This window comes from Coloeus monedula (genome assembly GCF_965178545.1).
Source record: "Coloeus monedula genome assembly, chromosome: 1".
Lineage (NCBI taxonomy): Eukaryota > Metazoa > Chordata > Aves > Passeriformes > Corvidae > Coloeus > Coloeus monedula.
The window spans coordinates 31,521,601-31,593,689 of NC_138781.1; the positions used below are offsets into that span (position 1 = coordinate 31,521,601).

General features: G+C 39.5%; 1 protein-coding gene across 1 annotated transcript; it reads left to right on the forward strand.

Moving 5' to 3' along the window:
- Window positions 1-13,451: 13,451 nt before the first annotated feature.
- ABCB5 (ATP binding cassette subfamily B member 5) lies at window positions 13,452-46,588 on the forward strand (the record flags this gene model as incomplete). Its single annotated transcript, XM_082289305.1, has 28 exons — window positions 13,452-13,500; window positions 14,551-14,638; window positions 14,786-14,834; window positions 15,851-15,995; window positions 16,438-16,504; window positions 16,736-16,927; window positions 18,054-18,225; window positions 19,223-19,347; window positions 21,742-21,916; window positions 22,216-22,329; window positions 23,206-23,316; window positions 25,623-25,748; window positions 26,995-27,198; window positions 28,427-28,597; window positions 31,079-31,240; window positions 31,712-31,945; window positions 33,896-34,042; window positions 34,627-34,731; window positions 35,577-35,654; window positions 36,159-36,242; window positions 38,102-38,305; window positions 39,006-39,106; window positions 40,383-40,523; window positions 40,990-41,146; window positions 43,441-43,638; window positions 44,565-44,771; window positions 45,737-45,883; window positions 46,403-46,588. The coding sequence occupies 28 exons, from the start codon at window positions 13,452-13,454 to the stop codon at window positions 46,586-46,588; spliced, it is 3,939 nt and encodes a 1,312-aa protein (XP_082145431.1).
- Window positions 46,589-72,089: the final 25,501 nt, after the last annotated feature.

The window sequence follows — 72,089 nt, forward strand, 5'->3', positions numbered from 1 at the left end:
GTTACATCATGCTTTATACTGTCCCTGTAATACCTAGAAATAAAGCAAAGAAAAGCAAGATATACCACTCTCCCTGACTCTACTCAACCAGTAACTCTTCTTTGGCAGTTACAGTGGTGATATTATGCTATACTGGTGTAGATAAATTTCATTATTTGATTTCTTATGTTAAATCTACCTTAATGGGTAGGATAAGTCTTGACTGTAATACTGCAGTCTTTCTTTTTAATGAGGATATTTTATGGAAGACATCAGTAACAGCCAATTTTATCCAAAACAGTAACATTTCTGGATTTTTATAAAAGAAGCCTTCAAAGCAGGAGAATTTGACATATTTTTTTTTTAAACTGTGGATTTGGCTAATCTCTTTTCATGTTTATGACCATTCTCACAACAAGCCACATTATTTTCCTGCATTTAAATACTCAAATCACTGAGTGGAAGTCCACAATATTTACTGATGTCACAAGTCTTTTTCAATGTTGTTGGTTACTTTAAACTCATATTATTTTCAAAACACCTGTTGGCACGTAAGATGAAAATCATCAGAAGGAAACATCCATAAGCACAGCTTTTCATAATGCAAAGTTTAAGCAAGTCAGATGTTCTTGTTTCTGAGTGAGCCTTATGTACTGAATCTAAGACAGCAAGAGACAGTTATCCTAAGATCAACTTCGCTTTTTGCTCTCCAAGAGAACAACAGCTAAGACTACTGTGATTCCTCCAGTGTAACACTTCAGGGGGATGGTAGAGCTGAATGGCTTATGGACTTGGTTTATTTAAACAAAAACATGCTTACTGAAAGTTTTGACCATCATGAACCGTCATCTTCCCAGGCATTCCCCTGGGGAAAATTATGTTAACATTTGCAAAAACACAGTGATGTTCACTTATATTCAGTGTGGGGACACTGTTCCCACCTTCAGAGACATCATTTCAGATGTCTTCTTGTAGAGATGTCCTACTCCCAACAATGAAGATGTAGTCCATCAAGTGAGATATCCAGAGTGCAGGGAACTGGTCAGATCACCTTAAAGTAGATGTCTGCGTTATTGACTAGACTCTGTTGACTATAATGGGAATTTGGACATACGGTTCATGGTCAGGCATAAACATGTGGTCACATAAATGTATTTGAGTCTGTCAGCTGAATTCCATTCCCAGAGTAGGGAAGAGCCAATTTTATGTAGAGGATTCTAATTGTCCCTCACTAGCAAGGAGAATTTGCCTATCACCAGGTGTCTAACCTTGCCTGTAAAACCTCTTCATGCTGTGTACATAACTGGATAACATTAACTGGACCAAAACCAGGCCTCAAAGCGCCCTACCACGTATTGGACATCCCACCAGCATGGCTGCATCTCCCCTCTCCTGCAGCAGTCGGACTTGCATCCTGGCACTGGGGCACCCTTTTCGTCTGGGAGACTCAGAACCACAGTCATGATCCACATCCAGCAGAGTAGCAATTTAAATGTTGTGCATTCCACAGAATGCTGAGCTGCTGGTGGATAAGAGCTTCTTGCCCTCATTTTTGATTGTTTTTAGCACTTCAGTAAATTTTGGCTTTGTCTTGTTCCATGGCTGAACTTTTATGTGCTTTTGGAAAGGGAGGGATTATTCCCTGTTGGATTCTGGTTAAGGCTATGATAGGTTATTCTGGGGTCTTTGGCTGGAAAAGACACAATAATAGTTTTCTTGATTAAAAAATACATAAATCTCAAAGTTCTCAGGAGAAATAGCTGGGTTTTGAGCTTATTCATTTTTATCAGGTTTATAGCTAGGGCAACACTGCTGAATGCTGTATTCCATGGCATTACAGTATAAATGCCTTGGACGTGTAAAAGTGATAAATGTTCAGATTGTGTCTTCTTATTGGTTATAGGATAGCATCCAATATAAACAGCAAAAAAAAATCCAATGTTTTTACAGTGATTCTAGCTGAAAGCTCCTCCTGATTGCTCTCTTGGACATATGGTAAGAATTTACTTGCAATTCATTAAAAGCTTTTCTGAATGACTTTATAAAGGGAAACACGCAGTGCATATGGACTTCAAGGATATTTGGTCATGGGTAGTACAGCTGGGCTCTTCTAATTATTTCCATAAGTATCAGTTCATCAGGATAGTACAGCTGGGTCATGGTGAACGACACAGATTGTTATAAGGAGGAACAGGAGGGAAAACTCTTTTTTGTTTTGTTTTGTTTACCTAAACAAATTTGTATCCCTTAATAAATCAAAGCAGTATTTGAGTAGCAACCATATTAAAATCAAATTTCTTCTTGTTCTTTGAGTTTACTTTTAGTGATACTGATCCCAAATAGTTACTTTTTAGAATACCTATTTTAGTAATATTCTGCAATGCAACTAAAGATCCCTTAAAATGAAGTATTACTTCTCTGAATGCAGTTATTTTATGAGCCAGTTAATTAAGTGATGCACTACCTGAGTTTATTCCTGTACTAAATCATTCACTAGGCAATTGTGAGACCATTCAAGATCTTCAAATAGCTTCTGGTAGTATAGCAGAGATAATCTGACAGCCTTTTGAAAAGAATAATGAGGAATTAAAAAACAGTTACCATTGTTTTTCAGTGTTCCTATCCTTTCTCTTTATCAATATATTTCAAAAACTAGTCTCTGGTAACCTAATCTTTTTTGGCATGCTGTTGTTAATTTGAAAAGGTAAACCATTTCCCAAATCTTTAAGAGCTACTCACGCATGTTCTTGTGCATACCTTGGAAGCATCAAATTCTACTTAAAAGGAAGTATCTTTCATCAGACCTTTTTGTCAGCCATGTTAATTTCGGTCCAACCAGAAGTTCTTTAGAGCTCTTGTAATCTGTTTAGAAAGTGGTACAACAGAAGGAAAGTTTGGTGAGAGCCCAGGCATGGCTGTGCAGTGATGCGTACAGAAATGTACACTTACATAACTAGTTTAATATTGCAAACACAGCTAGAGCTAGAAGTTCAGCCCTGCATGAAAACAGTACAGAGAGTCCTGATCTAGGGTTTACATCACAACAAAACCCAGGATCTGTATTTCACTAGCCTCTTTAGTTGCCTGAGGACTCCTCAGTCCATGTGAAGGGCTTCCTTCACTCTTGGGAGTGTGAATTGTTAAAGATTACACTGGACAAAACATGCTCCTAAACTCCATTCACCTGTCAGCTGAAGGACTGGGTCAGGAACTTGTGGGAAAAAGATGTAGTTTTAGATCCCAGTCTGCAGAGTATGCAGGTCAGTGAATACTGTTACTTCTCAAAGTGGAAGGGGGCAGAAGTAGGAATGGGAGATTGTAGTGATACCTGAGAGACTACCTACTCAAAACGGAAGGAAATTTAGAAGATGCCAGCATCTTCCTTTTAAGCACTGGAGTTTGACCAAGTCAGCTTTGGGATATGGAGTTTTCACTCTTCCTCTCACCACAATTCATCTACCTGTGCAAAAAATGGGTGTGACACTTTGTTCCTTCCCTCAGCCCTGTCAGTCTTGTTACCTCTGAACCAGAACTCAGTGCCATAGTAGCCAGCATCAAGACTAGCCACCAGACACTGCAGTCTGAAAGGCAGGAACCACCAGCTGGCAGAAATCCTACTGCTTTTGTCTGAAATGCCAAAATATTTTTCATCAGAAGAGAACACAGCCTAGTAAATGTGAACAGTCTGTTATGGAAAAATCCTAACTGCCCCAAGGCAAAACTATATTGTGACCACAGAACACAACTTTATGAGCAGAAGCCACAACTTCTCTAATCTGAGAGATCTAAGCTGACTCTATAACCAGGGTGATTTATTTTGGTGATCAATTGTCATTTGCATGCAAGTAGTACAAGGCAGCTGCCTTCAGAAATTTTCCCCATCTCCTCTGTTCTGAGACAATTTCTTATTAATCCTAGGATGCCTTTTCCTAGGACTCATGTCCTCAGGGACCATATACCTTGGAGGTGACTATGAGATGTGATGCTAGGGGATACCTAAGATTTTCAAAACCTAAGGCATTCCAAAAGAAATGAGAACTTTTAAACAAAGGGAAAATGTGGGTTTGAAATTAGGGAAGTGGTGATACCAGCTGCACAGGCAGGTGCTGTGTCCCTCAGAAGAGGGGACAGCCATGGTGGGGAGCTGGGTGGGGGAGCAGATAGGAAAAACTATGATTTAGGAAAAACTGTGGTCCTGAACATCAACACCAGCTCGATCCGGAGACAGCCACTCTCTCCATCATTCAGTTATAATATAATATACATTATTTAAATATGAAACCCACAGTTATATTTGTCTTAAGAGTTATTTCAGGTAGGGTTAAATGCTTTACATGTGTCTTCACTACTTTTTTCTGCCTCTACATTTTAACTTTCTTCTTCCTGTATTAGATACTATGAGTGTAATGTCACTGTCTGCACACAACTTTAAAACCTTTTAAAAAACTTAATTTTTATCATGTCCTGTCCGGACAAGGGAAAGATTCAGTGATGTATTCATGAGTCATGAAATGCATGCTCAGAGAGAAGAGATGTTTACACTGATTCCTTTAAATGAAAATTACGACATTCACTGACCCTTTGGAGCATATAAACATTTAATCAGAACATCCTCCAGTAGTAAACACATGCTACGTGTATGAACACCCATTTGATTCAGTCATGTTATTTAAATTATATATATGTACAAAATGCTATATTATTGGAGGGTCAGACAGTAAAGTGAAAGAGAGAGGTCCTTGCCCTCAAGATTTGGCATTGTGTTGAGAAATACAAATATTTAAAAGAAAATAATTGCCACTTGGTAATTCCCTTTGAGACTCTGAGACTAAAATGTGAACTGAAATTCTCTGTTCTGCTAACATCCTGTCCAGCACTATGCAGCACATTCAAAATCTTGTTCAGTTCAAAGACAGGAGCTTGGCTGGTGCTATCCTTGTAGTAAGACATCTGATATTTTCTCCACTTTTTTTATTTTGAACTGTGAATTATGAATTCACTATCACCGAACTTTTTGATATGAGATGGAATGGAGTGCTTGAATAAGACCTTTCAGAAACAGAAAGGTTTTATTTCACACAGTTTTGTTCATCCCAGGGTTTATTCATGAAACACTATGACCTTGTATCAGTGAAAAAATTGTATCAGGAGTTATGTCTACACTGCTAAAAATATATCCATTGTCTGCAGAAGAGGTCCGTGGACTTGATGGTTTTAACAGCTTTTATCCATTTTGCTCAGAAATAGCCCTTCTGCACAGCCCCATTTCCATGGAGTACTGCCTAACCTGAGTTTCCTTTGCATCCCATGGTGGCACAGCCAAAACCCTAAGACATACTGACTGTTTGCTTCCTTCAACTCTCCAGTCACGCTGAGTGAGTGCTGAGCTGTGCCACAGTGAAGTTACATGGAAAGAAAAAACACAGAGAAATATTTGTGTAAGCCAAAGTTAAGGACATGCATTGCATGCTCCCAGATATATCGTGTCAGTGCAGAAATGAAGCCACAAGGACACTGTTCCAGGACTGCAAAAGATGGAAAGAATCAAAAGTGTTCTATAGAAATAAGCTCTTGGAAGCAAACTCAGAAATAAACTATTCCCAAAACCAAACCTCACTTTCATCTGAAAGTGAAATAACTGATGCACTCCAAAAAGAATCCTGAAAATTAATAAAAATGCCATGTCAATGACCCACCCCAGGGTACAGACAAGGTTGTGAAGTCACTGCCATTTGTCCACTTTCCTGTCTTTCGCCAGCGGAAACCTTCACCAAAACTGTTGCCAGCTGTTCCACAGACTCAGTTTATTACTAAACTCATGTCTTTTATCATAATACAAGTTGTTTGTGATTAAACCACTTTCATTTTGTTTTACCCTTCATTATATTTATCAGCACAACAGAGAAAATAGAGCTGATGAAATCTCAGAAGACAATTTCATCTTTCCCCATACTTCAAGGCAAAATCATCTATACCATTTTTTTCCTTGTAGACAAAATTGCTTGACTTTAAAAGAAAAAAATACCAAAAAGAAATAAATTGAAAGTCTAGACATCAAGAGTTTCATCAGTTATCTGGCCCAGCTAAAAGCATTCTGATTTTTTTCTTTCTTATTGTAATTTAGCTCCACAGTAGATATGGAAGACACTGGATTCTACTGGTTTTGCAACAGTCTCTCAGATTTTTCTAGAATCAATTGCATATTTCCACTATATCAAACCCAATTCCATCTGTCTTTCCTCAAGGGTCGTATCTTTTATATGCCTTCAGTTTCACTTTCTTCCTTAATTCCTATCACGCACATCTCTCTTGAAACAAGCAAAATTAGACACAGCATTCCAGCTGAGGACTTGACAATGCTAGCGAGAAAACACTATTCCATATATTCCACATGTGACTCTTGTGTGCTTTTGTGAATTTTGGGTTTTTTTTATTCCAGTTTGACAGTGTTGGTTTCTGTTCAGTTTTCCTTCCAGTACATCTCCCAGATGCTATTTTGCAGAAAAGCTGCCTGTAAAGTCCTTCCCAGCTTCTACTTATTGACAGATTATTCCTCCACAAGAATCTTGTGCTTCTGCATGAACTGTTCTCTTATTTATGTTTCAAGTTCATAATAAGTTTCTATTAATTACCAACTTTTTATCCTTTTTGCCCTTAGACTGCATTTCCATGAGTAACAATAATCCTATTGAGAAAAAACAATCCTATATTCAAATTTTTCTTTATTCTGTTACCCTTCCTCTCTTTTTCTCTAAAGAATCATGAACTATAGAATATCACCATCACTTTTATGCAAATCTCCTTCCTTGATCTCATTCCATTTCTCAGGATGAAATGTTGAAAAGCTCATCTCCAGTCACTTCTTTTGACTCTTGAAAGAAGTTCCTGGCACTTTTCAAGTATTTAAGGGGCATTTTTTACCTCTCATCTCTGTTGCCCACTTAATACTCCTGAACTGATAGCTGAAAACTCTTTGTTCTGTCTTTCTCCTGATACAGAAGGTCCTAGAACTAATAACTTGCTTACATAAGGCAGTTCCTCCTCCCTTTCCCTTTCTTCCCTCCCTGTCTTTCTGAAATATGTGTATAACAACATCCAGTCCCCTGAACTATATGGATCTTTACCATCTTAAGTCACCATTTTCATTATGTACCCAATTTTCTTGTTCAAGGCATACAAAGTTTTCAGCAGAATGACTGCCTTCTTTGCTTGATATGAACTTACTACTTATCTTACTCTACAACTTAGAAGGAAAAAAGAAGAAAACATCTCTATTTTATAAAAAACAATGAACCACATTGGCTTGACATTTTTTTTCCTAAGGCAAGAAGAATTATAGTAATTCTACCAAATTCTTCACAATTATCACTTAAGTGTCTCCTAAAGCAGACCTGCAAACTTCACAGGTGAGAATGAAATGCATTGCCTTGTTTTTATTCTTAGAGAAAATGTGTACTATAGAGAATTTTTTAAAACTATTTCAGCGTTAGTGAACTCCTGCAAGTTTTTCTGTTTAAAAACTGTTGTAAATAAATAGCTATCTTTGATGTTACTGTTTAGTTAAAGGGATCAGATGTGTTCCCACTCTCTAGTTTCTGGGAAACCATAAACAATGGTTTTGTTTGGTTACAGCATTAGGACTTTCGGACAACATAGCTCAGTCTTTGTCAGAAAGTTGAAGTGGTGGGACATATTTCTTTATCTGATTTTTAATTCTTCCAGCATTCACCTCTATCCAGACCTTCTCTGTAGGAACTCATAGTGCAGAGAATATTTCTCTGCCTGTTTTGAGGGGTTCTACCCCCCTGGACAACACTGGTTTTGAACTTCATCCTTGGAGAAAATTGCCTACCCTCTGGGAAGAATTAGAATCTACAATGGTGTGAACTAGGTGATAGAATATTATGTAAGATTGTCACAGGGTGAAAAATTTAGAGGATTTGGGTTTGTTAATGTAGTGAATAGATAAAAGCACGAAACTTCAAAATGGAGGATTGTTTTTGTTCTCCAGACCTTCTTCTTCTTCTTCTACTACTCCATATCCTGCAGTAGAAGTAGTTTGGGATGATTGGCTAAAGAATTCTGCAGTTCCTGCCTATGTGACTAGATGATTTCTTATACATTGGTGGGAATGTAAAAATAATGTACGCTTTTAGTGACCATTGGTTAATTTACCTTTAAAAAGGCTATGTAATCTTGATAATTTGGCATTCTCCTGCACTCTCTGCTCTGTGCTATGTCTGGGTCACGTTAAGTGGCTCTATTTCTCTGATAAGACTTAATAAACAGCTATCTGAAAGCACAGAAGGCTGATAGTCCCGTTCGTCTCTTGGACTCCTGGCAAAGACTCTAAAATTCTCCCCTATCAGGGGAGGCATAATTAAGGCACGGTCAGTGTCACTTCTCCCTTCACTGCACCAAATCTCCAATAGCTCTGCAGCTGCCAGTGTTATAGCAGAATACCTGTAATATTGTTTCAGTTTGGAGAATTACAATTATTACAACAACTTAGTTGTCTGCTTCCTTTATTAAGCCACTCCATTTACACCCACCAAAATTCAATCTCCTAACTTCAAGTACTGTGCCATGACCACAGCTACTCCCAGTGATTATTAATAGTATTACTGTTGAGCTTCAGTACAGTACATATGTCACTGTACTGCTGTGGATATGTGGGAGTGGATTATAACTAATGGCCCCCAAACCCTACAACAGCAATTCCATTTTCAGTCTGCCAACAAATAAATGAGAAACCAGGACTTTCTTATCTTAAAGTGATTGTCAAGTCTTTTCTGGCTGAAGCTCAAGTTGCATAAGCAAAAGTGACAAAGCAACAAAAACCAAATACAGTCTTTTATACCTCCGCCCTGTGAATTACAACCCAGCGTGAGATATGAAGGTGAGCAGATGTAATTAAGGTAATGGGTCAAATACCAGCCCTGACTTCCCACAAGTGGTTTCTGAGGGCAGAGAGGTGTCTTCCTGGTGTTCTTCTGGTTTGTTGGAGAAATAAAAAAGTGGTAAGGAGCCTGTACAATACCTGTAAAATACAGTACACCTTCTTCGTATTTGACTGTCATTTTGAGGAAATGTTCCAGTAAAGCTGGGTGTCTCCTGGTTTTGCACACCATGCATTGAATTCTTTTCAGGGTTAATGGTTTTCTTGGGGAAACAAGTTCTCATTTTCAGGTTGTATTACAGGTTTTTTTGGGGAGGGTGTTTCATTTGCTTGTTTTAATAATGAGCTTATGGATAACAGTTTTTTAAAGCAGACATATTTTCTAGTCCATTATGGCTGGTGTTAATTAATGATACTTGACTTTGTTTAATGTTTCTCTTCCTGTCAGTGACAACATTTGGACGGATGAACCAAACACATGGAGGCAATGGTGTATATTGGCTGTTTGGAATAGAATAGTTTTCAGATTCATCTAGTATTTTCCAAAGATAGAAAATATTTTTGGATAAAGGAAGAAATAGTATTTCTTCTCCAAATTGCATTATGATATTTCTGTCTTAATGTGTTCACCCCAAAATTACAAAGGCATGATTGTAAACTACAATTTTTTGTGTTGCTGCTCTCCCTTCTATTAATAGGAGTCTACTCTGTTTTACACGTGTATTTTAGTCCACAATTGTTGCTTCTGCAAAAATATCAGAATATACTGATTTATTTTTTACTTAGGCACAGAGTGCTTAGCTGTAACTAGACTATAAGCCCATGTTTCTCAGTAGGTTTGATGGGGAATATTTTTCCAGGAGATCATTTCTTATTCCTTCTTTTGTACATTTTCTATTTAATCTCTTTGTTTATAGGTTGGGTGGGGTTTTTTCCCCCCTGAAGATGTTAATTATCTTATAGAGCAGAGCATCCCTTCCAAAGGAAGAACTGGGGAGAGGAGGGAGAGAGAAGGAAACAAATTCCTGCTCAGCACCCTGTGATTATTTTCTCTGCATGATTGGTTCCTTTCCCTGCTCTTCTCTCACACCCTTTTTGGGCCGACTTTTCTGGGCAGGGGAACTCTGAGGGTCTTTCTTGCCAGGCCTGTGGTGTGTAGAGCAAAGGATCTGAATTGTGATCGACACTTCATTGTTACTGTGTGTGAATAACTGAAAACAAAGCTTTGAAAAGTGAAGGTGTCTGTGTTTTGGAGGTATTAAACACTCCCTAGCTGCCAGTGATGCTGAGTATGATGTGTGAGTATTTTATAATTCTGAAATCTAGTCCTAGTAATTTTTTTGGGTTTATGCTACCTCCATTTTTGTACTTTGCTATCTATGTGCTCTCAATCCCACACCAGGAGTTTGCTTTCCGGGTGGGATGTCCCTCTGTCTAAAATTTTATATGTAAAGACAGTTTCTTCTAAAAATAGCAGTTTGTGACCAGTTTAAACAAAAAACTGAGGTGTGGTAAGGAGATGTTCTCATTCTCGTTGAGATGACTGAGAAGAAAACCTGTTAGTTTTGGTGAAGGAAATACTGCATAAAATTGTGAAGCCTGAGGCTGGAACAGTGAAGTAATTTCAGCTTGCTGTTCTGTCTCTTCCAAAATTCTGTAAATTCATATTCTTCGTGGCAGCAGAAGCCAAAGCCCTTAATTTTTTGAAACAGAGAACAGATGTGTATGTGCATAATACAGTCTTAACACTGAGCTGTAGAATCATAGAACCATTTAGATTTGAAAAGACCTCTGAGGTCATTGAGTCAGACTATTAACCCAGCACTGTCAAGTCCACCACTAAACCATGTTGCTAAGTGCCACAGATGCACACCTCTTAAATGCTTTCAGGGATGGTGACAAAACAAGTTCCTTGGGCAACCTATTCTGATGCTTGACAACACTGGTGAAGACATTTTTTCATAATATCCAAACTAAAGCTCCTCTAGCACAACTGAAGGCCACTTCCTCATCCTGTCACTTGTTATTTGGGAGAAGAGGCTGATACACACCTTGCCATAACCTCCTTTCAGGTAGTTGTAGAGAAAGAAAAGGTTTCCCTAAGCTTCCTTTTCTCCAGGCTGATATGAATTACATATATATACATACAAGTAATATAAAATATAAGTAAGTAATATAACTCCTAGGTAATGCTGATGACATAAGAAAGTACTAACAAAGTCATAGGTCTGGCATGAAGGAGTTTGACTCTACCTGAACATACAGGATTCCAGTGGGCAGGAGACAATAACACCCAATAATGTCTCTTCTGAGGTTCTTCCAGAGCATCATAACCAATGTGTGTAACATAAACATAATCTGAATACTGCGTGCAAGGCAGAACAGGGAATCTTAAATTAGGCCAAGCTTTGAACTTCCTTCTTGAGAAGAACGCCAGCTGAGTTTAAATATCTGGGACTCTTCTTTGGGATACTGGCATTTAAGTAGATGGAAAAACAACTAGAAGTTTATATATCATAAACACCAGAGGCACTGCTGAAAGCAAATTGTATAGATTATAATATGTGCCAGTGGGGGAGCTGAAGGACTCTTATTTTTAGGCTAGTGCAGAAAACCTAATTTGTTTACCTGATTTCTTCAGACAGGGGAGAAAAAAACCACATCAAGAAAACCAACCACCACCCCCTGAACTAACCCAAAACAAGAAACAGTCTTATTTCTGAAAAAAACACCAAAATGTCACACAAATTTTGGGGAATAGGTGGGAACCAAACGAACAAAACATTTTGCTTAGCTTCTCAATAAACAATTATGAATTTAGCTAGCTTCAGTTGTCATATCATTTAGAAGTGGAACACAAAAACCTTTATTTAATAACATTTCTCAGCTGAAATTCACCAGCATGTCTTTACTCTTAGTTGAAATTCTCCAAGCACAGTGATGCAACTTCCCAAATATGGCAGGACCTTCAGATAGCTTTCCCAAGCCTGAATGTTTCCCTGGACAAGCAACTCTTCAAATATCCCCTCTTCTCTGCTTAGCAGCTGTGTTTTCTAGATCTAAACTCATCTAGTTTTAGTAATGGTGAGACTCTGCGTCCAGTTCTGGGCTTCTCAGTATGAGAGACATGGAGCTTCTGGAGCAGGTCCAGCATAAGGCTATGAGGATGATGAGGGAACTGGAGCGCCTCACTTATGAGGAAAGCCTGGGGGAGGTGGTCCTGTTTAGCCTGAGAGAGACCTTACTGATGCCTGTGAGCATCTGGTGCCAAAGGGACAGAACACCTCAGTGATGCCAGGCAATAGGACAAGGGGCAACAAGAAGAAACTGGAACACAGAAAGTTCCGACTGAACATGTGGAAGAATTTCTCTGTTGTGCAGGTGACCAAGCACTCTTAACAGGTTTCCCAGAGAGGCTGTGGAGTTCTCCTTGGCTGGAAATATTCAAAATCTGTTTGTACAGATCAATCTTAAGTAATGTGCTCTAGATGCCTCAGCTGGAGCAGGGAGGTTGGGTCGGATGACATCCAGTGGTCCCCTTCTAGCATTAGTCCTTCTGTGAGACTCGGGATGGAAGCGATGCTCCGGCAAGGGGCTGATGGGCGCTCCGTGCGCGCTTTGCAGGCTCGGAGACGCTCGGGCGGCTTCCGAGGGGCCGCAGCGGGCAGCAGCCGGCCCACATCCCTCTGCAGGCCCCGTATCCTGGGCGGCTCTGCCCAGCTGCGGCGCCGACCTTCACCTGCAACCCGAGCCGAGGGCGGGCCGAGGGCGGGCGGTGCCGCCGCTATAAAGCCCAGGGCGGGGGCTGCACCCACTGTGCGGGCGGCGGCGTGGGGTGAGCCGGCAAGGTGAGCCGAAATAACGGGAGGGGAAAAGCACAGTCGGAAATCGAGCAAAGAGGGTGGTCGTTCTTTTTATTGTTCCCCCCCGCCCTTTATCTGAGGTTAAGTAGGCATTTTCTTGTCAATGTTACTCTAGGATTTGTCAGCTTCATATGTGGCTCGTTGCTTGGGATTTCGTTGTTGTTGTTTGGTTTTTTAACCAATATATTTAATAGATCAAGAAGAGAAGTCTCAGGATAGTTAGAGCATCAGTCATTTACTGCCTCTAAATGTATCCTAGTACCACGAGGCACAAGGAGTGCATGTCTTTATCATTGTACTCATGACCATGTTATGACTGCTCAATTAGTTCTAAGCAAGCATAAGGTAATGAGGGAAATCATCTATTCTGTTATAGATTGTTCACAGTAATTTTTATATGAAGGATCTCAGGATTTAGCATAAAAGACTACTAAAATAGGCTACTGATCTCAGTTCTCTTGTAATAGTGTGGACTGTTCTTAATATCTCATTAATGGTAGTTCTTTTTTTTCACACTGTTACCTATTTTTTTTTCTTTTTAGTTTTTCTATTTAAGTAGAAAGATGTTGAGACCAAAATCTAATGAGTCATAGAAAAATCCACAGATGTGAACTCTTGGTATATTTACTAAATCAAAATGTTTTGTTGCGGGGGTTATTGTAGGTTCTAATTTATGTAACTCTCTCATTAGCATACGACAAAAAAAAACAATGAAGGACAATTCGGAAAATTCCACAGAACAGGACCTCTCCAATCCTGGTAAGAAGGAATACCACATATGTGTTTGAAGACTATTTTCCACAGACTTGAATCTAAAGAACACTTTAATACTCTCCTGATTGCTGTAGTGGTTTTGTAGGAGGTAATGTGATGAGTTTCCTATGAATGAGTGAATTAAAGCCACACCTATAAAACACTTTCTGTGTGAATCATTCCATCAAGTTCAACAGAATTCTTTTACATTGGTAAAACTGTTCAGGAGGGTCCTAGCCCAGGCACGAAAATTTTGCTGAGGTAAGATGAGTAAGCTGGAAGCACATTATTGCTTTCAAATGGTTGTCTAAAACCATCGTTATAGGCTGACTAAAATTCAAGCAGTATGTAGAAAATTCTATTCATAGTGAGTCAATAGTTAAGGTAAATGTAAATTGGGAGTGGTTGGTGTGGGGGGTACCTTTTCTCCTCTTGTTTTACAGCTGGCTCCCCACTGTGGTTATTCATCAGTTTCTTTCTGTATTTATTGCATCTTATTTTATACACTTAGAACTCTAAGCTTGCTGGGTAGGATTACTCTTTCATATACCTTTCTGAAGCCCCTAGCACAAAGCAAGTGGGACTTGTAGCACCTACTACAAGATAATAATTAAGATGGTTATTAGAGGCAAGGACATGATCCTCCAGTTAATTGCCATCTATTCTATGTTATCTACAGCAGTTATAACCTTCACTATAAGCAGTTACACTCATTTCATTAGGAGTTCTCCTAATTTGCCTTCAGTTGTGCAGGTATTTGAAGGAAGAATTAACTCTTTCTTTTTCTTTTAGTCGTTGATAATCTTTCTGTATAAATACATTTTAATTATAAAAATGAAGTTGTATCTATCTCAGAAATGGACATGGAAGCTTTTTCCTGGAATAAAGAAGAACTGAAGAGAAAGAGCCTGGTGAATTTTTCTTGAAACCTCCTCCTGAGAACACAAGGAAAAATTAGTCTTTAAATGCAAAAGTATCAGCAGTTAAAGACACAAGAAAATAGTGCAGTAGATGGATTATTTTGCTAAAAAACCAAATCATCTTTTTATTTCATAGAATCTGGAAGCAAGGGGTGTGAGGATCCTTCTTTCCAGCATGAAGAACATGTAGAACAAAGTGACCAGTTAAAACCCAAGAGGAAAATGTAGGAATTTTTTTAACTTAATGTAGTGACCTGTGGTGTAACTGGGTGTATGGGGAAGTGAGAGGGGCAGGGGAAGGAGGAGAAGAGCTTAATACAGCTCTGCTAAAAAAACCCTCATCTTAATTAGTCTTTTGTATTTTACTCTAGGAAGGAAGATGAGAAGACAGAGAAACAAATGGTTGGCATTCTTGAATTGGTTAGTGTCCTGTTTGATGGTCTGCTTTATACTTTCTTTTCTTTATTTGGCATTGTGAGTTGTTTATGAATTGCAGTTAACAGGCAATCAAAAGCCTGAAAAGAAGCCTGAGACCTACTGATTCTAGACCACTTAAAGTTTTGCCCCATTATGTCACATTCCCCCCCTTGGTAGACTGTGAGTAAGGACAGCAGTTCAACCTTAGTGCTGTTGGAAGATGAGGCTGTTTTAAGACATATCTATTTCATAAACCCTTGCCTTGGGTCTGTTCATAAAGACCCAAGTCTTTGACACCTGAGGGACCTGCTCTCTGAGAACCAGTGATATGGTTTTGTGTCAGTTTTCTATAGGACAGCTATTCCCAAACCAAAATAGCTCTTACATGTGGACTTGCTTACTCTGAAACAAGAAAAGTTTAATTCTTCTCTGGTTTATTCCACATGTATTTACACTTTGAGATGGTTAGGACAGTCAAGAATAAAATGCTCTGATTTCAGATTAACCACATCCTGGCATATCTACAGCAGTTTAAATTCACATCCTCCTTTAAACCAAACAAAGCTTCAGGGGCAGACAAGTCTTAAGATACAATCTATCTCTGCTGAAAACGTTTTCTACTGGTAGGTATAAGCCAGGTGCTAGTCAATAACTCACTCTTGTTTACATTTTAGAGGCATTATCTTAGTAAATATGTAACTAAATAGAACACAAAATACAATACATTCTACAAAGGTCATAATCACTTGCAAACATGTAATTGTTTTCCAAATTGAGAATCAGTGTCCTGCCAGTATTCTCTTAGCAGCCTGACTACGGATTTAAAGATCTGTTGGACTACTACAAAATCCTTATGTACTGAGTTTACCTTCAGATGGAGTGTTGCTACTTAGAATATGTAGATGAAGCATGTTCTGCAAGTCTGCTGTACTGTAGCAATGTCGTGAACTGTCAGGTGTAATGTCACTTTTTTTCTCTTTTTTCTCTCTTTTTTTTTTTTTTTTTTAATGCTTACATAGTTTTGCTATGCTGACGGGGTGGATATCCTGTTGATGGTAGTTGGTTTGGTGGCAGCAGCTGCAAATGGAACTGGAATGCCACTTATGATCATTATCTTTGGAGAGATGACAAACAGCTTTGTGCTCAGTGGCGTGGAATCCAATGGTAAAAAGCTAAAATTAGATTTCTCTACAAATTGGCTGTGCTTTGCTACTGAGGCTGAGGTTCCTTTCCCCTGCCAACTGTGCACTGGTACATATCTAAGGGAGTATATTATGAGCAACACTCATCCTGCTAGAAATAAGCTAATCATTTCAATCAATCTTTAATGACTAGACCAGGGCAAAACCAAAGCATTGGATGTGCACTTTATGAAGGAACTTTGACTTTGTTGAGACAGTAGGGAGCATGACCAACCTCAGTTATCAGGCACTAATTCCTTAAAAATAAATGTGTTTGCCAAATCATTTTGTATTTAAGTTTATATTGCAAGACCCCACTTGCAAAATAAAAAACATTCTAAAACTGATGACCCCATATTGCCATGACTCAACTTTTTTATATAACACTTTCACATATATTCCTATTTCTTATTTCCCCTTCGCAGATACTTCAGGAAACAGTTCCAGCTGCCCATCAGATCCAGGTGTGGATATAGAAGGTGAAATGACAAAGTAAGAATCTGTAGTTATCCTGTTTAATAAAGTATTGGAGGAGTTTCTTTTACTGTGTTATCTGTTTCAGCAGAAGGCAAATGTCTGCCTTCTCAAAAAGGTTTCTCAATAATGTGTCAGTCTTCAGTGTTTACTTTGGTGTCATTAATGAAGACTAGTTGCTGCTCTGTTTGTCTAACTTCTCTCACAAGATACAGTGAGATCACATGTGCTTTTGTTCCCTTACCCCAGGTTTGCTTACTACTACGTGGGAATTGGCTTTGCTGTGTTGATCCTGAGCATCATCCAAGTGTGGACATTTTTGGTTGCTGCTACAAGACAAACAGCAAGGATCCGGCAGAAGTTCTTTTTTGCAGTGCTCCATCAGGAGATGGCTTGGTTTGATACTACCCAAATAGGAACACTGAACACCAGACTGACAGAGTGAGGGCTCTGCTCCTTTTTTACACACATACACACACCACCAAGGATGGCATTTAAAGGAAAAACTGCCATTTATTTCAGCAGAATAGCCTATGAGAGTTAAAAAACCAAAAAACAAAAAATTCCACCAAATCTAAAGTGTGACATATTACAGCTCAAAGTGAGAAATTAATTATCCTTTTCAGCTTCATTTGTGCAGTTTGTGACACGTGCATTGGAAGGGTTTTTTTTTCCATGAACTGCCTGACACTGGCTTTCTAAAGTCCATGAAGTACCTGTCAGCCAGGGTTAAACAAACAGCTCTGCTGTCTTCACCTAATTTATGAACACTGAAAGCTGACAATTAAATGGAAATGAGCTTGTACTTGCATCCAGTCCAATCTCAGGCAGTATCCTATCTAGCCAGTTAAAAGTCTTTGGAGTTTTCCCACAAACTTAAATAGATCTAGGGATGAGGACTGTAATGCCCTTGTGCTATGGGATCATATATGCGAACACTATATTCTTTTAAATATTTTTTCTGGATTTTATAGTAACTTTGGACACAGGGACACAGTTCTGTGCTGAAATGTGTACAAGAAGCTTAAATGAAACCACTATCAACTCTAATATCTGTATGTTCTGGAAAGAGAAAATAGGGAAGAAAATTTGTATGCAAAATGGAGGTTATTCCAAATAATAGAATGGTGGAATGGAGGTAGTTCTTCATCTGAGTCAGTAGCCAAAATTAAGAACATAAAATGCATCAGAGCTGAGCAGAAGAAATTATTTAGAGATAGTCATGTTGGGTGAAGAAGCTGCTTGATTGTTTACTTATATTGCTCCATTTGGATGCCAGATGAGGAAACTAGGTCATTTGTGACCTAGTGACATGGCATAAAAACAGCAGAGAATGTTGAGAATACAGAAAATGAGTCCTTAAAAATAGGAGGTTTCTGCTGTGTTTTGGCCACAGAAGAGCCTAATGGTACAGTTCAGTAGCTGTGGTTAGAAATTTCCCTGTGTCAGTTAGGAAATGGCAAAGCTTCTGACATGAGAAAACACAGCGCGAAAAGAAGGGGGAGGGACTCACAAGGAGAGGCATTTTAAGCTAACAAATCTTTTTTATTATTATTGTTATTTAAAGTGACATCAACACCATCCGTGAAGGCATTGGAGACAAGATCAGTATATTCCTGCAGTTTTTTTCCACGTTTGTGTCAGGGCTTATTATAGGATTCATCTATGGCTGGAAGCTGACACTGGTGGTTATGTCAGTCAGCCCACTTCTTGCTGCATCAACAGCAGTTTGGTCAACTGTAAGTGTGTGGGGATTCACAAACAAAGAAACCAGAAAACCCTATAACCCTTATGCACAGGATACGGGGAGAGAATGGGAGAAACCTAATGTGGTTTCTAAGTTGGGGGGTTGGCCACACACTTACTTTGATTTCTGCTCCTTCTGTAGCCTTTCTTTGGGTTCCCAAGCACACACTTTTAAGTCATGTTCCTTCTGTCTGCATATCCTGTCTTCATGCCATGTGACAGGAGGGTAACCTGCAGCAGAGCATCTTTCTGGCACAGAAATTTCCTCATGGCAAGCGCTGCGGAAGCCCTTGCTTTTCCCTCCTAGCACAAATACCTTTCAACTTCTTTCCATCTGCACATGCCTATATCTCATATCTTGCAAGTAATCTACCACGTTTCATGCTGTGTACAGAGTAGGTTTATACAGATACATACAGCTGCTGAAAACCAAAGTGATATAAATCAGTGAAATGGCTGGAGAGGTTTCCCTTTCAGATAGGAAAACTTTTTCCCCTCATTCACTGTTTAGCTGCATTAATATGGGTGGCTCATACTCCTGAGTGGCTATTTATATATGATTCTATGGGTTTTTTGCTATCTGAAGCATTACAAATAAGCTAAGAAAAATAATGTTATAGGCTGCCATGTGATTGACCTTCTTACTTCAGTATCTGCTGGTGTTCTACTGTCTGAACACCTCAGACACTCTCCAGAGCAGCTATGGCATACCTCCTTCCACTCTTCCTAGTGTAGTTTGTAGGCTGTCCTCAGCTTGGGAGGAAAGTGGATTGGTCAGGAAGTTCACCTGATATTTGTGTAGCCTTTGACTGTAATAAGGAGATGACGATAAATTGAAGTCTATTTGAGAAAAATTCAGGGTATGGGGAGGAGTTACCCCCACTTTAGTAAAGTCTGATCTTGTGCACCTTGTGTGATTGTTCTTATTCACCAAGACAGTGTGTGTATTCTTTCAGTGGCTGCAATAACAGATGTTTTCCAACTTTTCAGCTCCTGGCATCCCTCACTGCTAAAGAGCTGTCTGCTTATGCCAAAGCAGGAGCTGTGGCAGAAGAAATTTTGACAGCAATCAGGACTGTTGTGGCTTTCAACGGACAGCAAAAGGCATTAGAGAAGTAGGTTTTTCAAAAGAATAATTGTATTTAAAATATGGAAAGGCGATTTAGTTGTGGATTTGTTTTGTGAGGATATTTTTTACTTTGGAGGGGCAGACGGATGATATTCTCCTTAGTGTCATTTTGTCTTTCCCCTCAGTATCATTCTGTCTTTCTGTAAGTGGACAAATCACCTGAAAACAAAGATGTACAAATAGACCTAATCAGTAAATATAGGCTACTTTGTGTTGTCACTGCAGCATAGACAAAAATTTCTCCTTTGACTGAGATCCGGAGTTGAACTGAATGTGAAAGTGGTGGGAGGGTTATCTTCACCTATGGTCAGACGCAACAAAGCATGCAATCAGTTGCTTATCTTCTAGAGCTTTTGTGCTACTGCTCTGATCTTTGATTACTGAGCTTATTTTTAAACTGCACTGGATAGCAGCCTTGGGTAAAATCGTGCCACTGGCTTTTACAGTGATTTGCAATTTTAATGATTTGCAAATTATCGTGTAGCTGCCCAGTGTTGGCCCTAGTCACACATAAAAGGTGAAAGGATTGTGGCTGACCACAAACTTATTGATATGCATGTCAGATAACTCAACAAGCATAAACAATAACTTTTTGTATACAAATACAAGGCCTCGCTGATTCCATGCAGTTGGGAAAGGCAAACCAGATGACCTGATCCATATGCTCCATGAAACTCTATCTTTTTCAACTCATATTTGCCTTGGTCTTGTGCAAAATTTGTAAGGTGGTGTCAGCCCTATCTTAGGGTCCTACAGACTGTTCCTCCACTTACTGCCAGGGACTGAGCTCTGACTATCTTATAGCCCTGTCTTTTGCTTACTGGGGTTTGTTCTTAAGATACAACAGTATTAAGACTGCTTGCACAGTAAAGGCAAAAAAAGCCCTAAGATGATCTAGATCATTTGTTACCCCTCCTCCCTATCTTTTACAATTACCAGTGTCTGAAAATTAAATGACAGGAGCTGTTTCAAACTACTTTGTCTAAAGACAAAATAACTAAAAGCTGAGTAAGGCCTTTCCTTTTTATGATTGACCAGTCAGCCTCTTCCGCAGCTCTACCTCCATTTCATGTAAAAAAACCCAAGCAAACATAGTGGCTTTCCTAGGAACATCTTCCACTAGGGACAAACTCCTCCCAGGGAATGCATTTTTCAGACAGAGGATTGTGACTCCTACACAGCACTTGAATGCTGAAATGGGGCTAAGGAAAAGCATTCTTTCACTGCACAGTGCCTCCACTGACTGCAAAAGTTTATTCATGAAAGGGATCTTCAGTCATCTTTAGTTTCTGGCTGGGGCTTGGCTTTTCCTCTGTATTTGAGTGATCATATGTATTTATCACACTGCTTAAATCCAGTACTACCTTTTCCTGGAAGACCTATGATGCCTCTGACTCAGATATAGGGCTTGGTTTTAAGGGCACAACCAAGTCAAAATATTTCAATATTTTTGAATAACAAATACAGCACTGGTGGCATCTTAGAAATTTACATGAACAAAATTAATGCAGTTTTTTAAGGTTGTTTCCCAGCTGAATGAATTGCATGTCTTCATACAATGGGGTTGTATTTTATAGAAAATATGCTTTGGAAAAAGTGCAGGCTGCTGGCCATGTTGCTTGCAAGTAGAAAGCTACACTATTCCTAGGCTACACTTTGCATAGTAAGCTTGGGTAAATGAAAGCTATTTGCTGAAAACTATGGATGAATTAATTAATTTGAACCATCCTTAGAAGAAATAATTCTCTCACTGATCTTGTCAGTCTCTATCCTGACCTTCTGTGTCCACTAGTTTCCTGTATGTTAATCAGTAAACTGACCTATGGGAAAGATATTTGACATCCCAGAATGGACAGTAAGAGAACAATTCTGCAGTCAGAGGGAGCTCTCATTTATCTCCTTCCCTAGTGCCTGGGGTTGTTGGGGGCTTTTATTCTGATTTTGCTTTTTTTTTAAATGTGGAAGAGTAAACTTTACCTCTGGTAGACAAGGTGGCTAAAACCTTTCCAAGATTTCCTTTCAGGATTAATGGAAGCAATGGATTCAAGAGTGCTATTGTGTCTTCCATTATGATAACTAAGTCATGATGCTTAATTGTTTTCTGAATGTCTTCCATAACGGTATGCCAATATTGTCAGCATATGTCAGAGCATATTTATTCAAATTAATTACATCCCTAACAGTCCTCTGTGTAAAAAAAACAAAAAAAAACCAAACAAACAAAAAAAAACCAACAAAAAAACCCCACCAAACTGTATTCTCTTTCAGATTTTAGTTGTTTTGCTCAAACAAATCCTGTTAATTAAAAATAGGGCACTGGGAAATAACCGGAATGGCATGTGTTACTTGTCAAATTAATGCTTTCCTTACCTGCTTTCAGATATGATGCTAACTTAGAGATGGCTAAAAGTGTTGGAATGAAAAAATCCATTACCACTAACACATGTCTAGGTGTTTCACAATTTTTCATCTTTGGATCCTATGCCCTTGCATTTTGGTATGGGACCAAGCTCACTGCTGAGGATCCACATTATGACATCGGCCGTGTGTTAATTGTAAGTACAGCAATGCAGCTTTGAAAAATGTTTTGTATCTTCAGGGAAAATTATGTAAGTGGTGTCTCTGTTTTCTGCCATGTGCTTGCTAAATCAGCTGTTAGAGACTCACTTAGTATAAAACAACAGAACGGTACTCATCTTGTATAGCTTTTGATATAATAAGTTTGATTGTCTTGGACTCTATTTGTAAGGTGGGATGAATAACCTAGAGCAGGTGGTGAAATCTTTCTAGAGCACACGTGGGCACTGGTGACTCTGTAATCGTTAATTGCAATGCTGCTCTCCATCTCCCACAGGTGTTCTTCTCTGTGCTTATTGGAGCTTTCTCCCTGGGCCAGGCAGCTCCCAACCTGGAGAGTGTGGCTAATGCACGCGGGGCTGCCTATGAAGTATATAAGATTATCAATAAGGTAAACATCTAAGTACATAGAATAGAAGCCTTTCAACCAACTTAACTTCCACTCCCCCTCCTCTTTTTTTTTTTTTTTTTCCCTTGAGAAATGTAACAAAAGTGCTTTAAAGCTCCCAAATCATCAACTTCATAGATGTTTACCACAGAAACACATAATATTTTCATTCATCTAAAAAAACCCAGCCTCTTTATTTGTTACAGTGAAAGCTGGAAAACCTGATGTGTCTGACATATATCGTTGAGGTTTTTCTCTAATATTAGACTTTCAGCTCCAGTGGGAAAGTAGTATGACACTATACTAATTTTTAAAAATGCATGTATGCACAAATTCAGCTGAGATGGGGTTTATTGGGGAGGGGGAGTTGGTGAAGAGGGGATTAATATTGCTATTGAAAGTTATAATAATAATCTGTTATGCTGATGTTGCTATAAAAAAGGTTTTACTCATTATTTTCTTGGTCTTGCTGTGCTATGCAGCAACTGTATATCTGTGTGTATAAAATATTTTAAAGCAGGACTAAAAAGTTCATGGAGAAATGACTACCTCATTCTTCTCGATGTGAGTATAAAATCCTCCTATGCAGATTACTGAGGGCCACTGTTTTGGCTTCAAGAGAGTGCAGTTAAGTTCTGCAGTTACAGATTTCCTGCTATGGATTTTGTTGCATTTGAAAATGTACTGTATTTGTCAAAGTAGAATTCACAGTTTGATGTTCCCCCGTATTCACCATCCTGCAAGTAAAATGCAGCAGTTCTGCAATGATGTACTGCAGTGTAAACCAGGAGCTGAGAAAGTAAAGAACAATATATGTAGCAAAAATAATGGTTGCAAAAGTGAAATAACCACCAATTTATTTTACAAACCTCTTTCCAGAAACGGCTCATAGATAGCAGTTCTAAGGAGGGTTACAAGCCAGACAAACTCATAGGACAAATTGAATTCAGAAATATCCATTTCAGCTACCCTTCCAGACCTGATGTTAAAGTAAGTGTTCTGTTTGGATTACTGTACTGAAATTCCTCAGCCTATGTCCATATTGTCTAATCTTGTTATTCTTGACTGCAAAATGCATTCCTGATTTGGGGGATGTGGCATAACTTTTCCTTCAGTAATGCACAAAGACAAAGCTCTAGATCTACTGTCATGGTCTATCTTGTTCTCTTCTGCAGGAAAAATCTAACATGTCTTGCTCCTAGTCTGAATTTCTGTGAACAAGAACCTTGATAAATCAAATAAGATTTTTCAAAGTCTTTCATTCAGGCTTCCAGACTTTAAGCAGTTAAACCAGAAAGTTACTTTTTTTCCAGTTTCTTGCCTCTTTGGAGTTATGATATCCTGTGCAAAAAATTATCAGAGATAGACTTTCAGTACATTTGATAGCATATTGTTGTAAACTTATCATTCTAAATGTACACTTGGAAGTCAAACATTGTTTTGGGCATATGTTAAAATTGCTGTTCAATAAACTGTTGTCCCTGTTCTTTGCTAGTTTTGTTTCCATTAGTGTCCTGTGTACATCATGTTATGGTGATTACTTTTGTGGTGATACAGCTGATTTGACCTCTTTGCCATATTCTTTTATAATCTTTTGAACACCTTGATAAAGGTAAAAGTAATTTGCTGCTGTTTCTTACTTGATGAAGAAAATGGTAGAAACAGGTATTTCAAATGTCAACAATTAACAGCTTGACATGCTGATCTAGTGGTGAGAATGGAAGGTTTATTACTCTATGGCTGTTTTTTCAGGTGGCTTTTCACAACTCAGACATCTGAGGTCTGTCCCACTGTGCATCAAATCTGTTTCCAGGACATTGGGACAGCTGGAGGGCAAATTCAGAGCTGGGCTTTCTCCTTAACTGAATTTTGTACAATGTATCTTCTATCACTCTTGGCTCAGAAATCTGAAGGGACAGAGCAGAGTCTTCATCTTTCTTCCTAAAAATCCTTTTCAGGCTGATGAGTTATGTTACGGGCCAGCACACCAAATGGCAGGGAAATAAGTCATATTCCTCATCTTTCCCAAATCTGAGTCAGCATCTCTCCCTACTGAGAGCATCAATGTTATTTTATAGAGCCAAAATAATTCAGCAAAGCTGTGTAGAAATTACCCAGAATCTCTCAAGCAATTGATGCAACACAGCATAATCTTCCTTGTTCAGGTTAAATCAGTTCAAAGAGATCTAAGGACTATAGTCATTGTTAGTTTTGATTTTATGATTTAATACCTTGCCTGATGAAAGAGTTAGAAATAGCCTAGTATGTGGTAATGATTATTTGTATCTGGAGGTATTATGATATCTAGAATATAGTTCATTGAAAATGCAGACATGGGGATATCAGCTTCCTGGGGCTATAAAACTGGGTGGATGTAATACAGGGAGAGGAATATTGCAACTATTTTAATCTCTCATTGCAAAAACATGTGTAGGCAAACTTATAAATCAGCCTGGTATAAACAAGGAGAGTTTCCATAGCAGCCAAGTATTTTGGCAACTACACAGCATTACTTGTAATGGCATGGACATCTTTTGAGGTAAAATGTTCTCTGAATGTGAAAATAGCAACAAAGATATCATTAATCTATAACTACTCCCCAGGCTGCTGAGGCTGTTAACAATAAAGAATGGGGTTTATTAAGGGCTTTCCAGCAGTTTTACCTTGTCAAAACAGCTGTTTATATTTTAAAAACAGAAGAAAGCAGGCTTGTTTTAGTGATATCCTTTAGCATCTGAAAAATAATTTTCTGTGAGATTCATAATTAAGTGTTATGCCATGGAAAATGGAGGACAGCAGGAGAATGTAAGACCCCAAGCCTGCTACCAGACCACACAAACTGGGGAAAATGAGCTATCAAGTTTGGAGTACTGTGCCTGTGTCTATATTAGTTTGAGTGTGCTGGGGAATTTTCCCAGGCACTGGAATGCAATGGTCTATGCAAGGGAACTCTTAAAATGTTTCTTGGCATGAACTTGGCCTGTTCCAGTTATCAATCTTCTCAAAAAATTCCCAGGCTTGGTTTGGTAGGCAGAGGGATCCAGGGACCATTCCCAAAAGGCAGGTTGCATGTAGCCATCCTGTTTCAAAGGCTAATAGATTTCACAAGCATAGGTGCAGTCTTTTCCCTGTCAGTGCTCCAGGATATTCCCAGGTACAATCAACTTATTGATGTTGCCATACCTTCAGACTGTGGCCCTCACTACTGCCTTGGTAGCAATAGCTAGTTACCTTGACAGGCTGTTCTCTAACCAAACTTGTTAAACTAAGGTATACTTTTTTTTATTTATTCACAGATCCTCAAAGGTCTAAACTTGAAAGTTCAAACTGGGAAGACCATTGCTTTAGTTGGTGCCAGTGGCTGTGGAAAAAGCACTACTGTTCAGTTGCTGCAGAGATTCTATGATCCTGACCAGGGAGAAGTGAGTGTCTGAAAGAACTGTAAACAGTCAGAACTATTAGAACATGCACAAGTTTCCCATATTGACTGAGCCTTGTTTTTTATTTTGACTGAATTTGAGCACATATCTGCATAGTTCATATTTCCACAATTTCAATTTTAGATGAATGATCCTCTCTTGTTGGCCTGACTTCACTATTCTGCTCCTTCTTACAGTACTATGTCACACATAGCAAATGCCACAAGTCTTTGAATAGACTTGCAAGATCTGAATTTAAAATAATTGTTATCAATAGTTCACTTTTAAAATTCTCTAAACTTTTTAAGCAAAGCATAAACCCAACAATGTTCTGCTGTGTTTTACTTCCTTTTCATTGAATGTAAGCTAAAACCTGCAGAGAGCTTCCCTTTTTTAAATGCTTGTTTTCTTGGCTTGTTTTTCACTGTTAACCCACAGCAAAAGTTTCCATCATTACACACTGTATGTGTTTTACCACTAAACACTAAATCCAGTTAGTAAATGGTAAATACTTCCCACCAGAAATTTCCAAAGCAAAAAATTGAGACAAAAGAAACAATGTGTTTTTAAGAAAATGTGATTTTTATTCTTGATATTTGAAGAATGCTACTTAAGAGTTGCTACTGCTACTTGAAAGTAGGTAAACATTTCAAATATTAAAAATTGAATTATCAGTATATAAGGTACCAAGACAGCTGTTATCAACACAGTTTCTTAAACTTAATGTTTCTGTGGCTGTTCATTCCTGGCCCCATGCCTCATTTTGCTGTGTCAATGCCAATGTTCATAGGACCACACTGCAAATTATCTAGGTTAAAAATAACTTTCCCTCTCCTCTTAGTCAACTTGAACTCTCTTTGATCTGGTGTAAAGCACAGCCACAGAGACAATTGTGTAGCCACAACTGTGAAGACAGCAAACTGGCATCGGGACATGAGAATCATGTAAAAAGTGTCCAAGGAAGCTGGAGGATTAAGCCAGCTCAGATAGGATGGTTATTGGGGGAACACAAAAAAAAAGCTCATGATGTCTTCTCTGTTTATGTTCCTCCCCATAAGTCTCCAGCTTGTGCAGTGGATGGAAAAACTGCTGTTGTAGCTTCTCCCCCAATGTAGTATTCTATTAAAGACGCTATTTTTTTTTTTCTTAACCTTCTAGCTGATACTTCAGTCAAGTAATAGTAATTAATTGCTTTATTATAAACAGAGTACATTTCCTCGACTTCTTTGATGCACTCTTTTCCTCTCAGATTACCTTAGATGGTCGGGATATTCGGACCCTTAACACAAAGTGGCTACGAGAAAATATTGGCATTGTGAGCCAAGAGCCTGTTTTGTTTGCAACCACAATAGCTGAGAACATTCGCTATGGCAGAGAAGACATCTCTGATGCTGAAATTGAGCGAGCAGCCAAGGAAGCCAATGCTTTTGACTTTATATCTAGACTCCCTGATGTAAGTTCATGAACTTATTTTGAGTGTAAGAATGAAAGGTCCATTTTAGGTTGGTGTCCTGTTTCTGAGAGGCAGAGCATGGGAATCCAAGTTGTACTACAACTTCTCAAAATATACTTATTGCCTCCAGCAGATTTCAGTTTAGAGAGTTTTTCAACTAGATTATTGTGCCTTTGGTTGCTCTCAAAGGACTTGTGCTGAAGTCTGGGAAAAAATGTCAACGTCTTAACTCAGGAGAAAGGAAGCTCCACAGCTGTATTGCCATCCTTACCCATCTCATGAGGCAGGGAAGAGTTGGGCTTTTAAAAAGAAGAATGAGAAATCCAAAGCCCTTTGTAAAAAATCCAAAGCTGTCTGTACATTCACAGGAAGTGGGGGGAGTGGAAGAAATAAGTATGGCCTGAGCTAAGACCCTCCTTAGCAGCTAGAAGCTTGAGCCCTCCCTCTGCCTGAGATTCCTGGCTTTGAGCCCTCTCTTAGCAGTAGGTGCCTTACTCCTTTCAGGATGAGGGTGGGAAGCAAGGTCAATCATTCTAAACACATCCTCACAAATGGATAGTATGTTCTTCCCTTCTTTCCTGAAGTTAAAAAAATGGGGGAAAAGCGCCCACCTGGGATTTGATTTTAAATCCTTTTACTCCTTTAGAGAGCTTGACCCCCACCTCTCAAAAATTTCGAGCCATTTCTAGCTTGCCAGTCTGTTCCAAGGTTCCTTTTTCTCAGGAAGAGTTATTTTATCATATTTACTCTTATATAGCTGTTTAATAAAAACTACACTGGACTTTGAGATTTGTCACTTTGCAGTAAGTGATACAGTCAGTAGGAACCAAACCATGGCTCCAAGGGGGATGTCTCAGATTCAGAGGAGGCACATTTCTGCTGTGTCCCTATCACTCCAACCCTTTTGGAAAGGTAGGCAATAATCAGAAAATATAGAGATGCCTGTTACAGGCTTGTCTTGAGAAACCCCAGGGTTTGGAGCACCGAGTGAGCAGTAAAGATCAAGTCTTTAAAGAACCATGTGTTCAAAGTTTGGCAGGTACCACATGTGGTGGGGGTGGGAGGGTTTGGCTAAGGGCCAGTTGGATGGATGTCCTTCCATGTTTGCTCTGCATGTGCTCAAGTCAGCTGGAAGAAGCTACATCTTCTACAAGTGAGTAGTTAGGGTTGCACAGAGAAATGAAGATTTGAGATGTCTCAGCTTCTGTTCTGTTCTCTCCTTTCTCAGAAATTTAACACCATGGTGGGTGAAAGAGGGGCTCAGCTGAGTGGAGGACAGAAGCAGCGAATAGCTATTGCCCGTGCCCTAGCAAGAAATCCCAAGATTCTTCTTCTGGATGAAGCTACATCTGCATTAGATACTCAGAGTGAATCCGTAGTGCAAGCAGCTCTTGATAAGGTAGGACTCATGTTAATGAAGCTAGCAGCTTCCATGAAAAGGTGAAACAGTGCTTAAGAAAAATTAATGTACCATTTCCAGTGCAGGTTTCCATCAGAATCAAGGACATTGGAACATAAAATTTGGATGGATGTTCCATTTCAATGTTTTAACAGGGAGTTTGAACTATCAAAAATTTAATTGAAAATCATGTTAATTTGTTTACAGGTTTTGGTTTTGCATTATTACTTATTACGAAGACACTTAGTCATGTGGAACTGAAACTTGGGTCTCCTGCACTCCCTTTCTCAAATCATAATTGTTCATTTGCTGGTCAAATATTGATTGCATCTTATCATGGCAAGATATGAGGGCAGAATGGCCCTTTTTAGGTAGATTAATAGAAAAGTATATTTCTTTTACTGATATTCCTAGTATTTATTCCTTATTGAATAGTTGCTTCATAATTTTCTGAAAGCTCTTGGGATTTAGCCATTTGCATTCTTTTCCTGCTTTTAGCAGCCCCACAGCTCTAGGGTGAGTGCTGCTGCAGAGCAGAGATGTCAGAATTTGTACCCATGACTGTGATCAGTACACAATACCTTCCTCACAGCCCACCTTCATCAGCAGTTTCCATCAACATATAGTGGAACCCATAGGCTTTGATTGAAAAAGAACTTCATGGTTGGGCTTGAATGTGTTTTCTTTTGTCTAATATTTATTTTAATGTATTTTTTAGAATGAGGTGAAAAATTCTGCTTCTCATTTCTGTAGTTATGCAGAGAGATATGAATTACTAGTATGGCTCAAGGGAAATAGACTGTCATCTTCACTTGCTAGTCAGTTTAAATCTGAGGTAAAGTGCATTTGTTTGTTATATTCGTGTCGTTCTAGTGATATTAGTATTGAGGTAACATGTAGATGCAAAAATAATATTCATATAATCTAATTTCTATATCAATCATATAATTGATGCAGACTTAAACCCTAAAAGATTGCTGCTTTAGATGTAATTTAGCTTTCTTCTGTGTCTTTGGTCGTTTTTTAAAATTTTATAATGAAGTACTTAGCTTTTCCAGAAGGTTATTGCTTCATTTAGTGCAAAACAGAGGGAGGTCATTCAATTAAGTGGACTTTCTCATCCTTCATGTTCTCAGAACATGCCAAAATGAACCCTGAATCATAAGTTAGTCATCTTTTCACAGCTTTTTGATGTCCATCAGTGTAGTCCCCTAATGGGATTTCCAAATTGCTTTTCAACATCCCTGAGTGGAAAAAGTGGTGCTAATATTGTTCATTATTTTTACAGCTGAGGAGCAGAGATACTAACCTCATGAATGCTCACTGTTTCTGGGCATTCATGTTCAGCTGCTAGTAGCCAGCTGTTTTTTCAGATAACTTTGCATCTTTTAAAGCATTTTGCTAGTTCTTATCACAGCTCCCAGCTACGATGGTGAAGGCTTTGTGCATTAGGACAGAGGCATAAAAACCACACTGTGGCAGACCTGCTGTGACAGGCTGTGAATGACTTGCATCAGGTCCATGAGAACTGAATGGCAGGTGTAGGGGAAGAGTTCAAATCTCCATGGAAGCCATCCTCTACTGCAGATGCCATCATCATCTTCGTGCCCCTGTTCCTGTGCCCATACGATGCACAGCTTCTGTAGCAAGAAACTTCCAGCAGGTTCCAGGACCACAGAACATCTTTGTTGCATGAGGTCCCCTTGGATCTCTTGTCCTGCCTTCAAGTCACCATCTGCTCCAGGCATCAGGGAGGAGGGAAGCCATCCTCTTCAGCAGTCACAAGCTGGCCTGTGATCACTTGCTGCATGAGGGCTGTGTGTGCCACTGGTCTGCGTGAGGGAGCTGGAGAGGGGTGGAACACATAACCTACCAACTGAGACTTCAGAAGCTCTTCCTGCCAAATACCAGCAGGATTATTGTCAAATCAGCTTGTTTCAAAAGGGAGTGGCCCAAATCCATTTTTTATGCCAGTTTGTTCTTCTGTTCTTTCCGGTTAAGTCTTGTATGAAATTATGCTGATGCAGTACTTCCAAAAAGTACAGTATATAAAGAAAATATCTGCTCTTTATATATTTGCTATCCTAGCTTTGCTTTCAGAAAGATCTAGCTATTCTCACAGCACTTCCCCCTTGTGCTTGCATGCACATGGAAACACTTTGTTACAACTTTAGCTCAAACAGTTCTAGTTTTATAAAAAGTCAAATAACAAATAAACTTTCATTATGGTCTTGAATACCTGTTGCCTGTCTAAAAAGGTTAATGTGGCTTTCTCTACCTAAACTAGTCAAACAAACTGTCCTTGGACTGCTAAACAAGGACATGAAACCAGGAAAAAAAGTCATCTTTGCTTTTAAAAGAGAATTATTTTTGAAGTTTTGATTTACTTCATGTTACAAATGACTGAAATAACTTTGTTTTATTTCTGTCCTATTTTTTTGCACATAATAATTGTAACTGGGTTTTGTGTGTTTCTGTAAGGCTCGGGCTGGACGTACCACCATTGTGATTGCTCACAGACTGTCTACCATCAGGACTGCTGACACTATTGCTGGATTTGAGAAAGGCATCGTGGTTGAACAAGGGACGCACAGTGAACTGATGTTGCAGAAAGGAGTCTACTATTCCCTTGTAATGCAGCAGGTAAGGGCAAATTTATTTACTTTCTCCATTTCACAGAGTTGTCAAATGATGGTTGGTGGAGCCATTTTCTCTCTCGGGTTCCTGCATATTGTCCAGCTGGCAGCTGCTCAGTTATTCTAGTCTGGGCACAGACACAGGCTTGGAATCCTTGGGGGTTTTACCTTTAAGTGTTTCATATTTATGCAATCCAATATGTCAAAAACATAAGTGAGTTTAAGGCACAGACTGCATAATTATGGCATAACCACAGAGGTGTTAGATTCCAGGTGGATTCCATAGGCTTCTTTAAAGAAAAAAGGGGAAAAAATCAGAATCAAATACTCTACTGTTCTGCCATTGCAGACTGAAATATATATGGCCTATAGACAACAGTAGTTACACAACTGAAACAGCAGTATTCATGAGGAAAAAAACTACTTTTCCTTCTTTCTGTTTAAAATGCCTTAACTGTATATCCTGAATTCTCACTAGGGTTGTAGCACTGATGTTCAAGATTATGGCACATCAGAAGATAGTGAAGTCACAGAAGCTGAGGAATATGAGGAAAACATAAATCCTGTGGAAGAGCTGACTCTTCAAAATAATTTTGAAGGATCTGTGGTCTCAGGAAGAGGCAGCGTTCGAAGAAGATCCAGCAGATATAAGAGCAAGAGGAGTTCATCTAAAAATCCCTTTGGAAAAAAGAAGAAAAAAATGGAGGTGGAGGTTGGTATTAGAACTTCAGTTTCTAATTTCAAAGATAAGATGTAAGGGTAAACAAAAAACACATAACCTGGATTACTTTTAGAGAGCTGGCTGCCATGCAACTTTTACTCTGGTGCCACTGCAGTCAGCACTCACCAGACTGAGCATCTGGGGATAATCATTTGTCTTAACAAAGACCTTCATTTTAACACTACTGAGTCAGTGTGGAACTGGAAAAAACTTTTGCTATTGATTTGTCATGCTTTGTACAATTATTATTTCAGTAGTGTTGAGGTTTTAATTCTATCTAACTAAAACTAGTTGTGAGATTTCATTTGCAAGATTCTTTACTCCCTGGTACTTACTGTTGCAAATACTCCTGGATAATGTAATCCCTGAAAACCCAAACTGAAGGCACCTTGGAGTATCATACTACATTTATGTCAAGCAGAAGAAAAAAGAATCAAAACCCTAACATTTTGAAGAGCTTTCCCACTAAAAGCACCATTACTCTCTGTTTTAGTATGTGTTTCAGTTCTGCAGGGTTTTTACAGTTAAAACAACTTAGCTGACTCATGTCATACATCAATAAAAGTCACATAGGAAGTTCAGGTTTTAGAAAAAGGAGATTGTTTTGTCATAGTTGAGTAAAACTTGCTGGTATCAATAGAGCAGAGTTGTAGTGCATTCTGGATCAGACCTTATCTAAGCAGCTCAACAGGGACTTGATTTTGTTTTCTGTTTTGTAGTACTTTAACAGCAGATTTTCTTTTTTTTTTTTTTTATGAAACGTTTTGGAAGAGTTGTTTGGTATATTGAGGTTGCTTGGGTTTTTTGTTTAGGTTTGGGGTTTTTACCTGATTTCAGGACCCTTGAAGTAAAGAAATATAAATTCCAAAGTAAAAACATGAATCCTTCTAAATCTATGGAAACTAGGATCCCATCTGTAATAAGCAATCTGACAATTTAAAATATTTATGAAAGCCTTAATATATTTTATCTGCAGATAGTCCTCCTCACTAAAATATATCTTCCAGCTAATGAATATTCAAATAGCACAAAGGAACTGGATTCATCCCTATTATCATATAAAAAGTCATGTAACTTCAAAAGATACTTTTTGGCTGTATATTAATGCTGTTTATGACCTTAGAGGAAGTAGTGGGTGTTCATGCTCAAGAATACAATATTCATCCCATTCAGAAAAAAATGAAGTTGAACATCCAGCAGATGTAATTATTTCAGAGAAATCAGCCCACTTCTATAGCTGAGGCTTAGCCACCCTCATTAGCATCTGAAACACAGGATAAAATAACCAGGAAGCAAGAGCAACTTGCTTGTAATCCTGACTAATATTTTGTCTCCTTTCTAATGTCTTCATTATTTGTTTTCTCAGAAATAGCCTTTTGGAGGCATAGGCACTTTATTTAAGTGGTAAAGCAGGACAGAACATTTTTTGTGCTTTCAAAGCAGAAACAGTCTAACTGACTCTAACACATGCCTCTTTCCTGGTTTTGGTAATGATTCATTGGATATAGTTTGCCAAAGAGAAAAATGACCTCTCTACCCAATTGTTCTATGGCCAGCCCACTGGCATTTTGCTGAACTGGAGGGATCTCTTCTGTGCTCTGAACAGTGAGACTTTTAGTTCTTTATAATGATTGAAATGTTAGTTGCCATTCATGGTGACCAGCCCTATCTGACTTCAGTGAACTGTCCTGGCCCTTCTCCCCTCAAGACTTAGCCTTTTATTAAATTTTTTGTCCCCAAATTTTCACAGGGCAGTTGATGTTCTAGAATATGAAACAGCAAAGCAGTAAATCTCCAGCATGTTTGCCTTCTCTGAGTGCACAGAGAGGGCTTTCAGCACTTTACCAAGATAGTTCACTGCCCAAAGCCTAATGAGCACCCACTGTCTGGGGAATTTTGTTCTGCAACTTTCCAAGGAAAACTTGCAACTTTTTGCTGTAGGAAGAAAATCTCCCTGCTGTGCCTTACTTAAAAATCCTGGCTCTGAACAAACCTGAGTGGTTCTATGTACTGCTGGGAGTGATTGCTGCCGCTGTCATAGGTGCAGTCCATCCTGCATTCGCTGTTATATTTGGAAAAATTATTGGGGTAAGTTTTTTGGGTCTTTTCTTCTTTTTTTTTTTTTTTTTTTTGGGGGGGGGGGGGAAGGGGTGTGGTGGTTTTTTGGGTTTTTTTTTGTTTTGCTTGTGGGTTTTGGTTTTGGGGGGTGTTTTTTAGTGTTCTTTGGTTTTTCAATTTGTTTGGGCTTGGGGTTTTTTTGTTTGGTTTTTATTTTTTTTTTTTTTGCAACTGGAGGTTGCAGTCCTGAGCTTTCCTCATGATCAGCCACTCAGTTCTTCCCATGTAAGTCTCTCAGTGGGATTGACTTCTGTACATCCAGTGAAAAAATGTTGAAGGGACTCTGGAAGCAGAGCATGGTGGAACTGCATCTGACTAGCAGAGGAAAGGAGGAATATGGATGGATATGGGAGAACAAATTAACGCAATGTAGCTTAAATGGAAAGCTGGGGTGTCTACTGTGTCCTCAACAGAAAATTGACTGCAGACTGATTTTAGGATCCAGGATACTTGCTAGAAGAAATTAAAGTAGACAAGCTTCTTGAGATGAAGGCTGGCTTATGTAATGGATGCTTGTCTATGTACTCATTTTTGTGGTTTTTTTCTTTTCATAGGCTTTTCAAGAAAGAGATCCAGAAAAAAGGAGTAAAAACACTGTGCTGCTTTCTTTAATGTTTCTTTTACTTGGAGTGATTATCTTAGCAGCATACATAATCCAAGTAAGTGTCACTACACTGAAATTTTAAAAGCCCTGAATTCTCCAGCAGGCTGCAGGTATAACTCATATCAACACAATCTGAGAAGTAAAAAAACAATCAGAGCTTACAAAAGTATGCAGAAGTGCCAGGGTCTTCCTGGGATATGTAGGTTTAATGTTAATGTTTACCTAAAGACGTATGTCTATGTTTGCTCTTGGTTTAAATAATCCACTGAAGGCAATGTTAATTCAGCATGATTTAAATCAAAGTTGAGGGTCTGGCCTTACAGTCAAAGTTAATACTGACATTTCTCACTGACTGTAAGAGTCTATAGGCTCTTGCCAAAATAAGTAGGAAGCAGACTCGCTCTTTCCATTGCAGATGGAGCTTTTCATACCATCAAGTAAATTCTACCATTTGCTGTCCTCATATGACTGCTTTAAATCTTGCAGGAAACCCTTAGTGCCCATTGATGTCTGTGTCATAAAATCCATTGGTATGACTGCTGTGAGTGAATGTCTCTGGTCACAATCAGGGTGGGGAGGCCAATCACTAGACAGGCTGATTTATCTTGTAGTGCCATTGTCTGTGTGTGCAAAGTTGACCAGAGAAGTTTAATCTCCCTTTGCTTGGGTCATGATACAAGTATGTAATATATAGATGCCTTCTTTGCCATGTGAGAAAATTGAGTTTCAGGTTCAGGAATGTGGACAATGCTTTTCCCAGGACATATATATTCACTGTAGGGGGGTCTATAAGTGTGACTGCTTTTGTTGTGCTTCTTGGTGTGATTGCTTTTGTTGTGCAGATTTATAACCAGAATAACAGCATCAGATGAGAAAATGTGACTCTTTTTCGTCCCCCAGGGATTCATGTTTGGGAAGTCTGGGGAAATGCTAACAATGAGACTGCGCTCTTTGTCCTTCAGAGCATTACTTCAGCAGGTACGAATGAGGCAGTTAGGATATCAAGAGAGCAATGGGTGTAGACAAGAGCCTGTGTCTCCATAGAAACACCTGAAAGGGACTAGAAGAAAGTAAATTGGTGACTGGAAGAAAAAAGAACCCTACCACAGCCTTTGCAATAAAAAGTCTTCCTTTCCATTCTGTAGGTACAAATCCTTTTGGGTCCCTTCCAACTCAGGATATTCTATAGCTGATGGAATAGGTAATTTGTAAGAGAATAGTTAATCTTTTCAGGCCTGAGGAATTTTTAAGTAAGTGGGGGTTATAATAAAAGTTTCTAAATAGGCATGTTCAGGAAAGCATAGCAGCCAATAACACTTTGATTATGAACAACTAGATGTCCACAAAAGACCAATGCTTTTTAGGCTTTTTCTTTTAGTTTACTTGGAAATGATGACTACAGAGAAAGAATACTCAGTTAGCCATACTTTTTTGTGCTTTCATGTAAGTTTTTGAAACAAAAATCAATGTCTTTTCTTGAAGGAGATTGGATGGTATGACGACCAGAAAAATGCTGTTGGTGTTCTGTTAACTCGTCTTGCTACAGATGCTTCCCAAGTTAAAGGCGTATGTTGATCCTTTTATGTGTTTTTTAAGTATCTTTTTCCTTACAAATATTAATTGCAACTGGCAAGGAACTCCAAGATTATTTCAGAAAATAAAGTAGTAAATCTATCCCACATACTGGCATATGCATTTACATAGCATGCTACAGATACATCGGAAATGGTTTCCCAGATGATAATTTACAAGAGCTACCAAAAATCCAGTAGATGTTCACGTACCTTTCATGTCCCTCCCTGCAAATCTTTGAGCTAAATATATAATAATTGGTAGGTCATTTCACCATGCAAAGTGAATTCTGCATATATGCTTGGACCATAGTCATTGGGCCCCAGGTTTTTAAACCCTGTTACGGTGTAAAACCTTACTGACCTCAGTGAAGAGAATTCTTCTTCTCATTGCCACAAAATATACTTCACAAACAGTAAGAAATAGACCAGCATAATTTAAAAAACCCACAAAGGGCAATAACCTATGAGGAATCTCTAGGGATCTACTCAAGGAGGTGACTGCTGGACACTGACAAGAGAATATGGCAAATTCTGCACAGTTCTTCCAACTGCTCACCTCATCAGCAGAACTTGACAATCTGCCAAACATTTGTTTCTTCCCATCTCTTTGCGGGGGAAAAAAATCACTGCAGGACTTGTGGGGAGAAGTTTACTAGTGGCTTTTTTTCCCTTCATATTTGTACATCCTTTAAACCCTACATTTTTCAGTCTCCATAGGTTTTTGTTCCTCTCCGGCCCTCCTTCATTATGGGCTTGCAGGGATAAAATGGTCTTTGACAAAATTGAGTAATTTTCATCTTTTAAAGTTTGTTTGCTTCAGTGGCAATGAACTGTCAGGGCAGTAAAAAGGAGGGGTGCACACAGTTCCCTAACTTCAAAAAAACAACTAAGGGCATGACCGGGTCTCCAGTGCTCTTGTGTTCTCTGGAGAGCCAGAGCTGTCAGTAAGTCAGTACCATGCCTCATGCTGCACTGGTTGAAGTTTCCAAATCCATCTTTATGTGCAACCCCTAGAACATATGGCAACAATTCACCTTGGCATAGGTTTAATTATTAATATTTTAAATTTATTGAGCCAGAAAAGTCCTTTAAGGGCAGGAAAGTCTTTGGCAAAAGAAAGAAGAATATTTGCTTCCCACCCAAGGATTTTTGTTTTTACCATCACGCCAAGTTCTGGAAGATTAACTATTTCCATAGGGCTGTTTGTAGAAGTTTTTTCTGAAGATCAGAGCCCACCCGGATGCTGGATGTTAATCAACTCTCATTTTAAAAAGTTTTTGATGAAAAGGTTATACAGGCTGGGAGAAGGTGAGAATTCTTCAGTCAGAGTTAATATTTCCTACTCATTATCCTGCTGAGATAAAACATTTCTGCAGGGTGGCCAAATTCAGATTTCTTTTCTCTAAGAACCCAACCCCAAGTGCAGCAGTGTGAGAAGCTGAGGACAAATATTTTTAACCATGTTAGTGTGGTGAGTCTCAGTGGATGGCTGCTGTTAGAACCAAGGCCTCCTTGCCTAATGCTGGACATCTAACTGCCAATTTGCCCTACAGTGGTCACAATTTTCTCTACTGTGGGTAGTGTGTGAAGTTCCAGATACATTTCATTAAACAACTGTCACATCCGACTCTCTACGTTAACACCTCTTGTAGGCCTCAATGCTGGCAGGTATGAGGAATCTCTAGGAATGGGTATAGAAGTTAGTGCATGATGTCCAAACATGTGATCATGCATGGTTTCATTTACCAGCCAAATCGCTGGCCTTGACTACAGTGATTGGAAGTGGTAATTTGAGCAACAAAAAGAAAAAGCTAATGACATATATTTGGGGGGTTTCTGGGGTTTTGTTAGGCAACTGGAAGCCGTCTTGCACTGATGACTATGTCTGTCTTTACCCTTGCAACTGCCATCATTATTGCATTTGTATATGGCTGGCAGCTGACTTTGCTTATCCTGGCCTGCATTCCTTTTATTGTTGGTGCAAATGCTGTGAGTGCTAGCTCTATGTCTGGTCATGCTGCAGAAGACCAAAAAGCTTTGGAAGAGGCTGGAAGAGTAAGTTCTTCAATTTTAACTACAGAGTTCTGGTGTGAAATAACTTTTAAGGACAACATTGTAGTTATATTATAGCTGACTCAATTATCCTAGATAAATGAAGGGTGTTGAGGGGAATGTTTATGTATCTTCAAGAAAAGCAAAGCACAGATAACACAAAATATCTGCAAGATCAGTTTAAAAATGCATTTGAAAGCCTCCATAGTGGATTTCTGGGCAGTGGCAGCTGCAGCAGAAGCAGCCCCTGCCCTGGTGCACCTTGAGCCTAGGGCAAGCAGTGGGGCTCTGCACTACTCTGCTGCAGCCAGAAGTGTTGAAACATTGATATCTTTTTATTCTGTCATAAAGGCAAGCCATTAATGTGCTCAAGAATTTCAGCCTTTGTTCACCTGGTAGTGGTCGTCCAGGAGATGGAAGTAGTCCATGCAAAAAGAGCAAGCTGTGTCCAGAGGACTAGTGTTTGTTCCCATTTTATTAAATTGGGTTTAATTCATGAGGGCCACAACCCATGGGTTAGGGAAGACACTCCTGCTGAATAATTGCATTGCTCAGGACTTTCCTTTACCTTGATCCCTACTCTTAAGCAGCACTTTCTGATCTAAAATAATAAATGCTAGAAAAGAAATCAAGTGTTCAGGAGGTATGTTGTAGATTGCAGTTGTAAGGGATCACCTGTTATTTGTTTAATCTCTTTGTTTAGATTTCAACAGAATCAGTTGAAAACATAAGAACTGTAGCTTCACTGACCAGGGAAGAAATATTTTATGAAAGATATATTTCTAGTTTGAATCGTACATATAGGTGGGTTTTTTTTCTCTTTAGTAATTCTTTCTTTGTACACTTCAGTCTTTCATATTTACTGTAAATACCTTTCTTGGAATATCCAATACCCAAAAGACTGGTAAGAATATCAATAGCTGTTCATATAGCTGTAAAATTTGTATGGTCCCTATATTTTTATATACATTAAGTGCAGAGTGAAAAAAACATTGCAGGATTTGTCTTTTATTATGCAAACACTTTATAAACTGCATTCTCTGCATATGTGTTAAACAATATTGTGTTTGCCTACAATATAGGATATATGTTCACTCCATTTCAGTGTATTGCACTGATACCACGTAAGAACTGACAGTTCCACCACACCCTTATAACATAAACCAGTTTTATTCCTCTCATATGATTTTGAAACCTTGAAAAGAATTTTGTATGTTTCCCTTGTTTGATCCACTATGTCCCACTGACTTGTCTCCAATGAAAATGCATTTGAATCACCACGGCTGCAACATTTTTCTAGCTCCATTTTACTTAAATAAAATAGCCCAAAATCTAAATTGTTTTTAATGTAAAAGAAAGAATTGAAAATTATGTATTGCACAATCTGTCCTCAGCCAAAATAATGTTAAAATTCAAGGTCTGGTGAACTGCTAAGAACCCAGATTTTGGCAGGACGCTTGCCTGGACTGTCACAGGTCTGATTTACAGCTCAGACTAGAAAGATTTCCTCTTCCTCAGAGAGCACCCTAAACAATGAGGACAGACTCTGATTCGATGTGTGTTCAATTAGCAACACAAAATGAAACCTTTCCAGAGGGACAGATTGAGAAGTAGCATCATAGTCTGAATCTCTGTGGGGATACTCAGCAATAGGTCCCCGCTCTGAATTGGGATGAGCTGGGGGAAGCCCACAGGCAGCTCTTGGGTCAGGCTGGATCCTGCTTGTTTTCTTAATAAAATGGGTCATATGGGGCAGTTATTAACTTATTTCATTTTAACTAACTGCTGTAGTGACCTGCCCTGCTATAAAAGCAAAGGAAGGAGATTCAATTTAACATAACTGTGGATCAAGGATTTCATTGCTTTCTGTCCTAAGGGCAGCTCTGTGTCATGAGGCCAGGGGCTCTTAGGGTCTGGCAAGGGTTGTTTGTGAATGTGTGTGTTGTGGGCCGATTTGTTGTGATTTTGGGGGTGAGCTGGATTCCTTGAAAATTTTATTCCAGAAGTCTGGCTATCCCCCAGCCAGTGTCTGCTGTTTCTCTTTTACAAATCATTTATGGAGAGTTTCTTCTTTTATCAGAAAATCTCTGAAAAAAGCCCCTTTCTATGGATTTACCTATGGAATAGCTCAGTGTTCAGAGTACTTTATTAATGCAGCAGTCTTCAGATTTGGGGCATGGCTCATTGCTAATTGTCTGACCAACTTTGAAAATGTATTTATGTAAGTATACTTTATAAAAAGTATTAAAGATCAGAATCAGTACACAGGATAGTGATTTCAATGCATGCAAATTAATTTATCAAATTACAGAGGCAATGGGGCATGGGAATTCAGAAATTTAGTCTGGTTGGGAGTGTTCTTTGGGTATAAGGGCTGTTTTGGGGAAGGGTGCATATTTGGGAAGAGAAACAGCAAGAGTGAGCAGCAAGCTCAACACACCTACTGTGGAGAAACTTTTGCCCTTTGACTTCCCTTCCAGGCAGAGGGTGTTACAAAGAGAAGTGATATGATACCACTGTTCAGCTCTAAAGTAGCTTTGGGAACAAGTTGATCTTCCTAATACTGGATGATGTTTTGGAGTGTGAGGAGCTCCAGAAATATCATAACCGAAAGATGCTAGAAAACAGTAGGAAAATAATGCATTGTTCTACCTGGAATGAATCATGCTTTGTCCTTTGCTTTTTAGAGTCTTCTCTTCTGTCATATTTGCAGCTATGAATGTTGGTCAGTCTGCTTCCCTGGCACCAGACTATGGCAAAGCTCGAATGTCAGCCCAAAGAATCTTTAAACTTTTGGAAAGAAAACCTCTAATTGACAGTTACAGTGATGAAGGTGAAAAATTGGTAAGGGTTGGCGGTATTTTGGATTGGGGTGTGGAGGGATACTGGAGATTTGTTTCTTTAGGTTTTTTGTTTTGGGGTTGTTGCTGTTTTTTTGTTGTTTTGGTTTGGTTTTTGGGGTTTTTTTGGTTTGTTTTTTTTTTTTTGGAAGGAGTGTTCTTTTTTTTATCCAGAGAAAAAGTGTTGTAATAAACTAAATTAGTAATGATGTATTATCTGCAATTGTATTCACAGTTTCATATTTCTTAGGGTGTCACAAAAGGTAACTCAATTAGGATGACCTAATTGTGACCTGAAGGGAGCCTACAAGGCAGATGGTGAGGGACTTCTAATAAGAGCATGTAGAGACAAGAAAAGGAGTAATGGCTTCAAACTGAGAGTAGGTTTTTATTAGAGACTAGGTAAAAATTCTTTACTGTGAGGGTGGTGGGGCACTGGAAGAGGTTGCCCAGAGAAGTTATGGGATCCCATCCCTGGACGTGTTCAAGGCCAGGCTGGATGGGGCTCTGAGCATCCTGGTCTAGTGAAAAGTGTCCCTGCCCATGGCAGGGGAGTTGCAACTAGATGTTCTTAAAGGCCCCATCCAATCCAAACCATTCTATGGTTCTGTCAAAGACAGACACTATATAAATAGTGGTACTGACTTATTTAGGGACCATTTAATTTCTGGGTTTCAGACAAATGAGTGAAAAATAATGCTTTTCATTCTACTGACTAACATCTTAAATGGCTTCAGGAAAACACTGATAATGTCAGTTCCAATAAAAGTTGTGTTGTCTTTGTAAGGGTTTATAGGAGAAATAAAATACTAGGGCATTTTTCTAATTATTTCATAAATAAGAAAGATTAGTTCCTTTAGAGACACTTTTGCCAAAAGCCATCCTATTCCATCTGTGGAAACTCTTACAATTAAAAATGTGCTCTTGTGAAGTCAAAACAAACTTAATGAATAATTTCTCTAAATTTGGGGGAGGAAAGACACAACAAGGAAAAAGCAATAAAAAGTAAGAAACCAAAAAGCACTCAAAAATTTCCCAAAGAGCCTTGCCTCTAAGCTAAAATTGACATTAAGGAGGCTGACCTCAGCATTTGTCAAATTTCTGAATGTAATGCTTTCAATTTGCATGTTCTGGAAGGATTACACTGGCACATCCAAGTTCATCTAAATTTAAAATTAACTTCCCATGTAGGTTTAGAAGGTAGCTCCTACTCAGGAAGCCATAAATCCAGTTTTCTATAACTTCAAGCTTACAGACAGGATTTTCAGCCTTTAAAGCTCTGAGCACACTTGCATATTTTCTTGAACCAGGGTTCTCTGGCGCAGACATTGAAAGACTTGGCAGAAGGTCTCCAGTAAAATAAAACTTAAGTGAAAACATTTCTAATATAGACTGGACTTAACTACCAGTGATGCCTGTGACTTAACAAAGGAAAGCTTTGAGTCCATCAAATTAGGTTATCACCTGCTGTGAGAGCATTGTATTTGTGGTGCTGCTGGCATGTACAGGGAGCTGGTTCATACCCCAAAGAACAGGACAGGCAACAGCCTTGGCATGTTCCCCCTTTCTTCCACTTGTGCTTAAATATCAGCCTGGCCAGAATGGCTAATTAACAACTATCACTGCTTTTTAAAACACAGCTTGTCCTTTGTGCCTGTGAATAACCTACTGAAGAATTTAGCTCTGCTATCTTAATCTCTGATTTTGACTTTGTATTACATTTGTTCAAAGTGTGCTACCTGCAGAGTGAGATCAGGAAAGCAAATGATGCTGTTTATATCACAAGCAGAAATGTCTCAAATATGTTAGAAATGAAAAATATGGATATTGCCTATTAAGAGGGTGGTGGGGCACTGGAATGGACTCCCCAGGGAAGTGATCACAGCACTAAGCCTGACTGAGTTCAAGAAGTGTTTGGACAATACTCTCAAGACACGGTGTGACTCTTGGGGATGGTCCTGTGCAGGGCCAGGAGCTGGACTCTGATCCCAGAGAGTCCCTTCTACCTCAGCTTATTCTGCAACAGTTTTTCAAAGATGAGCTGAAAAATAGATACAAGACATGCAGAAAACTTCTCCAAAAGGATGTAGTGACTTACATCTGCAGTTCATCCTATAACTATACTATACTTGTCCAACATGTCACTTAAAAGAATTTCAAAAGCACTTTTGAAAACACCCTCCCAAACTTTCTTGGATCTCTCACTTTAATAACCAAGTCTTAACAAGTGTTGTTACAGTTAATAACAATAAATAATAAATGCTAACATGAGCATGTGAACTCTCTACTGCTTTTCAGAGCCATTTTGAAGGCAACATTGAATTCAGAAACATCCATTTTGTATATCCAACAAGGCCAGAAGTTCAGGTTTTGCAAGGACTCAGCGTGAAGGTTAACAAAGGACAGACTCTGGCATTAGTAGGAAGCAGCGGCTGTGGCAAAAGCACATCCATTCAGCTCCTGGAGAGATTTTATGACCCTGTGGAAGGACAAGTGGTAAAAATATACTTGGGTGGCTACTAAAAGTAATTAAATCTACAGGACTCTTTATCTGCCAAGGTTTCAGAGGCATTTGAACAAGCCTGGCAGTTCCTCTGTTGTGATGCCTTTTTTTAGAGGTGTGAGTTACTGAGGCTGTGCCTCCAGTGGATCTGTAGACAACCCCAAAACCCTTGTCATTGCCTTCCCTGTGCATTTGCCCACGTGTACCAGCAGCAGCATCCATGTTAGCACACTGTGCTTGCTCAGGTCACAGATCTTGCCTGGGAAAGGAATGACCATGTCCAACTGCATTTCCTCCCCAAGGCTCTTCACACCCTGGTCAGACAGGGGCATAATACTAATGGCAGTGATGCTTGTCAGTGTGTAAGTTTTCTTGATGATGTGAATTAACGCATTAGGGACACAGATATGTGTTTCAGGTGACACAAATGTAATCTCACATAGATGTTGTTGTGTCACTCTCAGGAGGTCTAAATGTGTTTTTGATGCAACCCCTGTTAATGCGTATAAAATTCAAAAGAAACCTCCTTGGAGGTTGTAAGATTGAAAGGCCTGCAGCTGAGAATATTTATTGTTGTGTTTATCTTCTTAAGCGACAGGCTTTCCCATGAGCTTCCTGGTGCTTCTCTTGGTCAGTAGGGCTGGAAGGACTGCAAGAACAGCCTGTTACCTGCGTGTTGTTTCTGCCTGCTAGGAAACTGAAGCAAAACAATGCAAAATTTAAAACTAATGATGGAAAATACTTCATCTATTCTGCCTGTTCTTTTCCAATTTTTGCATGCAAAAAATTTACTTGATTTCATCCAGGAAACTAACACATAATGGGCTGTCTCTTAGAATTCATGTTTCCTTTTTACAGCAGGTATGTGTAGATTAGCTCAGTAGCCAGCTTGGCATCATGTTTCTGTTGTTTTTTCTAGGTAGCAGATGGATTTGATACCAGATCTCTGCATTTACAATGGCTGAGGTCCCGACTGGGCCTGGTGTCACAGGAGCCCATTTTGTTTGACTGCAGCATTGCTGAAAATATCCAGTATGGAGACAATAGTAGGGTGATTAGTCAGGAGGAAATTGAAGAAGCAGCTAAAGCAGCAAATATTCATGCCTTCATTGAAAAACTGCCAGAGGTAAGAGGCAGTGATGTTCTCTTCAGTGAGATCATTTGGAATGATATAGAGAAATCAAGGTAGTGCTCACTTGCACAGATCAAATTAAAAATAAACACTTTTGTTTCCCCTAATATAATAGCCTTTATGTTTCAAAATGTCAGTGTGTTTCAAGATTAAAATCCCTTTTTGTTCGTTAAAAAAAAGTCAATGTTTCCATTATTACAGTGGTAGACAACCCAGAATATTTGGGGGGTGAGGGGGAGATGGGGAAAAGGAAATGAGAGGATGTTCTATGTACAAGTAAGCACTCATAATAACTTTTTAATATATTTTTCCTTGACAGCAGAAACTCTGATAAAGACATTTTCTTTTTCTAAAGCAATTTAGTAAAACAAAGTAGTCTATTTCTAATTGAAGGGACATGCACAGGGAGTGTTTCTTATTAAATACAGAGGGGCAGTAAATCAAAAGCGGCATTTGACCTTCATGCCTGACAAGAGTTTGGTTCTAACAAAGGAAAATACTTTGAATGCTTCTTTTCACTGTAGTTCTGTGTATCTGAAACTGAGGTAATAATGCTGAAAAATATTTCATCTTCATTACTACAAATGATGTATGAGATTCTTAATTCACAAGCACTGCAGCATCAAATTCTTCATGTATATGTCAGTTAGAATTAAATTGTTAGTTAATCTTATGATCTTAAACTCTGTAGATGCCTCATTACTGGTGCCATTCAAGGCATATTCCAGTCTTTGAGGGAGTAAATTTTCAGACTGGGTATGTTTGGAGCTGTATATATAACTGCTTGTACTAGAGATGTTTATAAAGCTTTAGCTTTCTTAAAACCGCTTGCACTATTCTTTCTTTCAAGATGAAAATACTTTTATAGCCATGCATAAAATTTTACTTTTCTAATCTTCCTTCTCTAAGAGTATTCACTGGTGATTTTTTTATTTTTTTATTTTTTTTTATATATCCAGAAATATAATACCCGGGTGGGTGAGAAAGGAACACAACTTTCTGGAGGTCAAAAACAAAGAATAGCAATTGCCCGTGCTCTGGTTCGTAATCCTGCTGTTCTGCTCCTGGATGAAGCTACCTCTGCTCTTGACACAGAAAGCGAAAAGGTGAATAATTATTATTATGTGAAATACTTATGCCTATGTACGTGGCTAGTTGATTTTGTAGTATAAAATGAAAGTACACATGCTACAAATGCTCAATTATGAAACAAGTTAGGTGTATCACAGTAGCTTTTCCACCTGAAAGGTTTGAATTGAACTATACTAGAAAGCTGTTTATATTTACTAAATAAAAAAAACCTGAAGCTTTAAGTATAAAGCTCCACACTGATCTGATACACCTCAGTTGTCTTCCTATCAGACGTATTAGATGGTAAATACTGAATTTGTGTTCTGATCCAAGCTGGATGCTCAAGAACCCACTTCTCCATGTCTCACATTTGTTTGATCAGGCTCACTGACCTCAGTGAGAAATCCTGTTGAGCAAAGGTCTCTGGTTGCACTGACTTGTATATCTGTGGGAGATGTATTCAGGTGATAAGAGAGTGAGAAATCAAATGTAGTTCCTAGGACAAGGGAAGCCTTTTGAGGTGCTAACAGCATTTTCCTGGTATCTGTATGCAGATTGTCCAGAAAGCTCTGGATAACGCCCGGCAAGGTCGGACCTGCATCGTCATCGCTCATCGCCTGTCCACCGTGCAGACAGCTGACATCATCGTGGTGATCCAGAATGGCAGGGTGGTTGAGCAGGGCACCCACAGCCAGCTACTGGCAAAGGAAGGGCACTACTATGCCCTTGTAAATGCATAAGTCTCTAATTAGTACTATTTGCTGAGGGTTTTTCGTTTTGTTTTTTTAATGGGAAGATATGAAAAGTTCCACAGAGGATTACTGTGGGCTGTGTGCGTGCTGACTGAGCAGGAACTGTGTTGCAGCCTGACTGCTGTATCCAGTGTAGCCCTTGGCCCACACTTCCATGGGGATGAGCAGTGCATGCCCCGTGCTGGGTCACAGAAGGTGCACAGAGGAGTCCTAGGGACTGAATGTGTTGAGTAGTTTGGTGTGTGACATGATCTGGAGGGTGAGTCTCACCCACAGCTCAGGTGGGTACCCTGCTCTCACTGTCCCCCCAAAGCCTGGCCCATAGCAGCTGCCATAGATCGAGGTGATAACAGAGTATGACAGCAGTTAAGCATCATGGATAAACAGCAAGTTGGTGCTTGTGGTTGCTCTTTGGGTTTCTTCAACAGCCAGATGAAGTCATAAACTCTTCTTCAGTTAAAGATGATTGTCAATTCTTACTGAAAACTGAGATTAAAAAAAGAAATATTGCATTAAAGAGAAGAATGTTGATGCATGGGGGTTTTTTTTTTCCCTACTTTATGCCACATTTCTCATATTACTGTGCTTCACACATTTCTTGGGAATTCAATATTCTATTTCAGACAATAACTGTAATAGTTACAACTTCCGCATATCAAGATAAACTGCATAAAAGATACTATGTTTTTGTTTAGTATTTTTCAAATGCTGACCTAACAGAGTTTAATCATGCTTTGTATCTATCAGGATAATTTCAAAAGTTTTGTGGGGGAGCTAGGATGGCTTCTATATCCATGTAAACAGCTTTTCACTGAAATAAAGGAAAAAAAGAAAAGTTGTTTTCAATATAAGTTCCTTTATTTTTAATAGGTATGGTACTTAGGGACATGGTTTCATAGTGGACATGATAGTGTTAGGCTAACATTTGGACTCAATGATTTAAAGGGTCTTTGCTATTCTAAATGATTCTATGAGTAATTTCAAAGATTTTTTTGAAGTGTTGGCAAAGCTTGTTTACACATGTGCTTTGATAATTTGTTATTCCTCTGATATATTCCTCAGGGTGCTGCAATACATCCTTTAACAGTTGAAGTACTGTGTAGTCAGAGTGACTCAGCAGCTGGGGTTTTTTGGCTGGCTGAACCCAATTGCAGCATTTTAATTTTCCAAGGCTTTGCACGTGGCTTTGGGTTAGGATTTATAGCGTGGAGCAACCTGCAGTACTTTATAATTTCCAGATTGTAGCAGACAAACTTACAGTAATTACGATCTCCTTTGCTCATTTCAATTATTTTCCGGCATCAGGATCTGCAAGGGGAATAAAACACGCAAAAGAAAAGAAAATCTGGTCTCAGGTTTGCCAAAATAAATACAGTTGCTCTCCCTCACAGTTTTTCTCAGACTGTTTCAAGAGGAATTTTTACTCATTCAGACACCCCTCTTGTGTGATCTCTTCATTTTCTTGTGATAGATACATACTACGGAACTGCTGCCCTTACTACATTCCCAGTTATCTAATGTGGGCTCCAGTTAATTCCCTTTTTTCCCTGTTTTGTTTCTGCACTGGAGTTGAAATTACAAGCACTAGATTTTCATTCTCCATTTTGAAAATAAAAAAGGAAAGTAACTTCAGCATGTACTGTATCCACTACTTTCCTTAACAGTGGGTAATTTTTGCCCAATTCCCTTTCTCATTACCAGTCTCCATTTTTTTGGAGCTTTCCAGTAATGGACTTTGGAAACAGCTCCCCACTCTGAGGCTCTTACTAGGCCTCAACCTCTGTATTATTCCATCCATAATAATGACAAAAGAGCATACCTAGTTGCTGCCTGCTAGCATACAAATTGAGCTGGATGACATTACTGACTCCATGAGATATAAAGAGATGAATATGTTCAGCTTGAAGGCACTAATAGTAAACTCTATGCTCTGATAGTTATTTCAGACCATCCAAGTCACCTTCCCAGCTGGATATGCCCATAGAGCTTGCAAACTGGCTATGCTCTGATTAAAAGCAGACCTAAATTAAGAGAGGAATGTCTGTCAAAAGTGCCTCTTTCAGCACCAAGCCCTATATGATATAGAGCTCAAAAGAATCCACCCTGACAGACAAGAAAACATATAAGGACACATTTTGAGGGCAGAGTTGGCTCCACCAAGTAAACACTCAATTTTTCCCTCTGACTGCCTTCTCTGAAGTCTACACTCTCTTTTCTGGGAAGTCATATCTTAATAAGTCCATAGGAGACTTAAAATCAATGCTGGCAGTAAGCAAGTGTCTGAGCTAAGTGCTTCCTTGTACACTCACAAACAAGGCCTTTGGTGTTCTTTGACAAGCATGGGCTAATGTGTTCCCTTCACCCCTATCCTCGTGGCAGTCACTTTAGGGGTGAGGTCCCCAGTGACACCAGCAGTGACTCACCATATTGTGGGCACATTTGGGGAACACCAGCACTGGCTTATGCAAGGTTAGAGGAGACTTTTAACTCTGACACTGAGGGTAAAAAGCAGCACAGAACAAACATTTCAGAAAAAATGTAATTATAAACATGTTCTGGTTCTGGCCAGGATGAGGTTAGTTTTTGCAGTAGCCAGGAGGGGCCAGGACCCAGAAGATATTCTAGACCACTTCATCACTGCCTGGGGCGGGGCAAACAGCCTCTTCTGGGAAGAAGGGATTCTTTTCAGTCAGGTAAGTGTGGTGGTGGGAGTGGTGGGGTAATTCCAATTCCGAGCTAGACGGAGCAGACAGGTGGCTCCGGTTTTGAGCAGGAGAAGCTATCAGGTGTCATGGCTATGGCTGGGTCAGTCTCTGCAGTGAAATATTGCATGTGAATCACTTTCTTTTGTACAATTTTGTTATTAATATTTCTACTTTTACAGTGTGTTTTCTGATCCCTGCTGTTTCCAGTAAATTATTCCTATCTCAACCTGTGATCTTTACCTTTTTTGCCTCCAATTCTCCTCTCCAGCCCACCACAGTCGGGGAGAAAACATGGAAGGGAGAAGCAAGCAGCAGCATGGTTGGGAGAGTCTCAATGGGAGTACTAAATTGGTTAGTACCATTCCTAAACCAAGACAAATCATTAAATGAATTTACCATTTTGTAAACAGCATTATTCCTGGCTTGCCAATAAGTATTTTAAATTAGAGACGGGATGTTTACTTTTATTTTGAATTTGTGTGGTATTAATAACAAAACAAAAGTTAGAAAGCATCTAACTTTATTATCAACCAAATCTACCCTCTCCCAACAGCAGAAGAATTTCGCTAATTTTCCCACTAAAATTGCTATTTTATAATTATGTGAAGGCAACAGGTCATCCCATGCTTGTCAAAGAACACCAAAGGCCTCATTTGTGACAAGACAAGAAGCACTTAGCCCAGACACTTGCTTTAAGTTTGCCAAAGTAAATAGTCTCTCCTTCCCAGAGTCTTGTTTAGTTCCTTAACCACTGAATTTAAACGTTTTACTCTATTGTAGTATCCTACACGGCTGTGAAATTTGGTGAAAGCTTTTCAGTTGTTACTCTGGTCACAATGTTAATTACGAATGCAGACTGAACCACCAGAAAGGGGACAAGTAGTTGAACTAGAGGACACAGGACCTGATGATCTTTATGGCCTCAAAGAGTTATTTGTCTTCTTGTTTGTATGAGCAATGGAGTGTACCAGTCCCAGTGGGTGTGGCTGTTTCCCATTCCTTGCTATTTCAGTTTGAAATACCTGTCATCTATTCAGGAATAATGCTGTTTGCAAATGAGTAAATTAATGTTTATCATCCCATGGGTTTTTTTACCAAATGTCTACTTAGCTCTACATCCTATAAATTCTAATTTATGTTAATCTAAAATCTGTAAAGTGCACACCCTTGTAAAGAGGTTATTTAATAATGCTGACTATATGGAAAGTAGGAAAACTTTTATTCAAATTGCAATTCTCAACCCTTGTACTTTTAGTAACTCTCTTCTTCTTTTTTTTTTTTTTTTTGAAAAGCACGGAGAGAAAAGACGAACTGGAGTTTTTTTAGGGTCAGCTGGAAAGCTAGTATGTTGGAACCCAGAGTGCAGGGAATGTTTCTCTGATTGTCCTGAGGGGCCCATCCCCCAGGGAAACACTGTTTTTAACCTTCATCCATGGAAAGGGCTGCCAAGGCTTTGGGATGAATTAGAATCTACAAGGGTGTGAGTTAGGTGGTAGTATAATATATAGTTTGCTACAGGGTGAAAAATTTAGAGTTTTAGGTCTATTAATATGGTAAGTGGATGAAGACAAGATGGAGGACTCCTGTCGTTTTTCAGGTCTCTTCCTTCTTCTTCACCTACTCCATTTTCTGCAGTGTTGGTAGCACAGAATGATTGGTTAGGAAATGCCACAGTACAAGCTACATGAATGGATAGTTCATTAGGCATTGGTAGGAAAGTCAAAATAATGTACGTTCTTGGCGACAATTGGGTGATTTACCTTTAAAAGGGCCTTGAGTTTCCTGAATTTTGTCTTTTGGTACTTGCTCTGCTTCATGCTATGTCGGCGGCCTGTAAATTACTGATAGGATATAATAAACAATCTGAAGACCGAGAAGATCCAAAAGTCCCGTTCATCTCTTACTCCTGGCAAGGACTTTCTCCCCTATCAGGGGAGGACATGTGAGGGTCGAGAACCTGCACACTAGTACTTCAATGTGTACCTGAATTTGATTTATGAGTTTCAATAAAATTTGAAGAGTTTGCAAAACTCCACTAAACAGTATGCAGCAGGCAATACCTGCCCAGTCCTCTGTTGGCTACCATCAGTACACATTGTACTCCTGGCTCTTCACTTATGTCTTTACAAGCTAATGGTCAGTGATCTCACCTAATTAGTGAGGGAAATGTTAAGAAAATATACAGGATCATTAAGGTCTGCTTACCTGACATTGCTGGAGGGCTGGAAGTGAAAATGTTCTGCTGGACTATGGCTGTTCTAGGAAAATGCCTGCACTGCAACACTGGTTAAAAACTATCCAGGTCCTGTTTTGCTAGATCCTATATATTGATATCAGTAGGACAGCTGATAACCTACTGCTGATGGAGCTTGGATTTCTAGGGTTAAATATCTTCTCTGGATGAGGCACGTGCCTCCCCTTCCGTGAAGAAGCATTTTTTTACAGCAGTGCTCCTGCTTGGCCCCCATTTAGGGCTCACCAGCTGCCTGCTAGCATGGGCACTCTGACGAGGGAACTTGACTTCTCTAGGGAAAAACAAACAGCTTACCTAAGAGAAACCAACAAGAAAGCTGGAGAGGGTCTTTTTACAAGGACCTGCAGTGATAGGACAAGGGGTGATGGCTTTAAATTGAATGAGAGTAGATTAAGAGTAGATATTAGGAAGAAATTCTTTACTATGGGGGTAGTAAAGCACTGACATTTGTTGCCCAGAGAAGAGTGGATGCCCCACCCCTGGAAGTGTTCAAGGCCAAGGTGGATGGGGCTTTGAGCAAACTGGTCTGTGGAAGATGTCCCTGCCCATGGTGGGGAGGCTGGGACTAGGTCATCTTTCATGTCCCTTCCAACCCAAACCAACCTGCCATTCCGTGGAGAGAAGAGAAATTAATAAATTTTGTCTGGAGATGTGGTTGTGTCTTGCTGAAGCAGAAAACACAGCGGCAGCTTTTCCAAGGTATTTTCAAGCTCTTCTGTTTGTTAATGGATTTGGATAACATTAGAGGAATGTGATCTGGCAATCTCTAGAACTCTACCCAAACTGCGAATAAACTGGACAGGACAGTGGATTAAAGTCTGTACTTTGCTTGATCTCTTTTTGTGTATCCCCACTGATGTATGTAGACAAGGCAGACTTCTGTAAAACACATGGTCTCCATGTCTGAGACCTTAAGGTGTTTCTAAGATCATCAACGTAGTAAAGAAGAGAAACAGCTGGGCAACAAGGTCACAAACAGCATCTGTGTAGTTTATTCTTACAAAATGCACTTGAAGGGCTTAATTTGTTAAGTCCTGATCCTTAGGTACTTGTAAATGACTGGTAGTTTTAGATGCAAAGGTAGAAGAACCCAGTTGCCTTGCTATCCTTTATCACCCCCCAGCTGCCCTATGTATAAGCTTCACCACAGATTGCCCATTGCCCTGACATTTTCCAGGATTATGGCTCTGCCTGACTGTTCTCTTCCAGTTGCCTGGACTGCTTTTCCTCCTCAAGCACGTTGCCTAGCACACACAACAGATGCTGCACCATGTGATCTGGTGCAAAATGCAGACAGAGATGAGAGGGGAAGTGACAAAAACAACAGAAAAGCTAAAGGATTACTTTCTAAAATTAACAGAAATTTCTCAGCAGAAAACTGGTCACTTCATTCACTAAATTAATCATTTACACTGGGTTGCTTTCATCTACCTCTGTGCTGTGCTTTGTTATCCAGACTGCAGGCAGCTCCTATCTACCTGACACCCTAGCAATTATCTCATTTTAGCATTTTATTGCCTACCTGGTTCATCAGCAGTTAAGTCCAGAAACTATTTTCTGAAGCATATCTTTCCATTTGGAAATAATAATTTGTTGTGCCCTCAGGGAAGCTCACACATCTGCTGGAGTTATCCCCAGCCTGCTCAGTGACATCAGTATCACAAGCTCCAAAGCAAACTTGCTAAGCCTTCCTGTAATTCTCCCAAAGATGCCAATCTTTACTGAATGCTTTCACAGAAAGTTGTTTTAAAGTCGTGTTAGCTCAACAAATAGATTTTGTGGACTTGTTTAAATTGACCAATATACCTTTCATTGCGCTGCTCTTTCCATAGGAGTAACATTCTCATTTCTTTCTAATCCTTATGAACAGAATTTGTTTTTACTGCCCTCTCTCTCCTGTGTTGTCCAAAGCAAAACCACCTTGCAGTCCATCACCACTGGAATAGTCCATTTTTTTATGGTCCTTGAAGTTTCAAAGAATGACTACATGAATATGGCTATTTTTGTGGAAATGATTGTTCAAGTTCACTCCAATGAAAAAAGGATATCCTCAGTATTTTATCCACCACAAGCAGCATTTCTGGAGAATGCACATGTTATTCTACCAAGAAGGTAACAAGGGGGAAGAGGCACTGCTGTGGGGCACCTACCACTTAACTGCAGACATTTGGGTCTGAAGCCATCAATCAGATTGCCTTTAAAGTGCCCTTGACTGGACGTGACTCTTCTGTTTCCAAATGTCTGTCTGAACAGACAGTGAACCACATCAAGGAAGTGCCTATTTCCTACCATAAATTGAAATGAAGAGTACCAGGTTTTAGTCAGAGTATACATTTACATTTACATTTACATTTACATCAGGTGAAGGGAGTTCCACTCTGAATGTTCCATCTTTCTTAAGGAGATCGCTAGGTGAGTTTATCAGTCCTGCAAATACTTCTTGGACATCCTTACCTGGGATCTCCAGACATCTCCAGATAGGCACTGAGGAGCCCAGTCTTGCAGCCAAGGAAGAGGAAGGGCCTATGCAGCAAACAAGGGTCAGTTTTCTTCACCTAGATATCAGCAGCCCAAGAAGCTTTGGAGTGAAGGAAAAAAAAATTCAGGAAACAGGAAATATTTATCCTGAATGTGCAAAAAAATGGAAAAGAAATATACAGGTTGCAGAAGCACCCAGACCAGCTTATAATCATGACTGAATTAGGAGAATCTGGATTTTTTTCCCTCTTGGATGGCATGAGGAAAATTTTAAACAAGGAGTTAACATTTTCAGGAATCAAAATAGTTGATGTCTCTAACATCCACATATAATGCCTGTCTTTTATGACATCACACTAAAAATGATAAGTAGAATTCCCATTTTCACTCATATGAACATATCCCTGACAATGTAGTGTGTGTGTTTCTTCAAAGCAAACTCAACCAAACAACAATCACTTTACACAGCACTAATAGGTTTGGTTATAAACCCACTGTATGCGTTTTATTTACTACAAATGAAACGTATATCAGCAACACTGAATATGGAAACAAAATTATAATGAGTCACTTTTGTTATTCTCGAGCAGTATGAAGAGGTATCTGTAATGTGATTTACTTTTCAGTACTCAGTAATGTAGTTTTAGTTGGAACAAGTAAGATTCCCAATACAGACTTACACTCTTTTCTTCAATTTCTTATTTCACACATACCTTGAGACCTGGAACAACTTTTTCCATGAATTGATGCCAATTCTTTTGGGACTCTTCCAGTGTTATGTTTTAATGCTTTCTTTCTCTCTTTCTCTCCTTTTTTTTTTTTTTTTTAGGCTATATCTCAGTGCCTCATTGCAATTATTTTACACTCATACGTTTAAATGCACAGTGTGACAGTGTGTATGGATTCTGATAAATTTGTCTGCATCCACCACCATCATTTAATCTTTGGATCTATCACTTCATAATTTTTTTTAACAAATATACAGTTATGAATATGCTTTTTCTAAGAGGAAAATGTCTAATCTGCCACACGTATAGAAAAGAGGAGAGCATATATTTTTTCAATATATATATAGGAGAGTATACTTAAATGGTTATATAGTTCTATATTTATAAAATGTATGGTACTGTATACTTATAAACATCATCAATTGCTTCATGACAAGAAGTTTGAAAAGAATCCAAGAAAAAATTCAAATTAATCATGGGAAAATTCCATTTGCTGTCAGATTTTTACTTTAATTTTGCAGAGTCAAAACTAGCTTTTTCTCCTGAAAATCTCTCTCATCAAGTTTTGATGATGCAATTTCTCTTTTCATCTTAGTCAGACTCTTAAGCCCTCCCTTGACTCACATACTGCTCTTGCCTGCATGATGCCAGTGACTCACACATATTTATTCTATTTTTCAGTAGATAAACCACAGTTAGTTTTATGTCTAGGCCTTTTAGCCATACCTCCTGAGAAAGCAGTTAAACTCCTTGCACTTGAAAAGCCCAGACAGCTCAGTCTATGAAAGCAGCAGTGGGCCTGTCCAGCTGCCCCTGGCTTTCCTGAGAGCGGGTATAATGAAAAACTGCACAACTTAAAACAGCTTTTCTGAAAATACTTACAGCAAAATTAAACCTTTCCTCATCTCTCTGCTTTGCCAGAGGCTTCCTTTCTTCCAGAAAGCATCGTTTTCCTGTGAAGGTTTTATATTTCACTCTTCCCCCATCCATCCTACAGTTGCACATCATTCTTGGAAAAATGGGGAACAGAAGTGCCCTGCTGCTGCTGCTCAGGACCCACTCAATGTTAGAAAATGCTCAACACACAAGGAGCCTAGAAGTGCCACCCACCATGGCCAACACCCTCACACTGAGTGTCCTTAAAAACTATGTCAAGCCAACAGCAGCACAGCTTATCCCACCCCAGTCATCATCACACAGTATTGCCAAGCAGCAGTGAAGAACTGTGTTGTGTGGTGACATTTAAAATGCATTTCATTAAAGTTCAGCTTTTTGCTGTGACTTCTTTAGCTTGTTTTCATCTTTATGGGGAGCATAGTTCATATAAAACTGCATTTTATCCTCTTTCATGTTAAGTACACTCAATCATAATGCCACCAGGAGGGGCCTGTTCACATAAACATTCACAGGTGTTTATAATAGACTTGTGCTAACACTAGTCATATTTTGTCTGAATCTCAGGTTTTTAATTAAAAAAAGCCAAAAGCAGAAGAACAGACATTGATTTTTTTAAAGTTGTGTATAAAAGGTTGTATTCTTTGATTACAAGTGATTTGTAAATAACAGAACATTGTTAAAAACTACCAACTGCATTAAATATGTATGGTTTTTTATACCAGTAGTTCTGTTTGTTTTCCCCAAAATATGAGGGAATTTTCTTCACCCCCACCATTTCTTCTCAGATTGCCCCAGGTTTTAGTCAATATCTCAGTTGCAAAAGCTGCCATGCAGAAAGAAATTAAGGTATCCTGGTAGCTTCATCCTTCACTAAGTCTAGCAAGGCACCACGTAGTGAGACCATGTTACTTGAAATAATGTCTCTCTGGAAACAGAGGCACACAACAAGTGGCTTGCTGTGTTTCTTTTACTGGGCAGGGAGAGAAAGATGTCCTGATAAACTCATAGAACTGGAAATGTCTGGGAACTTCCAATACTGAGATGGAGTTACTGCATGTAACCCTAGTTTGATGGTAAATCAGAGTCAGATGGGACTTCTATAATTGTTATCATGCCTCTAAAATGTGCCAGCCTTGTTCTGACGAGGCAAGGAAAATCCTGTCCCAAATGAGATCAATCTAATGAAAAGAAAACAGGAAAAACCCCAAACCTTAAACATTGAAGTACATGGATAGGTAAATACACACAAAAAGAAGCATCTCCAAATCTTTCTCAGGACTCTGCACTGTTTTAAACCTTTCAAAAACTTGGACACCATTCAAGGTTGAATTGAATGATAGTCAGATGTGGCTGTTTTCTGGAAATATTTCACGAGGCTTGAGGCATAAATTATGTTCTACAAGGACATTAGCCATTCATCTTTCACATGGCCTTCCCTCTTTCAGCTCATCATATTCTCTTGTCCTATCTTGCTTCAGAATAAATGGCAAACATATCAAAAGAGGGGGCGGAATTTCCCCAAGTGGTTTATGAAATGACTGGCACCATCCAGCTTCAGTCCTGTTGGAATACTTTCAAGCACAAGAAACACAATAGTAACACATGTTAAACACATGAAAATTGTAACAGGTCCTATTTTTCTAAGAAACCTCATTCTTCTCAATTCACAAGATATGATTTTCTCCACCCAGCAGTAGCCAAGATAAGAAATCTGTCCATCCAGCCACAGGTTTTGAAATATGAGGATCTACCCTACCACACCAAAACCCTTGAGGAGACTACAGGGAGGCAGTCTATGTCTACAGGACCATTTACTCTCCCAGATATGCTGGGATCAGTGCCAGGATGGCACATCAGGTTTTCAAAACTGACTCAGTGTCTCACCTGACATCATTAATTCTTCCATAGGAAATTCTTCCCTAGTAAAATGCAATTTCAAAACCATTGCGAAGACATTCTCCCCCAAACTGTTTTGGGGAAAGCCAGAGTAAAAATTCAATCACCAAAAAATTACTTCATCTTAGCCAAATGTTTTTCATATTTTGTTGAAGCAGAAACTGAAGGGTTTGTTTCTGGCTTTAAAATTCTTGGGTAGAAATAATTTTAACAGATAAAAGTCTCATTTTATTTTTTCTAGATGTGTTGAAATGAAGAGATTCAACATCTTCAGCAACTGTTCATTGCTAAAAACATTTTCCATATTTAGTTGTGAATAATTTTACTTAACCTCTGCTGCCCCATTTATCGAATAAAGTATACATCCAAAGCTGATCACGCTGTCCTGTTTGTAACAACTGGAGATGTAACTGTGGCAGGTGGCTCCTGTGACAAAAGGGCACGGTTGGCTGAGGAGAAGAAACCCAGATTAATTGAACCAAACCAAAGTGTTCATGTGGTGATTATGCTCTGCAGTGCATCACAAAGTGCTGTCTCACCTCCTGAGTGAGACTGCTCTGTCACTAGATGTGCCTGTGTCATCGGCAGAAAAGGGTTTGGCTTATGAATCTGGGCTGGGAGGAAAGTGCTTGAAATGCCTCCCTTGACCTGGGGAGGCAGGGCTGGGGCCACAGCATCTAAAGTTGGATTCAAGAAGAGCTTGTGCATTTTGCAGAGCCCTTCTTGTCAAGCTGAGCTGCAGAGCACCTTGCACCCTGATGGTCACCCTACCTACATTCACCAAGTTCCTCAGGTAGGATGATAAAGAAAGTTTTATGGAAAATAGATGGAGATAGATTTGTGGAAGAGGAAAGGGAGGACAATGACAGGAAGCCGCAGTTTCCTGTCCCCTGTGCTTTGTCCAGTGCTACCCCAACCTCTGGCTGTGACAGCTGGCTGCCACTACCCATCGTCAGTGTGCCTCTCCCAGTGCTCACCCCACAAAAACTGGTTTGTCATGATGAGGATGTCTGTGCCACTCTGAACCTGGCCAGCACAGCCACCACCTGCACCCTCCCAGGGAACCCTTGCAGTGCTGTCCAAGGTGGGACACTCCTTCCCCTCCCTTCTCCCACAGGAGACTGCTGGGGTCCAGGGCTGCTGGCAGTGCCCTGTATGGGCCTTCTGAGTAAGCCTTGCCTGCTCGGTCTGGATGAGGAAAGGTGCAATCTATGTTTTCGTCCTGATTTCATTTGATTGTCTGATTTTAACTCTTTTGCTATCAAACGAAACCAACACCCAGCTTCCCAGTATTAATAAAGCACCATGTTCCTCCTTCCTTAACACAGGCCCAAAAACTCTTAGTGCCTTTTAATGCTTCAACAGATAGTCAAATATATTTAAGTTGTCATAAATCAATGTTTTTAGCCAAAATAGGTCTTCACAAGAAATTCTCTGGATCCCCAATGCAGGATATATCTGAGATTCCTGGAGAAGAGCAGTACTAACAGAGCAAGGTGATGATACTCAGTCTGCACCTCCAGCTTTTGTTATTGGGATGAGAAAGGTTTCAACGCAGCTTAAGTTTAAGGAATTCTGTCTTCTGATGTAAGTTTAGTAGCTCACATACACCAAGAATTAAATTCTAATATTTTACCAGAAAGGTTTTTTAATTTGGACAGAGAAAAGGAGAATTGGAAATAATAGCCCTGACTTTAATTCTCATCTACTCTTTTTTTCCTTTTTTTATTTTCAAGTATATATCTTGTGAGTTGCATGAGATATGATATGACTGGGGGAGGAGAGAAAATGAAAACAAACAAAAGATTCAGGAGAACAAAACCTCTCGCCCATTGGGCATTTCTGTGTAATTTACAAGGCAAATTCCTCAGGTCAGAGTCTCATCTTTGGGGATTTTCCACTTCCCTCACTCCTGAGGAGAGCAGAGGCTATTGCACATCAGCACACACTGACCCCCCACAGAGAAGTGAACTGTCAGATAAGAGATTGCTTTCCTTCCCTCCAAGCTCCCAGGAAGGTACGCAATGCACAGAGCAGTGTTTGTGTTACTGCTGAAGGCAAGGACTTCAGCCAAAAGGAGCTGGCAGCCCTGGCTTTTTAATGAACCATGTGCTGACAGGCTTGGTTGTGAGCTGTTACAGATGTGCACCGGACACTCTAATGAGATGCAGGAAATTTGGGAGGCCAAAAAATCTCTTTGGATTTTCTGCTGTGGTGGTAATATCAAAACTGCTTGTGTTCTACCTGATGTTGTCAAGCAAGGGGTATGCTAGCTGTCCTTAATAGAAACATTTCCATTTGGGGTAAAGGCACTGATGTGTGTTGATTGCCATAAGGGGGAATAAAAGAAGGGCTGAGTCACTAGTCAAGAATGAGAGCGCAGGCAGGACAGGATCCTGCCTGTACTCAATAGCGACACAATAATTATAGTAACATTTTCTGTGATTCCCCTGCTATGTAACCACAGATGGAGGAGAGTGAGTGGGGGCTGCAGTGGGAAAGGAATTGGCCAGGATAGATGATGTGGCAAATTAGGGAAAACAAACTCGTGGTGAGAGAAGAAAAACCCCTGAAAAATTCTCCTTCCTGCATAGTGGAGTCTCCCACTGATGTGTCCAGTGCGGAAGAGGCACCTTTTCCCAGTGCTTTAGCAGAGGAGTGCTCTGGTATTTCTCTTAGAGCATGAGTCAGACGCAGGGGTTGCCAAAAATACTTGCCAAGTCCTGCTCTCAGTTACATGTGCCCACAACAACTCAGCACATGAGCAGATACTATCAGCACCAACGGAGCCATAGGAGCAGCTGTGGGCTGCTCTGCACAGCTCTGCGGCTCCTCCGTTCCACCTCTGTTCTCTCTCTGAAGTCTGATTAGCAACTGGATTGCAGATGCTATTGCTAATTTTCTGGCCTGCAAATTCAATCAGATCAATGATAAAAGTCTGCTTTTACTGTTATTTGACAGATAAAACTTCTTTATAACTACCTAACTGATGAAGCACTAGCCAGCAGATGCCCCAGTTTACTTGCTCTTTGTCATACGGACAGGCTTAGATATAAAAAAACATAGACAACAGTCCATGAAACAAAACAGGACACATACACAGATCTTTCCCAGCAGAGCTAGCATTTGCCAGAACTGTAAAGCTACATAAGATATGCAACACTGACATCTACTGGCACACAAACTCTGTACTGATCTCTGCTTGTTTATTCTGCGGCAATATTTTTATCCGCATTCACGGTGCCATGAGGGCATACCCCAAGTCGCTGCAATAGCACGCTGCCACTCCAGGGCACAGCTCCACAAGCTGGCAGGGCTGCCCTGTAAAGAGTTTCTGGGATAACTCGCCATTAGACTGAAAAAATCAGTCTAGGCTGTGAATGGCCGATTCCCTTTGCACAATATGAACTGCAGAGAGTCCATGCTTCTGCAATCCCCACTCACAGTGGGCCCCCTCTTTTTGGCCTGTTTTTTCTAAAAGACATTTCCACTTCTGTAAACATTCATTTGTAGCAAAAACATTGTCTTGTGTCATGCTGTATTCTGGGGAAAGACTTCACTTCAAGAAGTTTCCACTCTCTTGGAAACCTAGTGCCTCTCCAAGGGCTAGGAAGTTAGAAACAAGACTGCTAGTAAAACTATTTCCTCTCTTTAGCCCTAAAGTCTTGAGGCTGTGTGTAAGTTCAGCGTCAGGATAGTATAGTGTTCTTCAACCTCCTGATTTCCCACCCCAAGAGGCAATTGTTAGCCTGTGAGTTTTGAAAGCCCTGGGTTGGTGTTTTTAGATCACTTGACTTGCCATGCCCATATGTTCAAAAAACAAAATTTGCATCACAGGAGTAACTTTCCTGAGGAAGAGTCCCAGGGAATTCCTGTACTACATCTATTTGCCAATAAGCCTGTGCACTGAGAGGGCAAGTGAGATTTAGTCAAGGTAAGAGTTAACATGTGGGCATTAGAGAATTTATCTGCTGCTCCTTGCCTGACGGTGGACAATAAGCAGGTGGTTTTATTCCCTTTCTTATCATTGTAGTCTCAAATTTTCTGATTTAGGGTGGCATGCTTTGAGTGTTTTGAGGTTTACTTTAACTGAAGCTGCCTGCTTACTGCGTCGCCAAAACAATGATTCTAGCTGAGTATGTGATTTAATGGCTATTACTAACTCCTGGTGATCTTTCCTCTTTTTTTCCATAATTTTATCTAAACTGTGTGGTTCAATGCAAGAGCATAAACTGAGTCCCTGGAATAAAGTGTGCTTAAGTATTTCAGGATCACTGTTAAGTCAGTTTAAACCTCCTGTTCTGTTAGGTTTCTTTAGGGTTTTTTAAGACTTCTTTCAGTGAAATTATTTTCTGATTATCTCATTCACAAGGGATTTACCTACCACCACATGGCTCTGAAGAGATGTAAGGAAAACTTAAAGGATGGTATACTTTAACAAAGAAACACTGGTTTTCTTTCCTTGTGTCAGCAGAAAAGACCAGGAAAAAAGAGAAAATTTCTTATAAAATTGATTTTAAAGTAGATATTAATTTGTATTTTACCTGTTTCTGCTAATGAAGTGTTGTCAAGTTTTATTGTGTGAATGAGTTTTAGATTTCTCACATCCAAGCCAGCTGTCTGTAAAGAAACCTGAGCTGAGTACGACCGCACATCATGAACTTCATGAAATCTTCTATATCAAAAGCAGAGAAGGCAGGCACAGCAAGGAGACTGGATTTCCATTGCTGTTTTCTCAGGAGAAGCACTAACTGATGCATTTACTGCTAATGACTAAGAAAACAGAGCACAAGCAGAGACAAATCCTTCCTTTAGAAGAAGAGAGTGACTTTCTTATGTAGCAATGCAAGAAACCCCCCACTGAGCAGTCAGAGCTGTCTGTGGCATCAGAGCTGTCCTGAGTGAACAGTTCTATGCATGCAGGCCATGATAATACCCCATGGGTGACAAGTTTTTCCCTCTTTCCATGAGTAGTCATCCTTCTATGTGGCAACTTGCTAAGGAGTCCCTGGAGCCAGAGCCAAAAGCAAGGGAGAGCAAATTCAGTTTTTTGCAAAGCTTCATTCCCTTCTTATTATCCATATTAAAATTAAAATTAAAATGTTGCTTTTATCTGAGTGCTTTCTACAGATCTCATAACTACTTATACTTGTGAATCCAGACATATGGCCCTTGATCCTGATTGTAGACTGAGTCACTGTTTTAGGAGCTGCAGTGACACACACAGATTGGATGATCCACCATTATAAAGCAAAGGGAAGTCAGAGTCAGCGAGGTACCTTGTAAATGACCTATATTTCTTTATAAAGTCTTTATAAGACTTTCATTAAATTGCAATACTTTCTTCATCAATTACGCAGGTGAGCTTGGCTTTTAAAAGTTTCTGCAGCAAAACCAGCAAAATCTGGCAGCAAAAGACAATTTGCTGGGATCCAGAAACACCCTTCATGTTTCCTCCTTGGCTTCTTTCTTTCACATGTTCTTCCTTGATAAAGCTTTCCAGCATAGCATTGCTTGGGGAGCCATCAAGCAAAGCATCCCGTCACCAGCATGAGGATTAGGGTGACCAGCCAGTGAAATGAATATTAAAGAAACATTAACATGGAGACAAATGTGAGGAGAAAAAACCCCACAGAATAAAAGGGTAGTCCAACAGCTTTTCTACTTTGCTCCAATTTAACTTGGTGCCTTTTCCTGGGGTGTCAAAACTACTGCTCACAGAATCACAGAATTTTCTGAGTAGGAAGGGACCCACAAGGATCATTGAGTCCAACTTTTAAGTGAGTGGCCCATACAGGATCGAACCCACGACCTTGCCATTACTAGTTTGAGCTTGGACAGGGAAAGAAGTCCTAATCTGAGGTTTTGTCCCTAAAATGAAATCCTGACAGGTATTGACATGTGTAATGAATCTGGAGAGCTGGAATGGACTCTGGTTGCTTGAAGATGGACATTATTGCAAGGAGAGATGGACATGCAACTTCTTGTATTTTTTTGATTCCTTTGATTTTTCCAGTATGTTTTTTCCAATATGTTTTATAAGATTGAAATACAGGGTCCCCCTCTAGCCACGCTCACCCATGTGTCTCGCTGAGATGAAAGAAAATTGCAGGAGAAATGTCCTAAATAACAAATCTTCTCCAAAATGTATCACATCTATCCTTAATCCAAGTACTGCTACTTTCACAATTCTGGAGAGAAAAGGCTTGTCATTTAAAAATAATTGTACTGTTTCAGAAAATATCTTCCTGCTCCAAGCTCCATGCTGTCCTCAGGCATGTTTCTTCCATCATCTCAAATTTAAAGTATGAAGCTTATTTTTATGGTGCATGGTCATGATCTTTGTATTCACTTTTGTCCACAGGGGAATGTTTATTTCCATCAGAATTTTCTTATAAATTCACTAATCCATAGAAAAAAAGAGAAAAATTTGAATCCAAGAAAGTTTCTGTACAAAATTAAGAAGATATCCCACCAAACTTATGCTTTGGCAGACAATTGATTATATGCTCAGGTTCAAATGTCTCACCAAGAAACACTGGTAAGATACTAATAAGAAAACCCTTTTAACACATCAATTGGAGAGTTGGCAGAATTGCTCTAGGAGTCAAGAGTATTAATCTTGAGGAAAGGAAAGGTCTGGTTGGAATGTGTTCAGTAAATAATTTGCTGGTATTTTAAAGGAAGAGTGCAAAAAGACAACAATGCTCACTAGTGAAAAGCAAGCCAGTAAGCACAACATCAAAAAATAGATCACAGCCCTTATTTCAAAAAAGTAATACTCTTTATCCTATATAAAATCAAGCATTTAATTAATTCATTGAGAAAATACCATATACTGACCCAAATCTCTCTACTCTTTCTGGAGAAACACATGTACATGTATCTCCAGACAGAAGAAAATATTAGTTTTATAATACATACATGGTGTATAAATATATATCACATGCAATGATGCATTTAGTACATTTAATATATTACATGTATAAAAGTATATCCTGAATTTGTAGTAGTATTTATTTAATTGCAAATACATAAAAGTGTTTAAGTAGGTTCATCATTTCAAATACAAAAAAAAAAAAGTAATTTTACAGAATTTTCATAGAATCATTAAGATTGGAAAAGACTTTTAAGATCATCAAGTCTAACTGTCAATCTAGTGCCACTACCATGTTCACCATTAAACTATGTCCTCAAGTGCCATATCCACACATTTTTTGAATACTTCAGGATGGTGACTCCAGCACTTCAAATAGAAACATTTTTCAGAAGAGTGTAAAAAAAACCAAAGTTTTTACAAATATATTAATGATAAAAGGAAGGGTAAGACCAACCTTTGTTCCTAATTGGATGAGGCAGGTAACCTTGTAACTAAAGATGAGGAGAAGGCAGAAGTGCTTAATGCCTTCTTTGCCTCAGTCTTTAGTGACAAGACAGCTTGTCCTCTAGACAACTGTCCTCAGGGGTCGATAAATGGTGTCAGAGAGCAGAATGGTCCTCTAGTTATCCAGGAAGAGGCAGTCAGAGAACTGCTGAGACACTTGGATATTCATAAATCAATGGGACCAGATGGGATCCATCCCAGGGTGATGAGGGAGCTGGCAGATGAGCTTGCAAAACCGCTCTCTGTCATCTACCAAGAGTTGTGGCTCACTGGTGAGGTTCCAGATGATTGGAAACTGGCCAATGTGATGCCCATTTACAAAAAGGGTAGGAAGGAGGATCCTGGTAATTACAGACCAGTTAGCCTGACCTCAGTACCAGGTAAGGTAATGGAACAGTTAATACTGAGTGCTATCACGCAGCACTTACAGGATGGCCAGGGCATCAGACCCAGCCACCATGGGTTTATGAAGGGTAGGTCGTGCCTGACCAACCTGATCTCCTTCTATGACCAGGTGACCTGCCTGGTAGATGCGGGAAAGGCTGTGGACATTGTCTATTTGGACTTCAGCAAGGCCTTTGACATTGTCTCCCATAGCATACTCCTGGAAAAGCTGGCAGCCCATGGCTTGGACAGGGGCTCTCTGCTGGGTTAAGAACTGGCTGGATGGCCAGGCCCAGAGAGTGCTGGTGAACGGAGCAGCATCCAGCTGGTGGCCAGTCACCAGTGGTGTCCCTCAGGGGTCTGTCCTGGGACCAGTTCTGTTCAGTATTTTTATTGATGACATGGATGAGGGTATTGAGTCTTTCATTAGTAAATTTGCAGATGACACTAAGCTGGGAGCTTGTGCCTATCTATTGGAAGGAAGGAGGGCTCTGCAGAGAGACTTGGATCAGTTGGATGGATGGGCAGAGTCCAGCAAGATGAAGTTTAATAAGTCTAAGTGCCGAGTTCTGCATTTTGGCTACAAAAGTCCCCAACAACGTTACAAACTGGGGACAGTGTGGCTGGACAGTGTCTGGGCGGAAAGAGACCTGGGGGTGCTGGTCGACAGCCGGCTGAACATGAGCCAGCAGTGTGCCCTGGTGGCCAAGAAGGCCAATGGCATCCTGGCCTGTATTAGGAATTGTGTGGCCAGCAGGAGCAGGGAGGTCATTCTTCCCCTGTACTCAGCACTGGTAAGGCCACATCTTTAGTATTGTGTCCAGTCCTGGGCCCCTCAGTTTAGGAAGGACATTGAGATGCTTGAGCGTGTCCAGAGGAGGGAAACAAGGTTGGTGAGGGGCTTGGAACACAAGCCCTATGAGGAACAACTGAGGGAACTGGGATTGTTTAGCCTGGAGAAAAGGAAACTTAGAGGTGACCTTTTCACTCTCTACAACTTCCTGAAAGGAGGTTGTAGACAGGTGGGGGTTGGTCTCTTCCACCAGGCAGCAACTGACTGAACGAGAGGACACTGTCTCAAGCTACATCAAGGAAGGTGTAGGTTGGATATTAGGAAAAAAATTTTCACGGAAAGAATAATAAAGTCCTGGAATGGTCTGCCCAGGGAGGTGGTAGAGCCACCATCTCTGAATATGTTTAAAAAAAGACTGGACATGGCACTTGGCACCATAGTCTAGCTGAGGTGTTAGGACATGGGTTAGACTCGATGATCTTGGAGGTCTCTTCCAACCTCGTTATCCTGTGATTCTGTATTTCTAACCATAGCTCTTTGTAAATTTGGTTGTGTTCTCTACACCTCATGTGAGTTAGGTCATTTATGATGTTATATTTATACATGTGTAATTTATAAATTAGCAGTCCTAGCGGTGCTCTAATACCAGATAAAGGCACCAATGAAATAATTTCTGGTTTGAGCATCTGTTTTATATCCAAGAGTAGTGGCATGAATCACTAGCCTTAAACAAGAACTTCATATACTAGAATACACTATCTGAATTTAAAGGAATTTCAGATTTCATTTTGAGATGTCTTATGACTGGGATATGCTAGTGGCAGTGGCCAGTCCTTGTATTACAACAGTAAATTTTTTTTTTTTTTTTTATTTACAGGTCCTATTCATCCTTGGGCTAACACAGGAAATTTGCACCAGAAACTTTAAACAAATCCTGCTACATATTGAAAGGTTCTCTTTATTTAACCTGGTGACTTAAAATTCAATTTTTGCTGATGTGGGAAGAATTCATTAAATTAAATTACTGATCATCAATTTGAATACAAATTACACTTTCCCTTAATTCATCTTACACATGCTATTTATTCAGTAAAATAAATTTAAGATTGCCTAAACTATTCACACAAGCCTAGAATATGATTCAGTCATTTCTAATCATTTCTTCACATCCAAAAAAATTTGTGATATCTGTTTTCTGCCAAGTAAAGCATGCAATGTACCTCTGATGTGACCAGAATGTCCCAAATTGGCTGCCACTGGGCAGAATCACAAATGTCATTTCCTTTCCGGAACAGAGATTACCCAAGCTGAGCCCACAAGCTCCCTGACCACGGTCATTTCCATTTCTATGCTGTCTGACCCCTTTGTGATTCTGCCTTTCCCACGTACATGACATCATCAGCTTCCTGGGAAGCTGAGACAAGGTAATAACTTTGTAGTTACCTAATCCCTGCTTTATGCAGTCATGGTGGACACAATTATACACAATGGCCTTGCTGCTCCTTTCATTTTCTATCTCTATGTCTTGCAAACTGCCTGAAATTTGTTTTAATTTTTTGCAGCATCCCAGTCTGCTTGATTTGTCATTATTCTGACTTCATCATTATGATCCTGACATCTAAAACACACCTACATTTAGTGATAAATATATTTTTCCCTTTTCCTAGGTTCTTTGTTCACATGTAGTCTTTTTTTGAGATAAGTATTTGCCCTAATGTAGTTTAATTCTTGGTCGTTTTTGCTTCCTCTAAATAGAGCAACCTTTCAAATTCAATCCCTGAGCTCTATAGCCCAATTGACTTCACTGGATATTCAATCCACCTGAATACAAATTCATAATAAACTGTTTCAGTTTGCATATTTATGATCCTGATGACAGGTGAGCTCAATGGAGGAATGGGCTATGATGGTTGGAAAAGGATTCCATTTGTCTTTCAGTTTCAAAAACATATCCCATCTACTGCCAACTTTGTGTTGCCAATCATCCTAAAATTAATTCAAGAAAACTTTTTCAAGAGTACAGTCTTCTCTGTCTTGGTATGGATCTGCAGTACTTAAATGGTGAAATTCATGGATTAGTTATAGTCATATATTTTTTAAAGCATCTTCAACCACTTTTTAATCTCTGTCTCAGAGATTTCATCCCATGCTCATTTCCCTGCAGTAGAACTGAAAGCAAAGGGTTGTACCAGCTTTATTACTCTGCAGTGCTTGTCATTTTTTATACTGATACCCTTACCCCCATCAGACCTCCGACAGTTCTTTTCAGCTCACAGCTGTGTCAGCTGGTGGCACCACCTGGCCTCTGAGGACAGCTTAGATAAACATACTCCATGAAGCAATGCTGTAGAGTGGTAATGTGGTTTTATTTGCTTCTAGACGTAAAACACAGACGTAAGAAAATGCAGAGCTGAAGGTGAAAAACGTCTCAAGAGGTTGATTTCAAGGGGTCCTTCAGCCCTCAAATTTACATTGTCACAGGACAGCCTCAGCAGTTCTTAGGGACCCTCAACTACTGTCAGCAGCAAAGGTTCAGGGGGCCAAAGGAGCAATCTTTGTGAGTGCCCCTTTGTCCACCACATGCAAAGCCAGCAGCTTGTCTGGAAGGCTTTGATTTAAAGTGGGATTTCCTGGTATAGATGGCACAACAGGCTACATCTACCAGAGAAGCTGGTCTTTTCCTATGTTTTTCTTATCAGCTCTTAAAACTTTACTTTCATAATATTTTGCACCAGGTCTTTCAATATGTCCTTTGCTATGATTTTTGCTAGTAAAATGAAAGGCAACAGTATTATTTCTCCCTTTATATACAGTCTGAATAAGTCCACTTTTCCAAGTTAATATTGCTTTGATAAACTGAAGACAGTTCGCCTGCAGCTATCACAACACAGTAAAGAAATAACCCAAGTTAAAAATAGACTCATGCAAAATAATGTCCCAAGGCAAAGGGCAGGAAATTGGTTGCAGTTGAACTAATATTTCTCTTGAAATGATCTGTAGATGCTATTTGCTACACCGCTTCTCCACATCCCTGGGCAATTCCAGATGCCTTTGGAAAACCCTCTGAAACTTCATGCTGTGCTGCCTATATATGGTGTGATTCCTCATGTTTGTAACCCTTTGGTACAGAAGAAATGTGTGTCTTTATACAAGGGGTGTAGAAAGTGTCTATTGTATGAGATGACTCACTCATAGTATTTCCCCTTTGAGGGAAGAATGAAGGAAGTGTATGCCAAAACTGGGAACTTGCATTCAGGCTTGTAAACTCTTCTCTCCTGGATGTTTTAAACATATAAACTGAGGGAAAATTACACAAAAAGACATGGATGGTCCAGTACAATGTAAACTACTATACAAGCTTGAAAAATTTTTTGGAAATAGATATCATGTTCACATACATAAGTGAAGTTTGATTTGCTGGTTGATGCAAGATTATAGATGACATAGTGAAGTTACAATGTAGCAACATAAAACTTGCTGTAATAATAGCTACTTCTGTTAAGCTGACAAATATTTAAGAGTGACCTTCTTGTCTTTTTGTGATAATCACTTTTTCTCCACAGGAGATGAGTCATCTTGAAAGCAATCTCTTTAGCAATTTCCAACATTTCAGCCTATAAAACATTCTTAGTTTAAACGTAATAATTTTTACAACTCATGTGGGCAGTAGTTCACCTGGCTTTAGCCATCCATCCAGAAGTCTGATGTCTAACTACCTGCAGGCATATTTGAACACCCACTTAAAGCAGACATTACCTAATGACTTGTTAATCTGGAATCAGATTGCCCTATCATGTATATCAGTCTGATCCAGAGGTGAAAGGCCATAAAATGGAATCTTGTACTTTGATAGAGAGTGTGATGCTTTCTGTAGATCATCCTGCAGGAACATGGCCTAGAAATCATTTAACATAAGAAGTTTCTGAGAACTCGTGGGCATGGTCAGCCAGTCAGCCATCATTTTTTGGATGACTATTAGAACAAGTGTAAGGCATGGCAGAAAAAATGCAACGTATGAACAAGTTGTTACCAAAAAAAGAGAAGAATATGTTTATGTTAACCTAATGGATCTTCTGTTATGATATTCAGAGCTCTTTCATCCTTGGAAATGAATTGACACAAAGTTCAATATTGAATAGGAGCTGGGGGTTTTGGCATGTGTGATGTGTGCAGCGGACTTTTGTGTGCTTGTCTATAAACCAGTTCATCTCTAAAATTGAACTTTTCTCTAAACTCAATGAAAGAAAAATCAAGGGGTTTAAACACACAGTGGGAATAGAGAAATTAAGATCAACCAGGTAATAAGAACTAAGTCCAAAGCTACAGAGTGTCTGAGTGAATGTAAATGCAGTAGAAATGTTGGAGCGACATCAGAGGGGGAAAGGGGACTGTATGCCATTCCCAAGTGGGTCACATCCGCCTCCCTGCAAATCCAATGAAACACAGAGGGGGTAGGGTGTGTGTGTGTGAATGAACTTAAACCAAAAACTGATTTTCTGCAGCCACCTTGTGTCGAAAATGGAAAATGCAGCTCTCAAAATCTGTTTTTGAAAACCCAGCAAGGTGCTGCACCCAAGTGACTTAAAGCTCATAAATGTTGCTGCTGTTGCCAGGGCACCTGCTCACACATGGGGAGTTTTGTCAGTGGGAAAACACCCCGAATTAGGGTGTATTTTCACTGATACTCAGTCACTAGGAAAAAATTTCACATAACAAGAAAACATTACATGTAGATCCCATTCCTTTGCAGCTTGAACTTTGTAGAATCAACGGGGATCTTGCCATTTATCTTAATGCTCAGCTAGGTCCTATTAAACATTATTTGCTCACGTTGCAAAAAGTGATAGATCTTGCACCTTTCTTTTCGAAATGTGCTAGCATTTTGGTCGAAAGAAGAAATCTGCAGAAATCAGGGGGCAGAAACCAGAAATGGCTATTAATTGAGCTTTAGTGTGCAATCCCAAAATTCTTTTACTAGATAATACTACATCTGCCCTAGACACAGGCAAGACATTGCTAGCTGACATTGGACTAGGAAAAGTAAGTGCTTTGTCATTGATACATCCCTTATTTCTCTTTTCTCCAACCATGCATTTAATTTAAATTCATAGAGAAGACACAAGTGACAGTTATTTTCCGTGACAGGTTTGTAACAAGGACAAGGATTATTTCCCATTCAGGGCAAAAAGCTGCCCACTGTTCTTCTGTGACAGTATTCTCATCTATTCCACCCCACTACAACTGCAACAATGATTTCTACCTGGCTCATCTAGCTGGAGGCTCGGCTGGTACCATGCAATGGCCCTCAGAAGAGGAACACTCGCTGCAACACCCCAGACAGCATAACTGCACTGTGTTTAACTTCCAACAGTTCATTAGGATGAAAACTGAGTCAGATGCATTTTGGAAAAGGGCTTGGTCTCTCTTCTTTGGTTGTATAGGCAGTCTACAGGTATTAAACTGTATGTTTGTTTATTCCTGGAAATTTGGCATTTGCACTTATGTGAGGTGAATAGCTTTCCTCCATAAATTACCAAATTGTAACCTCTACATTTTTTGTGTGGCAAAGGAAACCCAAAGCTGCCTATTTAAGGCAAACAGATTGCCTTCATCCAGATAATGCTGAGCAACTTCTACCAATGGCAATTAACTGGTGTCACACTGTTAGAATCAGTGAGACACTGGAGCAGACGTGTTCTTCCACGGTGAGCCATTCTCCACGGAAATGCTCACAACTTTGTACATCATGTCTGGGCTTTCAACAGCATTTTAAAAAGACATACCCCAAGAAAAGCAGGAACAGACAGTAAGCCAAAACAGAGAACAGGTGATGATTCTGCCAGGGAAAGCAGGTTGTCGGTTAAGTCAGTTGAGAGAGAATCATGGATTATACAGACATTCAGCAAATGGGATCAATGTGATGTAACAGCAGTATCAATATGACAAATTAGAGGAATTGCTCCAAACCAC